The sequence below is a fragment of the Lithobates pipiens genome, unplaced genomic scaffold (assembly GCF_037356315.1).
Source record: "Lithobates pipiens isolate NorthernLeopardFrog02 unplaced genomic scaffold, aLitPip1_a1.2 Scaffold_18, whole genome shotgun sequence".
In the NCBI taxonomy this organism is placed as follows: domain Eukaryota; kingdom Metazoa; phylum Chordata; class Amphibia; order Anura; family Ranidae; genus Lithobates; species Lithobates pipiens.
In genome coordinates this window covers 253,877,038-253,949,126 of record NW_027507758.1, presented here as the reverse complement: position 1 = coordinate 253,949,126, position 72,089 = coordinate 253,877,038, and the positions used below count along the sequence as shown (strand labels likewise).

The 72,089-nt window shown below is 40.9% G+C and overlaps 1 protein-coding gene across 3 annotated transcripts; it reads left to right on the top strand.

The window, feature by feature from the left end:
* The first annotated feature begins 33,686 nt into the window (after nucleotides 1-33,686).
* On the top strand, nucleotides 33,687-62,041 carry MYB (MYB proto-oncogene, transcription factor). Of its 3 annotated transcripts, none has more exons than XM_077486811.1 (16): nucleotides 33,687-33,846; nucleotides 40,031-40,145; nucleotides 40,756-40,827; nucleotides 40,964-41,056; nucleotides 42,462-42,682; nucleotides 43,950-44,172; nucleotides 45,235-45,303; nucleotides 46,752-46,856; nucleotides 47,538-47,780; nucleotides 51,301-51,624; nucleotides 52,037-52,182; nucleotides 52,525-52,639; nucleotides 52,733-52,858; nucleotides 53,917-54,015; nucleotides 56,092-56,184; nucleotides 61,360-62,041. In XM_077486811.1, exons 1-16 carry the CDS (start codon nucleotides 33,824-33,826, stop codon nucleotides 61,468-61,470), a joined length of 2,178 nt encoding a protein of 725 aa, XP_077342937.1. In that variant the 5' UTR covers nucleotides 33,687-33,823; the 3' UTR covers nucleotides 61,471-62,041. The 3 variants fall into 3 exon arrangements, with proteins under 3 accessions (XP_077342937.1, XP_077342939.1, XP_077342938.1); XM_077486812.1 differs by lacking the exon at nucleotides 33,687-33,846 and adding an exon at nucleotides 39,543-39,920; XM_077486813.1 differs by lacking the exon at nucleotides 51,301-51,624 and having other exon boundaries at nucleotides 33,691-33,846.
* The last annotated feature ends 10,048 nt before the right edge of the window (nucleotides 62,042-72,089 follow it).

Below are 72,089 nucleotides of genomic sequence, written 5' to 3'. Positions count from 1 at the left end.
TCCTCTTGCCCTCTGACATCCACCTGATAGAATCTGGTGAATGTGTGGACTGATGACCAAGTTGCAGCCTTACAGATCTGAGCCAGGGAGGCCTGGTGATGCACTGCCCAAGAAGCACTTACAGCCATAGTAGAGTGCGCCTTCACTTGAAAAGGAGGGATTTTCCCTTTAACACTATAGGCCTGAGAAATAGTCTGTCTAATCCACCTTGAGAGAGTGGATTTTGATGCCGCCTGGACCTTCCTTGGGCCCTCCGGCAAAATAAATAAGCAATCAGTTTTCCTTATCTGAGCAGTTGCTTGAAGATAGATACTGATTGCCCTAACCACATCCAAAGTGTGCAAAGATTCTTCTGCGGAATGTGAGCCCGGAAAAAAGGATGGTAGGATTACATCTTGATTCAAATGGAATCCCGAAACCAGCTTAGGTAGAAAGGACCTGTTGGGGCGCATGACCACCCGGTCCTTATGAACAATTAGATATGGCTCTTTGCTGGAGAGAGCTGCTAGTTCTGACACTCTTCTAGCCATGGATATGGCTACCAAGAAAACCAATTTTTTTGTTCAAAAGAACCAATGAAGCCAGATGCAAAGGTTCAAAAGGTTGCCCCTGCAAAGCCGAGAGAACCAAATTCAGATCCCATGGGCATACCGGAGGTTTGACTTGCGGCCTTATCCGCATAGCCTCCTGGATGAAAGCCTGCACCAGGGAATGCGATGCAAGTGGCTTCTGAAAAAACACTGACAAGGCCGAAATCTGCACCTTGATAGTGCTTACGGCCAAGTTAATTTCTAGGCCTGACTGGAGGAAGGCCAAGATCCTGCTAATGACATACTTTCTAGGATGCCATTCCCTGAGTTCACACCATGTCCTCCAGATTTTGTAGTAAATAAGCCCGGAGGCCGGCTTTCTGGCATTAACCAGAGTAGAAAGGACTGGCCCTGAAAGCCCACGGTCTCTCAGAATGTGAGTCTCAGCAGCCAAACCGTCAAATTCAGACTGTGTAAAGCAGGATGGTAAATCGGACCCTGTGAGAGCAGATCTGGCCGAAGAGGGAGGATCCATGGCCTGCCTACTGCCAACTTCATGATCTCTGCATACCACGGTCGCCTGGGCCAAGCCGAGGCTACCAAAAGGACTGATTTTGTCTCCCTCTTGACTCTTCCCAGGAAGGTCGGAAGGCATAAATCAGATTGTACTGATCCCAGGGAACTGTCAGAGCATCTGACCCCTGAGCAAGTGTATCTCTTGTTCTTGACACAAATTTGTCCAGTTTTCTGTTGAACCTGGATGCAAATAGATCTACGTCTGGAGTAACCCACCTGCGATATATGTCCAAAAACATGTCGGGGTGCAGAGCCCATTCTCCTGGGCACAACCGCTGGCGGCTCAAAAAATCCACTTGCCAATTTTACACTCCTGGAATGAAGACTGCAGAAAGGCATGGAACATGCTTTTCTGCCCAGGCAAGTATGCGATTCACCTCTTTTTGCGCAACCAGACTCCTGGTACCGCCCTGGTGATTGATATAGGCCACTGCTGTGGCATCATCGGACTGAACCTGAACAGGGAGACCCCGTAGCCTGGAAGACCACTTTATGAGAGCCATGTAAACTGCCCGGATCTCCAAGACATTTATGGTCAATAGCTTCTCGATCGCAGACCATCTCCCCTGCGAGCACGTCTCCTCTAACACTGCTCCTCAGCCTGTCAGGCTGGCATCTGTCGTAATAACTTTCCATGGAAGAGGAAGAAAAGTTTTGCCTTTCAGCAAATTCTCGGTTTGTAACCACCAGACGAGACTCTTGCGTGTCCCTGGGGATAAACGCATAGGAAAATCCAAGGATTGGGGCTTCCTGTTCCAAGCCGCAAGGATGCATCTTTGCAGAGGCCTTGAGTGGAACTGGGCAAATGGAACGGCCTCGAAGGAGGCGACCATTTTCCCTAACAGTCTCATGCACAAGAGAATGGGGGAAGATCTCCTGCCCAGAATTAGGCACACCAGATCCCCAATGGCCAAGGCTTTTGGCCTTGGAAGAAACACCTTGCCCAGAGCGGTGTCGATAAACATACCCAGGTATTCCAACCTGGTAGCAGGCTGTAGGGACGACTTTTCTAGGTTTATAATCCAACCTAGGCGCTGCAGGTGTTCTAGCGTTCTGGAAACACTGAGGTTCAGGAACGCTACTGTTTTCTCCATGAGAAGCAAGTCGTCTCGGTTTGCCAAGAGAGGGTCCAGAATCTTTGTGAAGACTCGAGGGGCCGTAGCGAGCCCGACCGGCAAGGCCACAAATTGAGAATGGCGCCGCTCTACCGCGAACCTTAGATACTTTTGGTGTGCGGGAAAAATTGGCACATGGAGATATGCATCCTTGATGTCTATTGATGCCATAAATTCTCCCCCTTGCAGGGAGGAGAACACAGTGCGAATTGACTGCATTCGGAAGGACCGGATGCGTAAAAACCGGTTCAGATCTTTCAGATCCAGGATAGGTCTGACACTTCCATTTGGCTTTGGAACGGTGAAGAGATTCGAGTAAAACCCTGAACCCTGTTCTTTTGGGTCCACTTCTACTATCACCCCCTGGGATAGTAAATTATCTAAGGCCAGAAATAGCGTTTTTTGCTTTACTGGGTCCCTGGGGATCCTTGACCTTAGAAAGCGAGAAGGTGGAATCTCAAGAAACTATAGCTTGTAGCCCAGAGATATCGAAGAGATCACCCACTTGTCCCGGATCTCTTCCCGCCAGGCTTCCGCAAACTGCCGAAGCCTTCCCCCCACTCAGCCAAGCGGGGGCGCCCCTTCACAAGGAAGCTTTTGGGCTCTGCTTGGCAGGCTTTCGCCCCCAAGTCTTTTTCTGCCCCTGGGCTCGGCCCTGAACCTTTCCTGTAGAGGAGGGTTGAGAAGGCCGTCGCCACTGCTTAGAGCTTGATGCTCCGGGAGAGAGAGAATGCCTAAAAGATGGACGTTTGTTCCTTTTGACTGGAAGGAGAGTAGATTTACCCCCTGAAATTTTTTGGACGAATTTGTCTAATTCTTCTCCAAACAAACGCTCCCCTTTAAACGGGAACCCAATCAAATGCTTCTTGCATGATAGCTCGGCTGCCCAGTTCTTTAGCCACAGGGCCCTTCGCATGTGTACCAACAGGAGAGATAAACGAGATGCCTGTTGGACAGAGTCCAAAATCGCATCAATCATAAAACACAGAATTTGAGGTATTTCTGCATAATTCTCCACTTCCTCACTGGGAAGGAGGCCAAGCATCTGCTTAACCTGGTCCTTGAGGAACTGACACAACCCCACGGCTGCGACTGTAGGTTGCACCACAGCGCCAGTCATGGAAAAGGAGGCTTTTAATAATTTTTCCAACCTCTTATCAGTTGGATCTTTAAATACCTGAGCATTATCCAACGGAGAGGTCAGGTTTTTATTCACGCAAGAAACAGCCGCATCGACAGATGGGACCCCCCATTTCTTGGTGAAACTTTCCTCCAGAGGATAATGCATAGAAAACCTTTTAGGAGGAGCAAACAGTTTATCGGGATGTCCCCAATCCTCATTCATCAATTTATCCATTAACCTCCCTGGCGGTACGATTATTTCGGATTTTAGGTGCTAAAAGCGGTACAATTATTTTGCATGAAAATTTGGCGTTTTATATTGTAGTCCTGCAATTCTTAGGAATAACTCTCTTAAATCTGTCCAAACCAGAGTCTAGCAGACATCCCGGGTATGATAAAGTTTGAAAAATTAAATCATAAATTATAATATAATAAATAATTATAAATAATTGTACCAAATAATAATATAACAATAATAAAAATTATTCAATAATGTAATCAAATCAAAAACACTGAAATTTGCTCAGTTGCAGAATTGTCACTGTCATTACTTTTCAGTATTTGATGACGGATCTCCCCACAAATCGCTATCGCTCAATTCTGCGAGTGATTCTAATTTATTATCGCTGTTTTCTAGCTGGTCTAAAATCATTTTTGATGTACAGTGACAGTTTTGGTTGCTATGGGCAATCTCCAGTTTCCAGGCATAAAGAACAGTTTTTATTATATAAAACTGCATGCAGGACACTGGGCAGACCACTAGGGACAACGGGGATGTGAAATATTTACATACAGCAATGTAATCTGTAAGATTACATTATACTGTATGTTTACTGTTTGTTTCACTTTTTGAATTTGGCGCCGATCTCCGTCCCCGTGCGTCGCAACGCTCGCAGGGCACGGAGATCGGCGATGTGATGCATCGAGCGAGACACGGCTCGCTCGTACAGCGGGGAGACAACGCTGGATCCGAGGGAGAAGGTAAGTAAACCTCCTCCTGGTTCCAGCGATGCAGTCCCGAGTCTGGCTCGGGGATACCGCTTTTGGTATGAAAAATCCACCCCGAGTCAGACTCGGGAACACCGCCAGGGGGGTTAAGGGATGAATTGGAAAGGAAAAAGCAGTCTGTGGGATTTTCCTTACTCCCAGGGAAGAAACAGAGGACGTAGCGACTTCAGCAGCAGGCATTCTGAATGTGGTACGCACCAATTCAGTATAATACTGCACCTGCTTTCTGAGCGCCTGGGAGGAGGGGACTCTCTCCTCTTCCTCTGATTCCTCCGACTGCTCAAGATCCCTGGCCCAAGATAGGGATCTCTCCTCATTGTCAGAAGAATCATCTGAAAGAGGAATCTCAGCAGAGGGAGGGGATCAACCCCTTTTCCTGCTATCTTTCAGGGAAGCAGAAATAAAATTCATGACTCTCCCTTCAAAACCCTCCAATGTAGCCCTAAGGGAGTCCTCAGTGACGTATACCGGGGCTGAGACATTAGGAGAGGCTGCAAAACCTGACAGGGGCACTGACTCATCCTGAGAGGCTGGCTCCAGTCTTACAGGGGGGGGTGGTAACTTACAGGCACTTTTAGAACTCCTGGACCTAGGCGGTGATTTACCAGTGCCCTTGTTACCTCCCCCTGAGATCCTCTTACAAGGAGACATAGTTCTAAGCTACAAAGCAGAGGTACTAATACAAAGTGCAATCACTGTTGTGCTAAAAGACTCACAATAAAATATATATGCTTAATACTGCACAACCTGATGCTGAGTAGGTGTCTAAGGTTTGCCTGGATCCAATCCCCTGGGATGCTTACTGCCCACAGCTCCTGTGTCTCTCACAGCCCCGACGCTCTGGGCTTTTAAAACTGCCGCCTGGCGCCTGCGCAGTACAGCGCCGTGCACACAAACGTGCATGGCTCACAACCACACTCCCCCCTCCTCCATTAGCCCGGGAGCGCCGGAATCCAGGGGGGGAAAAGGAATCTCATCAGAGCTGCGTGGGACCCCCAGACTACGTGGGACCCCTGTATTACCTTATTGTGGCAGGGACTGCAGTGGAGACGTGAGACCTCTGGAGAACCAGGCTTCACTGAGCGTGTGTACTGAAAGGCATGTAAGTATGCATCAGGCTGCTCTTACTCCCTCTAGTGGTGGAAACCAGGTAAGACATACAACTACTCAAATGAAGAAATCCATCATATAATTATATATAGGTTTAACTTCCCTTACCTGTCCTCGCCGCAGGAATTGCTGAAAACAGACAGATTCCAGCCTTCACCCATCACGGCGGGCAGAGTTTGCCAACCTTCAGGTTTTTCTGGGGTTCTTTCTCAGAAGAACCTCCTACCTGGACCTTGTAAAAGACTCTGCCAGAAACTTTCGTGCCACATGTGTAAACAGTACACCAAGTCTGGTTTTCCCAGAGCCCAGTCTTCCAATAGGAGAGGACTTACAGGCCAAACCTTGTTTCTTCGGATGACGAGGCCCGGGTACCATAGCATCTTGGGAGTCAAATATCAGCCCGAGATATGGATCCGGTTTGTTGTAGCCCTTAGGCCCCCGCAGGGACCTGCACAGAGCTTTCTTCATAGCACATGTTTTACGTGACCAACCACCATAGACACTGGCAAAAAAACTGAGGTGCCTCCCATATGGGAGGGGTTATATAGGGGAAGAACTCTCCTTAATTGGGGTTAACCAGTGTCCAATCACCAGAGGTGCCTATATAACCTACTATGTAATGAGCTCCTGTGTCCCGTGATGTATGATCAAGAAATATAATTTTACTGTATTACCTGCCTAAGAATTTGAGATTTACACACCTCTACATTCTCCTAGTTTGCTTTACTGCTTCTAGGATTACCTACCTTCTCAATGGCACAAAAGTGTCAAATGAAAAAGCCAAATTATGATCTGGTATTTATGGTGACTACTGTCTGACAGCAATGTTAGCTGGAATATTTTATCCTGAACATGGTTTTATTATAACCTCTCCCTGCACCCTCCTTGTTGTCCATTTAAAAAAGTTCTGAACACCCCTGGGGTTTTGGGAAGGATCAGCGACCATGTGACCACTTTGATTGGCTGTCACAGTGCTCACATGATCAAAACTCTGATAGCAGCGTCTGTGTTTGAAAACTGTATTGAATTAAAGTATAAATAAAGGCTAAAGTTTTGGACAGAGGGATTATAACATCTGGCAGTTTTTCACTGGTGTCTGTATCACCGTTTGAGAGATTCACCCTCTCTATTCGTCAAGTTTACTGTTATCAAATATGAAATAAAATCCCAATCTACCTACTTGAGGAAGCCCATTGGGCATAACGCATATAGGGGCTATTTTGGGGCTTTTTTTTGTGTGTTTCTACATGCGTTTTAAGGTGTTTTTAGGCCTGAGTGCTTTTGTTTTGCCAATTGAAAGCTAGTTACTAAGAGGAGGAAAGACAGAAAAGCATGCAACAAAAAAAAACTGTTTTTAGGAGCTTCTAATAAAGTCTATATGGGGGGAAAATGCACAGCTCTGCCCCAAAGAAACTCATGTAATTTTAAGAAGTTTGAATGAGGAGCTTGAAGTGACACAACACACACAAAATGTTTTGGGAAACATGTTCCGAATTGTTCGGGTGTGTATAATGCAGAAATATACCAATTTAACAGGTTCTCATGTCAGTCAGCTCAGTACTGCCTTACTGCCCTATACAATTCTCAGCAGAATGCCCAACCAGGACAATCAAACTGATCTTACTGTAACTTTGAGTTTCTTTTTTTTTAATTAGTGTAATTTTTCATAATTAGTCCCTGTATGCGCTGCAATGCTCAGTGGTGCCTGCTAGGAAATAGAGAAACCCCCTAGGAATGGGACTTTAAAGGTACTGACATCAAAATAGTAAAAAATTATGAAAAAATATAATTTATTATACACAAAAAATATATATGTTAAAAAAAGTGGTGCCTGCTAGAGACCATTTAGACCAATTCAAATATTTAACTCCTTCCATTCAGTTGAGTAGTGAATATTCTAAATAGAGCATGCTGCAAAAAATTATTTGTCAAAAACTAGTGAAATTCTGGCCTTGTATCATTACATTACTTACCACATAAGCACACTCTTAAAGGACCTTTGAATATATACACAAAAAAAGAGCTAAAATCGAATAGACTTTGAAATGAGAAGAAAAATTGTTTTATATATACGCTCTTCATAGTAAAATAAACATATAAAATAAATAAAATAAACATTAAAATATTTAAAAGGGGGGAGGCGTGACCGGAAGCCAAACTGCATGGATGATTAGAAGCTCAGCTCTCCCTGAGCCCGCAGCCAAATCACACTTTATGGGACTTTCTTCACCGGCTACATGGGCATGTCAAAGACCACCTGCTCCGCTAAAGCACGGGGATTCTCCCAACCTCCTCCAGCCTCCCTGATTACTTTACACCGGCCGACATGCTACCGGATGGAGCAGACAAGATGGGACTGGATGCCTCTCCCTCACGCTCCCATGTCTCTCCACAGCACTCCTCCTTGGCTTTGGAGGTGGATCAGGCCCCTGCAGACCTCCAGCTGCTGGCCCTGGATGGCAGATGTCCGATAACAAAAATGGGAGTGGTTAGTGCTTGCCAGCAGCCAGGCATTTGGGGAGTCAGGCATCCCATCAAGCTTCTACCTCAGAGCCCGCCTCTCCCAAGTAGAGAGGCTGCCTCGGTCATAGGACCTCAGCTCCTCCAGGGGTGCTACAGGGCCCCCTGTGTCTCATGACTACACTAATGACTCTCCTGCTCCTTTCCAAGGTGGGTGATTAAGCCCACCTGCTTCCTCTCCCCCACATACTCTAGCCTGGTATGAGCCATGGGACCCTCATCTGCTGTTTGTACTCTAAACTTGGCATGCTGATCTGGCAGCACCACAATTGCTATCTTCTTCCCCACACACACCTTTTACAGATGTCAGCAACTGCATCCTGGCATTCTTATCTCCAAGTAATTCCTACCAAGGAGAACTTTAAGCAGTTAATAGAAGATGTCAAATCTACATGCTGTACTAAAATTTAAGTCCTCCAAACAGATCTTAAGCACCTTGCAGACACGATGAAGATGGTGTAAGATTAGAACCAGGAAACTGAACTGGCAGACTCCTACTAAGGGACATGCAATGCCATGTTGAGGACTGCACGCGGGGCCTACTAGAGCCGGATGATACAGTCTACCTTACAGACTCTATTTAACAATTTATTGGGTAAACCCCCTACCAAATACATCAAGATAGACCGAGCCCATTGTGCCTTGCGACCTAAAGGCCCTTCTTCTAAGCCACAAGATGTTATTTGCAGAGTTCACTTCTGTCCTTTGAAAAAGGACATGATTCAAGCCCGCTCCTTTTTGAAACGCAAATACTTATGAAGCGTGGCTCCCTTTTTACCTGTTCTGAATCTTACATTGACCCATGGGGCCATTTTATTATCTTACGCAGATGCAGGCAGTTACTTTCTGTACTCTACATGCTCCGAGTGTCTGACAGATACATTTTTTAACCAGTTTTTGCTCGTCTCTTTCGTTCAGACCACAAATATCTGATTATAGGAGGAGGCTTTTATGTATCCTATTCTGCTGCACTCAATCACCATTTAATGGAACCCCAATGTTATTTCCAAGATTATCTCCAAGACCAGTCGCCATGCAGAGAATTGATCTCACAAATGGTGACTGGTCTGCATGGTGACTGGTCTTGGAGATACTGTTTTAAAGGAGCTGGTCATGGAACGTGGATTCTATGGAGAAACAGCTTCGATATTGCAGTGATCATCTGTCCAGGATATACCCATAGAGGAGGAAAAGAACACATAAGTGTTATAAGTCTGTTGATGCACGACTAGACCCATTTGGGGTCTATCTTTAAGATGAGAGGCTAGCACACACGGGGTGTAGATTGGAGAAGGATATCTACAAGCTATAATTTTACCTACAATTGGACTGTTTCTTTTTCCCTCTCCCCTTTGTTTCACTTTTTTGTACATATTTTTATTTCCAAAAGAGACTATTGCATAGTACCTTTAGATACTTTGGATACACTATATTATTGTATCACTTATTCTTGTATTGATTTGTTGGCCTAAACTCCTTTGATGTCATTACTATTGCACTGTTTGCACGCTGGGAAGTTAGATATTATTACTAATTTATATTTAAGAATTGCTTTAGAGTTATTTAGCGCAGCTTCACTACATTTTACATTCACTCATTGGTACTGACAACACTATAGAGGTTCAGCAGCTTTATATTTACCTCTTGCATTAAGCACTTTATTATTCATATCGTTTACACTTCTAGTAGCGCATTAGTACTTCACTTTTATAGGATGCTTACTTTCCCACCCCCGTGATATCATTCATTCCTTTGAGGAATTTTATACTGATCTATATAATGACCTCAGTATTCCCCATGATCCTCCCTCCCGTGACCTAAAGGACCGTATTCATCAATACCTTGAGCAGAGTGGGGTTTCCCGACTCCAATCTTCAGACCTACTCTCTCTTAATGCACCTATTACTGTGGAGGAAATTGAGCTATCAAGTCTTTACCTACTCAAAAGGCGCCTGGTCCTGACGGCCTCCCATATGAGTACTATAAGGCCTTTCTTTCCCTGTTGCTACTTCATATGTGCTATCTTTTTAACGCTTTTCTTCAGGACACCCCTATCCCATCAGATATACAGAGATCTTTCATTACTTTGATCCCAAAACATGATAAAGACCCGTCCCTGTGCTAGCTATAGGCCTATAGCCCTTTTGAATTTTTACTAAACTTCTTTCTGTTCATTTGAACACAGCTCTCCTGTCTCTGATCCACAAATACCAAGTCTAAGTCGGAGGCCCTCCCTGTTAACATCCCACTTTTAACATCTACCAACTTGTTTTCCCTACGTTTGGATTTTCGAATGCTCTAAAATATTTTGGGGTCCACCTATTCCTGTTCCCTCTGCATGCATTAAAAAACTGCAAGCAGACCTGCTGCAATTTGTTTGGAACTACAAGCGGCACAGAACACCCTGCTCAGTATTTATGGCCTCGCGATCTGCAGGTGGTCTAGCGTTCCCTAACCTTATAAGATATTACCAAGTGGCCCAGTTGCACACGGTTGCCTCTTGGTTTACTCAGAATTCCTATAATAAATGGGCGAAAATCTAAAAAATCTGGCTAGCACCCATACACTCTAATAATCTTCTGTGAAATGCGAATGCGGAAGTAGCTTCTAGTGATTTGCTGGGGGCCATGACCCAGCTTCGGATGATTTGGCGCACGTTATCCCACCAATATGTTCTTAAATCTTAAGTGTCACTGTTGACCTCCTTTCTATATAATCCCAAAGTGCCCAACAGCCTCACATTCCTGATATCCTCTCCCTGGGCGTAAAGGAACCTATTCCATTTTCGCCATTTGTTGGACCCCAGGTCTCGCAAATTATTGCCAATTTCTGAACTTCAGGATAAAATCGATCTGCCTCGTCAGGTGTTTTATGGCTACCTGCAGATTCACCATTATGCCCAAACCATAACCCCACTTTTGCAATTCTATTCTCTGTCTTCTTTTGAACGTATGATTCTGGAAGGCACTACATGGAAGGGACTGATTTACGATATTTACTGGATATTGAATGCCTATTCCATTCAAGATCAAGGTAAACATTCTTACATGCTCCGATGGGAGAGGGTACTAGGTGAGGAAATTCCTCTGGAGGTGTGGCAGGTGGTCCGGTCTCAGGCGGCTAAAAGCTCGCTATATACTCTTTATAAGGAAATGCGTATAAAATTCTCTACTTTTGGTACCTGACACTGACATGCAATCTATCCTACAAGTTCTGATTATTGTTGGCGTTGCCACAGGGATAAGGGTACCCTCTGCCATATATTTTAGAGCTGTCATTGATTACCCCTTTTTGGCACCCAGCACAACAATCGCTGGGTTGTTATTTTGAGGTATCTATCACTATGACACTGACATTTTTCTTGTTGGACTTATCCGCTCTGAAAACTTCGAAACCTTATAAGAAGCTGCTGCACCGTATTCTTATGGCTGCACGTTGTCTTATAGCTTTTAACTGGAAACAATGCTCCCCTCCCTCCTCAGATCCTTATATGCTTGGATTAAAGATGTGAAGTTGATGGAGAAACTGACTGCTAGAATACAGGACAGAATGGAGGTTCACAATTGCTTTGGGAACTATGACATCTCCAGAAGGACCCACCCTGAGTCCCGCCCCCCCCCCTTTTTTTATTTTTTGGGTTTGTAAGCGAGCTGTTGTGATGGCCCTTGACTCGTTCTCTTTCTTTTCCTCTAATTTTTTCATTTATGCTCTTCATTAGGTAATATAATTTCTTCTTTCAAGATATTTTGCACTATAATGTTCTTGCAGTTTTATAGTATACCGAGAACCCGCTGTTCAAACTGTTTTTTTTTTAGATCTTTTATATTTGAGTACTGTGGTTGCCACTGCTATAGCGGTCTCAAAATGTCTTTACTGCATTATGAGTGATCCTTTTTTGTAATGAACGCAGCGTTTATATCCTTGAATGCCTTCTTCCTTTGTTTGTTGAAAAAATTACCAATAAAAATTGATATTTAAAAAAAAAAATATTTAAGAGAAAGCCTGCAAACAGGTATTTGCATTAAAGTGAGAACGAGTCTAATTAAACTGAAATTACTTTGTTTTTACAACAAAACCCTTTATACTACACAGCTGTGCAGCTGCCTGTATCAGCCTGCAGAAAAACATTTTTCCTAATTGCTTTATATTTAAATATACATCTGGTTATGCAAATAGAGAAGCTTTTTTTTTTTTTTTTTATCCAAGTCATGCCTTTCAGACAGGTTTGGTAGGTGCACACAACGTGGAGATCTCTTCATTTGCATAGTCTGTGTTCAGACCAGTGATCTTTTAGTGATGTTTGTGCTCTCATTGAACACCCTACCCATAACAATCAGCAAAGCTGCTCAATATAAAGGGTTTACAATACACATTTTCCCTGTTATGCAAATGTTTTTCTGTCCTTAAAATGGACTTGTACAGTACAGAAAGACTGCAATGATACACTATAGGAGACATGCTTGCATATTTACCAACAACTCCTATTTGCCATGGTAATGATTCCTTAGGAAGATTAAATGTTTACATGTACTCAGATAGGTCAACCAGGTTCACAGATGAGACTAATTAACAATGTACCTGTGTATACAGTGCTGGTAGAGAAGCAAGCAATAACAATTCAAATGATGACATAAAAAGCAAGACATAAACATATATACTGGTGAGTGTATACATTTAATATATATATATATATATATATATATATATATATATATACTGTATTACAAGTTTTAAAATTTAAAGTCCTGAGCTACTACCTAGACCTCAAGGGTTACGCGCCACCAGTTCCCCTGCCCAACCCCTACCTTGCCTCGCCCCTAATCACGCCCTCATAAATTATCTCATGAAATGACACTTAAATGTTTTATGCAGAATTAAGTTACTAAAATAACAACAACTTTATCAGTTCTCCTCAGCACAGCCTCACCTTTGCCCATCAATTCAGCGTGACCTGTGCCCATGATTGCAGTGTGACCTGTGCCCATCATTGCAGTGTGACCTGTGCCCACCATTGCAGCCTCACCGTGCCCACCATTGCAGCCTCGCTGTGCCCCCATTGCAGCCTTACCGTGCCCACCATTGCAGCCTCGCCATGCCCCCATTGCAGCCTCACCGTGCTCCCACTGCAGCCTCACTGTGCCCAACATTGCAGCCTCACTGTGCCCCTATTGCAGCCTCACCATGCCCCCATTGCAGCCTCACCATGCCAACATTGCAGCCTCACTGTGCCTCCATTGCAGACTCATTGTGTTAACATTACAGCCTTACCATGCCCTCATTGCAGCCCCACTGTGCCCCCATTGCAGACTCACTGTGCCCAACCCTGCAGCCTCTCCAGGGCGGAGGAACAGAGAAGGTGGCCAGATCATGACTGGAGGATGAGGAGAGCTATGGGATCACAGAGCGCGAATAGCATGCTGTTACAGCTTCCACGAAATTCCTAAGCTCTGCTCGCCGTCACACACAGCCCCGCCTCCTCCTGACCCCACGCCTATGATAGACAGAACACATTCCAGCATTGGACCCGCATTCTGTCTATCACAGACGTGGGGTTAGGAGGAGGTGGGGCTGTGTGTGATGGTGAGCAGAGCGGAGACAATTTCAATGTAAGCTGTAACAGCGTGCTATACCGCTTGGTGACCCCATGGCTCTCCTCTTCCTCCATGCTCTCTTCCACCAGAGCAATCACTGGGAGAACGGCTCTCGATCAACTCCTCCCTCCGGCGGTGCCCCCCCCCCCCCCACTCCCTGGCAGTCCAGCTTGCAAGCCCTCATTTTCCACTCGTAAAATGCGAGTAGGCGTGTGGAAAATTTGAGGGCTGCTGTATAATATATATAAATATATCTGTAAAAGCCAAATTTTAAAGATGCACACAAATTGGGATTCAAAATGGGGATTTCCCTCCTGATCCCATGTCTAATGTCAACATGTGCTAGCTCCTATCATGGGGGATCAATGGATGTGTTTTGGGGTTGCAACCCCTTCCTCTTAGCTACTTCAGTTGTGAGGAAGGGGTTGCACCCCCAAAACATGTACATTGATAAAAAAACATTAACGCAAAAATACACAATACATTTTTTGGTGTATTTTAGATTCTCCCTAAAACATAAATGATGTTCTTAATTTTTTTGTTGAACATCATTGATGTTTTCCTTTATATTTTCTAAACCTGGATTGCACCCCATTATCTCCCCGATGAGGATCTGGGCACTTTCAATTGTGAAATTAGATTCTTCTTCCACAACATCCACATCACCTAAAAATAAAAAAAAACACACCATGTATTATAAATATGCAGGCATACATCTATTACCTGAAGCTGTGGTCTCAGACACTCAACTGTTGTGACAATTTTGCCCACTTCATAAATGTCTCCTTCCTCCACATCCTCAGGTTGTGTTTTGGTGACTTCCCCTTCTTTAGAAGGTTGTGGGTTCCTGGTCTCCTCAGATGTCCCAAGTCTTTTCTCCCCTATGTGAATAAAAAATAGGTATACTTAGCACACAGATAATTGAGTCCAGAAATAGGAATATGAAACATTGCTTGGAAGTGTTGTACAATTGTGGGTTTTGGCAGAGTTCCAAGCTGAAGACATTTTTATTTCCTTTCTAAAGCTGGAATACTTACTTTTTTATACAAGTTTCACACATGGAGACACCCCTAGTATCCACTGGAGCACCTGTGTGGGACACCCTAAAAAGTTTGTTCTGGTGTCCCACACTAGTGCTCCTGCGTCCAGATGTGTAAACAGCTGCTGAGTGTCCTCTTCTTACACTGAATCAATTTTCCATTTCATTCTAGTTACAAACCCATATAGACAACAAACTCCTTTTAATACAAATAGGCCTGAACAAATGTAGTTAACCTGCATCTGCACAAAACATCTTATAAGTGGGCGAACAAACAATGTTTCCTACGACTGATTACTGTGCCCATGAACATGAAAGTTGCCATTTTAAACTGTACAACAGTGAAGAAAAGCACATGGAGCAGCATGCAAGTAATAATAATAATAGGAACACACGACAACTACTTACTTTTTTGAAGAACTCTCTTGATCCTTCTGTACTGATCCTGCTCCCTCAATTTGAGGTTTGACCATCATTTCCTCAGTTGCTCCTTGAATTGTAGCACCCCAAAATTGCAGCGCAGACTCTTCACAACTTTAGTCATGATCTTGGTCCTTCTCACATTTGGCTTTAGGTAAGGTCCATGCTTCCCATCATAGTCGGCTCTCTTCAAGATGCCCACCACCTCCACCATCTCTACAAAGGACATATTTGAGGCCTTAAATCTCCTCCAGGATCGGGACGTTCATGGCTCTGGGCTTTCCTCATTGCTGCTCTCCTCTGCATGCACCTGCTGTGTCTCCGCCATGTTCTCTACCCACTGCGCCAAAAGAGAAGGGGCAGGGAATACACTAGAATGAACATCAGGGGCAGGCGGAGTTTCATGCATGTGCAGTGTATATAAAGCATAACACACGTGCGTTGTATGTACGATCTGTGAGCGGAGTATCGGAAGCTACGATCGATATAACGAAGGTACAATTTTTACATCAGTGGCATCAGTGGCCTATACTGCTTCTAGATTGAGGCCTATATTGGGTCAAGATTAGGAGAGTTTCGCCTGACATTAGGGTTTGTCTTGTGTTGTGTCTTGCAGAGAAAATTGATCCATTCAATGATTGTGAATTTCTCACAATACTCATTGATGTACAGGGGGCTGCCCTGTCTGTGGCAGGTGAACCCCCACCCCCCCCCCCCCCCACACACTAATCAAAACAAGAGGAAGGCAGCGCTGGAGAAACTGCTGGAATTTGTGAAGCCAATTATCCCCAATGCAGACATCACCTATTTAAATGCCAAAATTGGTGGCTTGAGGAGCACTTATATTAGAGAGCAAAAGAAGGTCCAGGATTCCCTGAGATCAGGAGCTGCAATTGACGCTTATGTACCCAGGCTGTGGTACTATGACAGGCTGCATTTTCTGTCAGACCAGAGGGAACCCAGGCCAGCACGCTCCACTCTTCCTTCAAGGCTTCCTTTCCCCCCCAGCTGAGGCTTCCAACGCCCAATCTGGGCCTTCCAGCGAGGAAGAAGTGGGGGGGCCCAGCTTGAGTCAGGTATAGCATTGTTCAACATATTTATTTTCCAAAAATGAATGATGTTAACTAGATGTTATTATTGATCACTAATTTCTGATTCAGCAAAATGTTTTACATATCAATAGACAGTAGTGGCCAAAAATGAGTGGGGCAAGAATGAAAAATGCTGGGCTCAGAATGATAGTCTTTTCTATTTGTTAACATTCAATTTGCAACAGTCATGAGCTGAAAATTGTGTGTGATTTATGAACAAAAAACGAAAACGATGTCCCCTTTTCATACACAGGAAAGTCTCAGCCAGGAGGTGGTGGGGGTAAGTGGCAGCCAGGAGGTGGCGGGGGTAAGTGGAAGTCAGGAGTTCAGCCATCGTCCTCATCCTCCTCCTCCACCACCTGCCACACCACCAACACCAGAGCCACAGCCTGGAAGGAAGTTTAAAAGAAGAAGGGTCAGAACTTTAAATGAGGCATTGGCTACAACTATGTAAAATAAATAGTGATGATGTTTATTGACATGTACATATAGATCATAATGAAAAAAATCATGAATATATAGCAAACCATAAATATAAGCAGCTATACATATGTTTTTCAATATGACGTTCCAATTTACAGCAGTTACTCCTCCCTGATTCCACATAGACAATGTATAAAATTTTATAAAATAAATCATGTTTCTGAACCCCAATGGGTATGCAAATAGTATGAGTGTTGATGACGTCGCATCTAGGAAAGCCCTATGCTTTTCGTGGAAAACTTCACTCATCAGGAGACAAATTCAGAAAAAGTGATGAGGGTGGTGTGCATAGAAGTAAACATCATCGCTATTTATTTTACATAGTTGTAGCCAATGCCTCATTTATAGTCCCGATCCTTCTTCTTTTAAACACTATATATAGGGATGGAGGTATCTGATGACATCAAGTCATGGCCTCATTTAAAGTCCCACCCCCCCTTACTTCAGCCTTGAAGGAAGTGTCTAAGGAAGACAAGAGAGTGATGGCCTGGGATAAGTCTGGCCTGACAAAAGACGCAGGCTGTGGTATGACCACAGCCTGGGGACATAGATGTCATCTGCTGCTGTTCCTGATCTCTTGTAGTCCTGGATCAGATTGTGCTTCCTTATATATGGACTCCTCAGGCCACCAATTTGACTTTAAATAGTTGATGTCTGCCCTGGGGTAGAAAGGCTTCACAAATTTCACCAGTTTCTCAAGCGTTGCCTTCCTTTTTATTATCTTATAACCCCCTAATAAAGGTATATTTTTTTTCACAAATACTTGCCTATGTGTTTTACTTCAAAAAGGACAGTTTGTTTGTGAGTAGGCAGGTACATTTCTAAATACAATGTCAAATTAACAAGGGACACCAAGCAACCTCCTTGAGGTTAAAAAAACATAATGATGGTGTTGTGGTAACTTGACACACAAAACCAAAAAAAAAGATTAAGGAGATCACTAAAAAAGGAGATCTTGATTTAAAAAAACACAAAAAAGTAACTATAAAAACTAAAACAAAAAATTATTATGGAGATCTGACAAAAAAAATAAAAATTCAGGAGATCACAGGAAATAATAAAGAAATCAGTTTGTGTGAATATGAGCAGCAAAACAACTTCATTCTTCTAGCATTATAAAGAAGAAGAGAATACGCTGCATTAAAAGATTTTAAAAATTGCTGCATGGCAAATGTGCTATCTCCACTATGAACGGTAGTTTTTCCAGACCGAGCGCTTCCGTCTCATAATTTATTCTGAGCATGCGTGGCACTTTGTGCGTCTGAATTGTGTACACATGATCAGAGTTTACGCAAACGGATTTTGTTGACGGAAAAATTTGAGATCCGGATCTCAAATTTTGTATGTCGGAAATTCCAATGGAAAAAGTCCAATGGAGCCTACACACGGTCGGAATTTCTGACAACAATCTCCAATAGCAATTTTCCATCGGAAAATCTGACTGTGTATGGGGCATTACAGTCAGGTTGGGATGGTGGCCATAAACAAGCCGGTAAGTTGATGTCATTAGATCTCCATTCGACTCTGTCTCATGGTCTTATTTGTTCACCCTAATGGAGCACTGGGGCTTCGACCCTCGATTTACTATATTCTACCCCGAAGCTAGGATTCGCTTACAGAGCCTTTACTCAGACCCCATTAGAATAGCTAAAGGCACTCGCCAAGGTTGCCCTTTGTCTCCACTAATCTTTGCCATAGCATAGAATCACTGGCGATTGCCATCTACGCAAATCCAAACATAGCAGGGGTCAAATGTGGCCCCAACACTCATAAATGTGGTAGGTCTGCGGATGACCTTATCCTTTTTATCACCTCACCCGGTCACCTCCCTCCCTTCATATGCAAACTACTAGATTTTTCCAAGATCTCAGTTCTATGGATTAATTACACCAAACCACAAGCACTCAATGTCTCTCTCCAACCATCTTTGATGGCCCAATTGAAGGAATCCTTTCATTTTTAATGGAGCAAATCATTAGGTACCTAGGAATAAATCTCACTCCTAAATTTGAGCAACTATATTCCGCTTACTATCACCCCATATACCAGAAGCTAGAAACAGATCTTAAAGCCTGGTACCAATACGAACTCTCTTGGTCGGGCAAGATTAGCTCTGTCAAAATGACCCTCCTCCCGAGACTCTTACATCTCTTCCGTTCTCTCCCAGTGTTAATCAGGAAGGACAACCTATGCTCCTTTCAAAGCAAAATCAATAAATTTGTATGGGATAAGTCGGGCTATCGTCTCTCACGACACATGCTGTTCAGACTAAGGAGTAAAAGGGGACTAGGCTTCCCTAATGTATTATGGTATTACCAGGCTATGAGACTTGCCAAACTTTCCACAGTCTATTCTAACTTGGTTAAACCAGATTGGGTTGACATGGAGAGACAGGCAGTCCCGTCTCATACCCAAGAATTCCTTCTCTGGTGTCCACCCACAAATCGTCCTCCCGTTCTTTCACCTTCCCTGTCCCACGCTATGGCAATGTGGGATAAGCTAAAGCAACCCCCCTCTCTGGTGTCTGATTGTAAGCCCTTGGCTCATATATTCCACAACCCGGACTTTTATTTGGGAATGGACATCAGGGCCTTCAAGTGGTGGCTGGATAAGGGCATGTACCGGATTGGACACTTCTTCACCTCTGCGGGTTCCATCTCTCTCTCCCACTACATTAAGAATCTGGATCTTCCTTATTCAGAAAGGTTCAGATTTCAGCAAATATATCATTACCTTGACTCTATCTGGTGGATGAATCCTAACCCTGCTCAATTTACTCTCTATGAACAATGGTGTGGTCAAGTCATGGATAAGAGGGAAGGGATTTCCATAATTTATTTGTCACTTGCCTAAACCACCTTGAAACCCCCTTACATGATAGCTTGGGAAGCTGACCCCCAGGAAAATTGAGACTTGGATACATGACATAGAGCATTCTTTAGATCAGTGTTTCTCAACTACAGTCCTCAAGGTGCCCCAACAGGTCATGTTTTCAGGATTTTCCTCAGATGAAATGGCTATGGTAATTGCTAAGGCAGTGAAACTGATCAAATTACCTGTGCAAAATAATGGGAAACCTGAAAACGTGACCTGTTGGTGCGCCTTGAGGACTGGAGTTGAGAAACACTGCTTTAGATCCTACAAGGGTATTCTCAACACCTCCTTTTCAGAAGCTAGTCTGAAGGTCATCACTAGATGGTACATGACCCTATCAAAATTCTCCACTATTTTCCCTGCAGTGTCCCCTCTCTGTTTTCGAGGATGTCAGATGAAGGGAACCATGATACACATATGGTGGGACTGCCCCAAAATTAGAATTTTTTGGCACAAAATCTTCCAAATAACATCCAAAGTAAGGCCGCGTACACACGGGCGGACTGTTCGCCCAACTTTGTCCGCTGAACAGTGTTTGGGCGGACAGTCCGCTCGTGTGTGGGCTTTCAGCGGACAGTTTCAGCGGACAGTTGGACGGACAAGGTTTTTCGGAAATTCCGAAAAACTGTCCGCTGAAACCTTGTTTCAGCGAACAGCCCGCTCGTGTGTAGGCTTGTTCGTCAAACAAAGTTGCGCGCATGCTCAGAAAGGATTTTCACGCCGAAAGCTATAATGCAGTGTATAGGACGTCGTATTTTTCGTCCCGTCGTACGTGCTGTTCACGTCATCGCGCACGGTTTCAGCAAACTGTTCGTTCGTCGTGTGTGGGCATGTCCGTCCATGCTAATTTTGAGCGGACTGTTTGCTGAAACTGTTGGACGGACAAAGTTGGGCGAACAGTCCGCGCGTGTGTACGCGGCCTTAGAGGGCTCACGTTTCCCAAGTCTCCACCAACAGCCTTCCTGAACGTCCCAATTCCCAAGATTCCGAAATACTCTCAAAAACATATCTTCTTTATCTTCCTAGGCATAAAACTCACCATAACTAAAGCCTGGAAACTTCCCAAGGTTTCCATTCAGGCGGCCAAATGTAAAATCTCATGGATCATGTCCCAAGAGAAAATGGTGAGCTCCCTATTAGACACCAACTATGTAGGCATTGGCAAATATACTGGCGTCTCTCAACCATAATGGTCATCAATGGTATTCTGGTGGCTGGACCTTCTCTCTCCTGTCCTTCTTTACCTCCTTTTCTTTTTCAGATCTGCTTTCCCTTTTTTCTCCCCTTTTCCTCACTATATGGGTTCCTTGTTCCCATATCGATTTTAAGTTATGGACACATGGTATTAATACCTATATCCATGAGACGCTTTCTCCGCTTAGTTTCTCAAATCCATAAGCAGACCAGGAACACAGCACTACACCCTTTTTCTCACTGGGTTCGCTTTGTCTTCCACATTTTCCAGAAAGCCCTAAAAGATGAGAGCCAAGCGGGAGAAGACCGACCACTCCCCTCCCGCAGCGCCTTTTGGGGTGCAGGTGGTAGACGGGTTTGAATCATCCCCCAGGATCCCCTTTGCCTTAAGTCTATGGTATGCAACATATGCCGGCAGGTGATGGTGACGAGCGGGGTCCTCTATGCGTCTCCTGCCATCCTCATCTCCCATCCTCACCTCCTGATAGGCGTCCAATAGCGGCGCCTGTCGTTTCAGCCAATCAGGTGACAGGAAACAGACCCAAGCACCTGATTGGCGGAGTGGCTTTTTGGTGTTAGGAAAGCGAATAGTCGTTCGCTTTTCTAACACAGATGAGTGACCTGCGATCAGAACTTTTTCCGACCGGAAAATAGAGAACCTGCTCTCAATCTTTTGCTGACTGGAATTCTGCCAGCAAAAGTCCGATGGAGCATACACACGGTCGGAATTTCTGACCCAAAGATCACATCCGACCTTTGCTGGCAGAATTTCTGATTGTGTGTATGGGACATATGGCTCTAATCAGGTGCTTCAAAAACACCCCCCGCCACTGTAATTCAGGCACCCTGCGCCCGAAAAGGGGCCGGGCGACTGAATAGGGGGTGTCAGCATCAGCCCTAGACCGATTCATGCAATGCATCTACTGGTAATAGAGGGGTGGCAGGATAGAGGGGGCGGTGCCCGTACGCCCTTAATGCACGGGCCACCACTGCTGGCTCCTCAACTCCCCAGTTATTAAATAAATGTAACGGATAGCGTCTCCCACTCAGTCTCAGCGGATATTGTATTGATGTTTTTCATGTCCTTGCATTTGTGTACTTTGTTATCTCTATAAAAATCAGTAAAAACCTTTGAAAAAAAAAAAAGTCCCATTACAGCTGGAATGGAACATTTATAATATAATCAATTTGAAGCGCAATGATCCTGGACTTTGATTTTTCTGCATATACTCTCTGGATGGATAAATACTTATTTTTAATGCCAATAAAATCAAGGGGACAAAAGGATTTGAACGATTTTCAAGTAAAGCCCAACTCTAAAGGCAGCCAGAGATAATGCTATTTTCTTTCCTGCAACCACAGGAAAGAAATTTGCTTGATTCCCCCATCAACATCAACCACCGGTTGCATTAAAGAAAATCACTCAATTCCCCCATCAACATCAACCATCTGTTGCATTAAAGAAAATCACTTGATTTCCCCATCAAGATCAACCATCGGTTGCATTAATGAAAATCACTTGATTCCCCCATGAACATCAACCATCGGTTGCATTAACCACCTCAATACAGGGCACTTAACCCCCTTCCTGCCCAGGCCATTCTTCTGCTTTCAGCGCTATCACACTTTGAATGACAATTGCACAGTCATGCTATTGTAACTATTTGAAATTTTTATAATTTTCTTCAAACAAATAGAGCTTTCTTTTGGTGTTATTTAATCGCTGCTGGGTTTTTTATTTTTTACTAAAAAAATAAATAAAAAAGATGTCCCCCTGCAAGGAGATGCCGCTGATCGGCTCTCCTCGTCACACATTCTGTCAGTGTGAGGCGAGGAGTGCCGATTACTGGCATCTCTGTGTTTGCATGTGATTGGATCATTTAATTCCCTTTTTAATGCATGCCAATATTCTGTTTGCTTTGCTTACAGCAACTTGGCATTGCATGCCATTGCTGAGCCTGTCATCTACTAGGTCCCCCGAGTCCTTTTTTATCCTAGATTCCCCCAGATATTCTCCCCCTAGTGAGTAGATTACATTCATATTTTTGCCACCCAAATGGATTATTTTACATTTTTCCACATTAAACCGAATTTGCCATGTAGTTGCCCACCCCATTAATTTGTTCAGACCTTCTTGCAAGGTTTCCACAGTGAAGTTATTGCACTGCTTAGTTTAGTATCATTTGCAAATACAGAGATTGAACTGTTTATTCAATAGTGTATGGATAAATTAAATAGGATTGGTCCCAGGACAGAGCCCTGGGGGACCCCACTTTCCACCCCTGTTCATTTTGAGTACTTCTCATTTATCACAACCCTCTGAACTCGCCCCTGTAGCCAGTTTTCAATCCATGTACCCCCCTTTGGTCTATGCCAACTGACCTTACTTTGTACAGTAAATGTTTATGGGGAACTTGTCAGAAACCATGAAATAAGGCTGAGACAGAAGTACAGTTAAATCACACTTGTTTAATAATAAAAGTAAAAAGAACAAACGTAGTCAAAACATAGCCAAAATTCAGTAACCAGAATGGATAGTCAGCTAAGCCAGAAGTCAGGGATCAAAGTAGTGGAACAACAAGCATGATCTGGAGCCAGAAGGAATCTCAGCAAAGCCAGTCTGTAAACAGGAATGCATGAGATAATTTCTTGTGATGTGACCAAGGCAAAGGCAGAACTCCTCTGGACTGGGCGGCTTAAGTAGGCAGGACTGATGAGCAGGATCATCAACAACTGAGTAACTGTGCAGAGAGATGAGAGCTGGCAATTAGCCAACAACTGAGCGGCCAGCTCAGGGAAGGAAGGGCTGAGCCAAGTCTTGACAGAACTGTATCAAATGCTTTTGCAAAATTCAGATACACCACGTTTACGAGCCTTCCTTTATCTAGATGGCAGCTCACCTCCTCAAGGATAATAGATTGGTTTGGCAAGAACAAATCTTCTTGCTGATTACTGCTAATGATACCGCTGTCATTACTAAAATCTTGTATATAGTCCCTTATCATCCCCTCCAAGAGCTAGCATACAATTGATGTTAGGCTAACTGGTCTGTAATTTCCAGGGATGTATCTTGGCCCTTTTTAAATTATTGGTGCTACATTGGCTTTTCTCCAATCTGCTGGTACCATTCCAGTCTGTAGACTGTGCATAAAAATGAAGAATAAAGGTCTGGCAATTGCTTGACCGAGTTCCTTAAGGACCCTCGGGTGCAAGCCATCTGGTCCCGGTGACTTATTAATGTTAACTTTTTCAAACCTACGGTATTTCTATTTCTGTCCTATGTATTCTATAAAACTTCAATAAAAACTTATTCAAAGTGCAAAATGCATTAATTCTTTAAAAAATACTCACTTCCAGGATGTTAAATGTGTGTGGCAATGAGGGGGAGGCATGATTGAACAATTCTCTTTACTTTAAATGAGCAGGGAACCCATACATGGTGCTACAGAGTTTGGTAGATGCTGGAGAATTTCTTAGGTCTCTCTGGGTCTCCAGCGGTGATCTTTAGACTTGCATTGCCAGGTATTCCCAGCTTCCACCGCCAATATAAGAGGGTCTAACTCTTTTGGATTTTGAACTTATAGTATAAAATGGATTGCGACAGGGAATGTAAGAATACCCATATTTAGGTGGAGATATTCAGAACTTCAAGGAGAATGGAAAGAGAACTAGGAACTGTCGCAGGGTGATCTTGCCAATGCAACCCTCAAGAGATAGAAGACAGTAAGGGATGCCACCTAAGAGAGAAATAAGTCTTTAAAGAATAAATATACTTCAGGATATATCTCCAAGGCTGTAATGGCAAGTATCCGTACTGTGTTTCAAAGGCCAACCCAGCTGCTTTAGGTAGGTAGGCAAGGAGTAATAATCAGAGGTCACACTTGAAAAGACAAGAAGTAAGAGGCTACTTCCCCACTGCGGACACAACATTGACATTTTTTTTTTAGTGTAGGATTTGCTTTGTTGTCTATTTCACTGCTGGGGTTATCTATGCTTATTTTCTGTGAAATCACTGGGACAAGAAATGAGAGAGAAACCCCCTACACAGGGAAAAACTTTCACAGGGCTTCTAAATAATATATGTTTTGAATTATTTAAAATCAGGATAATAAAGGCTCTCTACTAAATTACTGTAAACTAGAGTATAGCATTTCTAAATGTCATCACTTTCATTGGAAATGTGAAAAAAGGATAGTTCCATTAAAAAATAAAGAAAATTAAAATAATTCCTTTCTGCTTCCTTGAAGCAAATTGTGTATCTTGAACCAATGAATTATAACCCAGTTACCACCTAAAATATAGAGCTGAATGTTCCAGCTTGTACAGCCATTTCAGACTTGCAAGCCTTAATCACTGCAAGATAAAGCCACCATTGTCTCTAAGGAATATTATGTTCAACCACCCTTTCTTTCCCTTGTCTATTATCTAAGTATTTTAGATCTTAACAAACTGGACATGATGCTATTCTGCAGCTATTAATATTCATCAGCGTGTACCAGATAGGTCATACTTGTAATATGTATGTGTGTATTTTACATACAGGCAAGGACACTGGACACTTAATCCACCTGTTCCAACCAGCATAGGCATGACAACTCCCTAAAAGAACACAAGGGACTTTTGAAGGGGATGTACCCTTGAGAGAAGATACATGGCAAAAAAATCATCCTTAGTAGCATATGGCTGTTTGCATAAACAACATTTTCAACAATGAATAAGACAGTAAGCAAAGCACATACAAAGTATAACTTATGTTTTAGCTTGTTTTAAATAATAGCCTGCTTGTCTGATACATTGGTCACAGGGATTGTTTTATGGAAAACACTTAATTATGGAGTCCAAAAAAAAATAAAAAATCTTTATGCAACCAATATCACAAAGGTCTCCCAAACAGTGTAAAGCGCTATTAATAGTTTCCCCTTTAGTCCTAAAGTCACTGAGGACCCTTCACATCTTTGCTCATGTACTATTGCACTTTTAAAACCAAATAAAATGTCTAGACATACAGTACTAAAAATATATATTTCAACGATTAATAAATACATGCAAAAAAGTGCATTTTTTACAAAAATTCTTGCAAACTATGCACAGCATTAAAATATATAAATGTACAATTTATTAAAAAGTGTTAAAAACAAACTTTGCAGTGCAATCAATCATCTTTTAATTTGTATTTTCTAAGCTGTATGGAAAAAGTAAAAAAATGGAAGCTGACTGGGTATTATGGGCAATGGCACCAATTGAGAAAGAACTTGTCTTAGACATTTTTTATTAATTCCCTCCAAAGTGCCTATCCACCATAATAGTGTCCATCTTGTGTCCCATGTGAAAAAAATAGTACATATCTACAAACACCAGGGTGTGTTCCCCAAAATTAGGCCAACTCACCAGAATCCAAAGACCCCTTTTATTAACAGCACTTGTGATATTATACTTCACTTTTACAGAGTCAATGGTGTTCCTTTCTTTTAAAAACACTCCTGATCATTAACAAACTGAAACAAATTAGTAAATGAAATTCCCATGGCGTAAAAATGTATACTTAGACTCATTCAGGATGCCGCACCACTAGTACTTTCTGCTTCTGTGTGTGTGGCTGCCCCTCTTGGCTTCGCAATGCCTTCCCAACACTTCTTAGAAGATGACCCCATACATTGTAGAAAATCTTAGAGCAAGACTATATGGACATTTTCAGCCTATTCTTGCTATGTCAGCAATCCCAGTTGTAAGAGAAAGGGTTCTTTGAAGAGGTATAAAGCAACCTTGAACCACACGTAGATTTGCTGCACCAGCTTTGACTTTAATCTTTACAGACAGCCCAAAACATTCTGGCAAGCTAAAACTTTCAGACACATCACAATAACATCACTGAGCTGAAACTCTTGGCAACAATGTTTCATTTTACTGGTAACATTTTAGAGATGATATATATTGACATGTAACCATTGTGTTAGACACAAGCAATGTTTGGGCTAACTGACTTAACAGTGTAGATACCGCGTGATATATTGTATAGAGGCTCACACACTCTCCAAAGGTCAACACCAAATACATTTCCATTGCTCTTTAGAATTCAAGGTAATAGAAACAGGAGTAAATACAGGGAGAAAAAATATATACTTTTTGGACAATTCTAAATGACAAGTGAACCCTAAACCCCTGGTTCGCAACCTGCGGCCCAGGGGCCACATGCAGCCCTTTACCTTATTTAGTTTGGCCCTCAGGGCCCCTGCAGACATTCACTTAAGTTACACTATTGCCCTGTTATAGCAGTGCTGTCTAACAGTCTTATGTAATGTGTCTGCAGTCTATTACTGTTTGTTCAAGCATGTACCCAGTCTCCAACAACTCCAATATAGTAATTTATCAGTCTCTAATAGTCTCCTACAGCATTTCTGAACTCTCTGACCATCTTCTTGTATCATGCCCATAGTCTCTAACCATTTCTTGTATCATATCTTCAGTCTTTGACCATCTCTTGTTTTATGCTTGCAGTCCCTAACCATCTCTTCTGGTACACCTGCAGTCTCTCACCATCTTTTGTATCATATCCGTAGTCTCTCACCATCTTCTGTAGTATGCCTGCAGTCTCTGACCATCTCCTGCAGTATGTCTGCAGTCTCTGACCATCTCTTGTATCATCCCTGCAGTTTTTGACCACCTCTTCTATCATATCCGCAGTCTCTGACCATCTTTTGTATCATGCCTGCAGTCGCTGACCATCTCTTGTGGCATGTCTGCAGTCTCTGACCATATCTTGTATCATGTATGCATTCTCTTACCATTGCTTGTATCATGTCTGCAGTCTCTGACCATGTCTTGTATCATGTCTGCAGTCTCTGACAATCTCCTGTATCATGGTTGCAGTCTCTAACCATCTCTTGTATCATGCTTGTAGTCTCTGAGCATCTCTTGTATCATGACTGCAGTCTCTGACCATCTGTTGTATCATGTCTGCAGTCTTTGACCATCTCTTATATTATGTCCTCAGTCTCTGATCATCTCTTGCATCATGTCCACAGTCTCTGACCAAACTGTAGTATTTGACTTTCCTGTTGTGTGTCTGCTGTCTGACTAAATATTTACTGAGTTTTATGTGAGGTGATGTTGGAGGCCACACTTAAGGCCTCATTTTAAGAAAGTTGTCCACCACTGGTCTAAGCTATCCTGTAACCTCCTTTACCTACCCAGCTGTAACGGTGCTGCCTATAGTAGCTATGTATCCTCAAAGGGTCACCATACACATTACAATCTGGTCATACAATCTTTGTACAATCAACTTCACATTTACCAAAACTATGTAATATGAGGATCTACCTAACCTATCCAATCAATTTGTATCCAGCCAGACAAACCCTAAACTACATCGTTTTTGGAAGAGCTAAAGGAGATTGTACAATAAGATTGCAACGTGTGTGGTGAACTTTATTCATCTTATAAAAATTCAATGTTACAGTAATCCTAATATATTTCCTCAATGCACAATATTCCTTTTAAGGTAAGCCTACTGTGAAAAAACATAAAGGCTGCCATCTTAAAAACCTACCTACCTGGCTGTCGCATTATCTTTGCTTTAATACTTTGAGTCACTGAGCTGTAATAAGTATACAGATAAGGAATTTTGGCTTCTTTTATCAGCATACTTTTTCCAGATCAGTGATTTAAAATGTGTTGAAGCCATGGGCAGACCATGATTTTTTTCATTTCAACTACAAAGTGAAGAAAACTCTTTTAAATCAGTTTTATTTTAATTTGTTCTTTTAAAGCTCACCTCAGATCAGAAGCAGATCAGGCTCCCATACTTACCTTCATTCCAGAGCTGCTCCCTGCAGTACCTCATATTTACCATAAGATGTTCTACAATCTTTCAGGTTTAACAACACCCAGCATTATTCAAACCAGAAGACTGAACACATACTGTAAGTGCAGGGTATCATGTCTCCGTCCCCTAAGGGGGCACCACTACAGTTCCCTCTATTCAGTGTACTGGTTCAGAAAGCAGCACTAACATCATTACCTCAGCATCACTCTTGGCACCAGTGAGGAACGCCCAGCCAGATGAAGAGGACCCTGTGACATCACAAGACTTGCTGGAGTAAGGTATCTATAAAAGCACAGAAAGGCATACAATACTGACTGTACACAAGACTGAAACGAGGGAACAGGTGGAAGATTGGCAGGGGAAGCACAAGCTTGAAGTTAGGTTTTAAGCTGATACGTTTAAAACCATTGTGTTATATCTATGTTTTACTACATAAATATAAACATATACATCCTTTATTTTGCAAATAAACATCTAATACATTACAAAGGATCCCCACAGCATTATAAGTTATGTAAAAACACAGCAGAGCTTTTTTTGAGCCACCATTTATCTGAATCTTCTAACTGAGACTTCTAGTAAAAGATTACTTCTTGCATCAAAAAAGCAAACTGTAGTCTTTAAAATGTGAAAAGGAATCTAAAGCGCCACCTGCTGGTATAAAAGCAAACAGCAAAATATCAACTTGATTAATTTCATGTTGACCCAAGTAAAAAATTGTTAAAGCATATTTTTACATAAAAAATTTTGGAGTTAAAAAAAAGTTAAAAATACCTTTTTATTTTGTAGTAATTATGTAACTGTTTTCAATACCGTTCTGTGGTTGATATCCCTCAAGTTCAACTCCCTCCTCTTCCTAACACTTAAATAGGCTTGAGGTTTTTCCTTTTGGGATAAAAGTTTTACATAAACAAATAAAAGCTGTTCATTGTAAGCACTCCTGTTAGTATTACATTGTTTGTTCCAACCCTCTAACTGACACATCTACAGGATAGTTTAGTCTGTTGAAAAAGAACAGACTTAATGCCTGGATCACAGGGTGAAAACAAAGGAAAGAAAACCTAAAAAAGAAAATGAATTAAGCCATCACATCTAAGAACTGGTGAACTGATAATTGATTGAATAAATCATCCCCTTTAACTCATAGGTAGCCTAATGAATGTTTTGAAAAGAACAAATTTCTCCAAGTGTAAGGCCAGATTTACATTTGTTTAGCTTGGACGGATGTAAGTATACATGTTCCATACCCAGCTAATTTCTATGGAAGTGGAGAGTTACAGTCGTAGTCACTGTTACTGCAACGATCCTTGTCGTCTTTCAGATCTTGTGCTGCATAGTTCCCACAGGAAGCCACTTGCTTGGAATGGGTGCCATTCAGTGAATGCTTTGCATATTCTCAATGAATGCAAAGTGTTGTCTGATTGGAAGTGACGGAGAGTTGAAGCAGTGATATTGTGATCTCCTTCTCCAGTCACAGAATGCCTTGCATTTATTGAGAAAAATGCAAGACATTGTCAACAGTGCCCATGCTGAACCATGGAGATCACTGTAGTGACCTTTAGCTTTAATAAGTATGGAATATGCATGCTTTCAGGCCTCATGTACACTGGGTGTTTTCCCAGCTCCTCTGAATGCATTTCCCCTGGGAGGAGAAAAGCAACATATAAAAAACACACCTAAAGCCACATTTTGCAAATGTGTTTAGAAGCACCAAGTGTTTGGACGTTCATTCATTCCATTGGCCAGAATATTCATTTATTCTAGCCACTGAAATTAATAAGCATCCAATCGCTAAACGTGCCCAGCGATTAGGTGTTTTTTTCTGCTGAAACACTCTTCTTCTGAACGTGCAAGTGGCAGGGGGGGGTTCTGTGTCAAGACGCTTGTAATTGCCTATGTGTGCATGGACACATAGGATAATACAGAGAGCCATTTAGAAGCAGCATTTTTGACTTCCCATGTCCATGAGACCATATCGGTCCAAGCCGAAAACTGTGGGATTTACTAACACTTGAGAATGAAAAATCTGGTGCAGCTGTCCATGGTAGCAAATCAGCTTCTAACTTCAGATTGTTCAATTAAAGCGGTTCTGCACCTTTAAAAAAAAAATATTAAAAGCCAGCAGCTACAAATATTGCAGCTGCTGACTTTTAATAAATGGACACTTACCTGTCCCAGGGTCCAGTGATGTCGGCGGCAGATGACGAGCAATCGCTCGTCTCTCAGCTGCCCCCGCTGCCATCCTCTGTTAGGGAATCGGGAAGTGAAGCATTGCGGCTTCACTGCCCGGTTTCCTACTGCGCATGCGCGAGTCGCGCTGCGCCTCTCCACTGGTCCCCGCTGTGTGCTGGGAACTGTGCATTTCCCAGAACACAACGGGGGGGGCGGGGCATCTGCGGCTAGCTTGTCCCGGAAGTGGGTGCAGATACCTGGATTATCCAGGTATCTGCACCCCCCCCCCCCCCCCGAAAGGTGCCTCCACAAAACGCTGGAGGGGAAAAAAATCTATTATTCTCCATGGAGATGGTACACATCTCCACTCCAAAACGCCTGAAGCCAGAAGCCCCAAAACGCCTGAAGCTCAAACAGGTTCTAGAACTTTTTTATTTAGGCAGATTTGGGCGTTTTTTTGCTTTTTACATTGGTGACCTTTTGACCTGTACAAAATTGAGGTAAAAACACGTGACTTTCTGCCTGAAAACGCTAAGCTCAGGTGTGAATGGGGCCTTAGATTTAGGACTTGAGAACACTGGGGGGCCTTGACGGGGCTCTGTCGCTTACGCATGTATTTAGAAATGTATGCAGACTAAACCCCTGTTTTTAATGCATACTGTTAGACAGGACAATTCAGTTGGTTGCAGAGTCAAGCTGGTAACTTCTTTGGTTTTGTTTTGCATGCGTTGCCCTTCTATGTGCTCCTTACTGCAAAAAGGTGAAGGCAGTGGCCATTTGCTTGTACCCATGATCGCGCTTCCTACGCACCCCCTGTGGCGTGCATCGGCGAGGGATCTGTGATCGGAGTCCTTCGGCCACAGCTGATCGAAGATCAGGGTAAAGAGTCAATCACAGTGGCTCTTTACCTTGTAATCAGCTGTGTCCAATCACAGTGTAAACAGGATTTTCCTGTTATCGGCCATCTTCTGCTTACTCTCACAACGCATGAGGAGAGGAGAGCTGGTAAGCAGCAATCCACACAGGAGACATCTACACTGATAATCAGGGCACTAATAATCAGTATCCACATTATCAGTGCTGCGAATCAGTGCCCACCAGTGCAGCCCCACCGGTGCCCATCAGTTCAGCCTCACCAGCACTGCCTATCAGTGCCATCCCACCGGTGTCCATCAGTGCAGCCTATCAGAGTAGCCTCACCAGTGCCCATCAGTGCAGCCTTGCCAATGTCCACCAGTGCTACCTATCATTGTGTCCTCACCAGTGCCCATCAGTGCAGCCTATCATTGTGGCTTCACCAGTGCAGCCTATAAGTGGCGCCTCACCAGTGCAGACTATAAGTGCCGCCTCACCAGTGCCCATCAGTGCAGACTATAAGTGCCCATCAGTGCAGGCTATAAGTGGCGCTTCACCAGTGCCCATCAGTGCAGACAATAAGTGCTGCCTCACCAGTGCAGACTATAAGTGCCACTTCACCAGTGCAGACTATAAGTGCTGCTTCACCAGTGCCTATCAGTGCAGACTATAAGTGGCACTTCACCAGTGCAGACTATAAGTGCCGCTTCACCAGTGCCCATCAGTGCAAACTATAAGTGCCACTTCACCAGTGCAGACTATAAGCGCTGCTTCACCAGTGCCCATCAGTGCAGACTATAAGTGCTGTGCTGCTTCATCAGTGCCCATCAGTGCAGACTATAAGTGCTGCTTCACCAGTGCGCATCAGTGCAGACTATAAGTGCCACTTCACCAGTGCAGACTATAAGCGCTGCTTCACCAGTGCCCATCAGTGCAGACTATAAATGCTGCTTCATCAGTGCAGACTATAAGTGCTGTTTCACCAGTGCCCATCAGTGCTGACTATAAGTGCTGCTTCACCAGTGCAGACTATAAGGTGCTACTTCACCAGTGCCCATCAGTGCAGACTATAAGTGCTGCTTCATCAGTGCCCATTAGTGCAGACTATAAGTACCAGCTCACCAGTGCCCATTAGTGCAGACTATAAGTGCCGCTTCACTAGTGCCCATTAGTGCAGACTATAAGTGCCTCCTCACCAGTGCCCATTAGTGCAGACTATAAGTGCCGCCTCACTAGTGCCCATTAGTTCAGACTATAAGTGCCGCCTCACTAGTGCCCATTAGTGCAGACTATAAGTGCCGCCTCACTAGTGCCCATTAGTGCAGACTATAAGTGCCACCTCACCAGTGCAGCCTCATTAGTGAAGGAGAAAAATGACTAATTTACCAAAAATTGAATAACAGAAACAAATAAAAACTTTTTTTCTTCAAGTCTTTTTTCGCTTGTTTAGCAAAAAATAAAAACCCTGTCTAAAAAAATAAAATAATAATGTCATATGAGTACAGCGTTGCATGACCGTCCAATTGTCATTTAACGTGTGACAGCACTGAAAGCTGAACAATGGTCTGGGCAGGAAGGGGGTGAAAATACCCGGCGGGCAAGTAGCTAAACTTCAACAATAAATCCTGGAAGCCGATGGCTACCATGCAGAGCCGCACCAGATTTCACACTCTCCAGTTTTGGTAAATCAACCCCAATGTATTTGTACAATAAGATTCCTAGCTGGGTTCAGCATTGATGGATGCATGTGCACTAATATAGTAGAAGCTTCTTATGAGGTAAAATGAAAGGTTAGTTTTGAGGTGAATTAGCTGTGACTGAAAAGTGTCAGCCCCCATTACTCTGCCTGCTAAAGCCCCCCTCCCCCTCCTCCTGTATTGTGGTGTCACACCTGTGTGCACACATCTTCCACACACCCCCAGTGACAATACGTTCCGTGCTGCCGGCCACTGACAGCCTTATTTACTCTCCGCACCTCCCAGAGCGGGGATTGTGCCTGAAAGGGCGCCTGTCCTTTGCCGCTGCCTGCACCCTCCCGGCACTGCCGAGCCGGCGGAAAAGCGCGTGCGCAGGGCGCCAGATTTGGCGGGAGGGGGGCGTGCCTAATGTGCTTTTGTTTTAGGGGGAAATCTGTGTTTACTCTGCTTGAAGTAAACCTGTCCCCTCCTCAGACTCCTCCTCCCCTCCCCCGGAATGGGCTCTCCTCCTTTTTTTTTCCTCCTAGCCCCGCACTCTCAGTGCACTGTAATCCTCTGAGCAGGGAGCACACTCACCTCACTCTCCCCTGACCTTCACCTCAGGATGGCCAGGAGACTCAGGAACAGGTAATGACAAGTCATACACATAGCTCACCTTCTACAGCCTGACACCTGGCTGGAGCCTTCTTATTACACTGTGCCAGGCATGTGCGGGATACAGAAGAGGAGGACAGGCACCTGCTGGCTTGCCCCCACCATTGCCATGTAGTAACAGGTGGATGAGGAGCTCCTTCCTTCTCAGCACACCACACGTGCTTCCAGCACTCAGCGCTGTCCTATACGGGACTTTCCTCACTACTGACCGGCATCCCACTTATCACCACCAGCACAGTACGGACACTTCTATGGGGGGACACAGCTGCTGCTGCTGCTCCTTTCATCCAGTCCTATGTCATTGGGAGCTTCTTTACCTGTGTTCTTATGTATTGTTCTTAGAGATCGCTTTGAACTGTGTATGGCAGAGAAATAGAAATATATATGGATGGCAGTATTTATAAACCTTCCATCTATAAGGTTCATCACACTGAATGTACAGCTTCCAATGTCACATCTGGAACATTAAAGTGAAAGTGAATTGCTGTAGATGGTGCATTGTACATGGGGATGAGTATATAGTGCAGGGGTGGGGTATAGGAAGGATTACTGTATTGATTAGTCTGATCATGGAGATATATCAATGTTATACAATGACTATAGAACATCCAAAGTCAGATCTGGGTCATAGAACTGAAAATGAATTGCTATAGATGGTGCATTGTTGCAAAACGTGTGTGTGTGTATTTGTGTATATAATGCAGAGGTGGGGTATAGGAAGGATTACTGTATTGATTAATCTTTTGATCACAAAGGTATATCAATATTATACAATGACTGTAGAACACCCAAAGTCTGATCTTGGCCATAGAACTGAAAATGAATTGCTGTAGATGGTGCATTGTTGCAAAACATGTGTGTGTATATAATGCGGAGGTGGGGAATAGGAAGGATTACTGTATTGATTATTCTTTGATCAAGGAGGTATATTGATGATATACAACAAATGTAGAGCATCTAAAGTCAGGTCTGAGCCATAGAAGTGAAAATGAATTGCTGTAGAGGGTGCATTGTTGCAAAACGTGTGTGTGTGTGTGTGTGTGTGTGTGTGTATGAATTGCTTTAGATGGTGCATCATTGCTAGACATCTGTCCATAGTGCAGAGGTGGGGTATATGAACGATTGCAGTATTGATTAGTCTTTGATCATAAAGGTATATCGACAATATACAATAAATGTAGAGCATCCAAAGTCTGATCTGGGCCATAGAACTGAAATGCTTTGTTGCAAAACGTGTGTGTGTGTGTGTGTGTTTGTGTGTGTGTGTGTGTGTGTGTGTGTGTGTGTGTATATAATGCAGAGGTGGGGTATAGGAAGGATTACTGTATTGATTAGTCTTTCATCATGAAGGTATATCGATAATATGCAATGAATGTAGAGCATCCAAAGTCTGATCTTGGCCATTGAACTGAAAATGAATTGCTGTAGATTGTGCATTGTTGCTAGTGTGTGTGTGTGTATAGCACATAGATAGATAGATTGCAGTACGGATACCATTACTATCCAAAGGGTTCATCTGTACAAGGCACTGAATGTCAGATCTGGGCCATTGAATTGCTGTAGATTGTACATTGTTGCTTGACATGTATAGAAAGTATTACAGTATTGGTAAACCTTAGCTCTAGAAGGCTCGTCAATAATACTTACTGAATGTAGAGTATCCAATATCATATATGAGCTATTGTACTGAAATGACTTGCTTTAGTTGTGTGCACTGTTCTTAGAGATGTGGCTATAGTAAAGTTACTGTATTGGTGCTTTTTCCATATAGAGTGTATATCCATACTATATACTGAATGTAGAGCATCTCATGTCACATCTGGGCTATAGAACAGAGAATTCATTACTTTAGATTCTGCAGTGGTATAGTGAGTATTGAATTATAATTAGTCTTTGATCTAGAAGCTTATCAATACTAAACACAGTGAATACAGAACATCTGATGTCATATCTGGCCCATTGAACTGGAAATGAATTGCTGTAGATGGTGCTTTGCATTCTATGAGCATGTGCCAGTGTAGCGGCTGCACTGTTGTAACGTGTCATTGTTGGCTTGGCCCGTTCTCTGTAGGAAAGGAGGATGATTGGTTTTCTGACAGCTCACTTTTCTATGACTGTTTTACCTGTAGAGAACCCTGATTCAAAAGCCATAGTCAACGTATATGGTGGTGTAATTTTTTGCCCAGTAGTATCTCATATAAGCGTGCTTTCATTTTGGCTCCTAGTGTGGTTGCTCTATTGCTGGAAAGTGGAATATCAGTTATCTGTCCACTGCATGCATGTATTTGTATGCTGATAGGAGAGTTAATGGCTTGCTTTAGGGACAATTCAAATTTAGTTTAATTGGTCTTGAAAAAGAGCGGTGTGCCCTGTGCCCCTGGTGGTGTGCCCTGTGCCGCTGGTGGTGTGTCCTGTGCCCCTGGTGGGAATGGAGCCCTTGTGGACTTGAGCTTGCACCTGCTGTCTTTTGTATGTGCACTAAAACATGTTCTGCTGCTTGATTATTGATGGTATCTATAGGACTCCGATATTAGATCCTAGCTTACAAGTATGTGATCACTGAGTCAATGCATTTGTGGTTTATCTGTGAATGTGAACAGGACAAGTCAACCCATATCAATTAGTAAATACATTGGACATCATCTAAGCTAGCATGGGTTAGTTACCTATAAATTGACACAATTAAGTCAGATATATGCTCCTAGCTTACATTGGGGGTTATTTACTAAAGGCAAATCCACTTTGCACTACAAGTGCAAAATGCACTTGAAATTGCACTGAAAATACACTTGGAAGTGCAGTCACTGTAGATCCAAGGGGGACATGCAAGGAAAAAAAAAACAGCATTTTAGCTTGCACATGATTGGATGATAAAATCAGCAGAGCTTCCCCTCATTTCAGATCTACCTCTCAGATTTACAGAGACTGCACTTCCAAGTGCACTTTCAGTGCAAAGTGGATTTGCCTTTCGTAAATAATCCCCATTGTGTGGTTATTATGTTTAAGCATTTACTTTTTTCTGTGAGTAGGAACAGTGCAAGTCATGACATTTTTTATTATTATTGGTACTTATAGTGCCGGTAATTTATCCAGCGCATCATTCCATCGTTCAACATCCGTCCTTGCCCCAAGGAGCTTACAATCTAATGTCACTAACTCACATTCATTCATACATACACATACTAGGGCCAATTAAGACAGGAGCCAATGAGCCTACCAGCATGTCTTTAGATTAGTGAATGCTTTGGACATCATTTAACATAGCAGTGGTTAATTACCAACACATTGGCATGGTGGACTCAGATATTAGATCCTAGTTTACAATGTGTGGTTATTAAGTTTATGGTTAATTACTTAGTGTGGTGTCATCTTGGCCTATTTGTAAAAGCGGCAGAACATCCCCCACCCATGTGGCCACCTATCTTCCCTTTCACCTCTTAGACCATTGCATAACTGAGTTCCTTCCAAACGTATAACTTACTGCTTACCTTACTCTAACCACAGTCTGATGAAACCAAATATTTAACCCGCTCTTTTGTTGGCAGTACTGTATGAACTGTGCTAAAACAAAGAACATGCATGTATCTGCCTTCAACTGTCTTTGGGTTGTATGTTTTTGGCTTGTAAATTCTGTAGATACTTGCACTATCACACAGATGATCTCTTTTTCACAGAGTAGTTTCATTTGACATCATCTTTTTCCATAGAGAGACATCTGTTCCAACACTCTGCACTTTTAACTAAGAAGGGTATCTTTGAAACACTTGAATTAGTTTCCTGTCAGAAGACATGCCCTCCTTTATTAATGGAACGTGTATCAGGACCCAAGTGCAGAGCGTGTGCAGACAGAAGATTTTAGTCCTTCTTAGGCGCTACATTTAAGTTTTAGTTTTTTTGACAGGAGGCTTGCAATTGTATGAGAACATCAAGATATTTTTCCTTTCACTTAGATATTGCTAATGGGGAAACCCCTCAGTCATAAATTAGGCCGACCTAGTAATTCTAAAACAGCCTGTACTATTTTGGAAGGGGTCTCAAGAAGAACAAGTAAGATTAAAAAGAAAAGGAAAAAAAAAGGACATCACTGCAAAAAGGAAAACTGACTTTTTGACTTTCAGCTTTGCAGCACTTCAGTAAACACTGCTTTTGTCTTCTGGCCCATGAAGTGCGGGTGTGTTGGCAATTGTGTTTGTTTACAAAACAACGTGATAGCAGTGGCTTTTGGCCAAATACATATTTCGAAAAGGGAGCTTGTAGATCTGTCTGACTTCTCTCATTAGTGTCATGAGTCGATAAAATGCCTCTCTTAAACGTTTGATCTGGCCATTGAAGGGTCATGCTGATATAACACTTTAAGCCCTTTTTTTTTATTTACCAAAGCAGTGCAAAAATTTGGTGTTTGAAAGCTTTTCTCATAAAAGGTGATGTCTTTGGGTAGCTACATCAAGCCTTATTGTAGGTAATGATGTGAGAGGTTTGTGCATTTGTGGGAGTGTTTATTAGTCATACCCAAGTTTAAAGTGCTTGTAAACTGCAAACATGAAATATGAACAAAGCATATCCCCCTCCAGTGTGTACTTGTCTCAATTAAAAGCACTAAGGCTGGATTCACATTAGCTGTGGTAGTGGCTAGCAGCAGGGGGCCCAGTGCATCCCTGTTCTTCATTTCAGGGGCGAATCAGGTCCTAATTTTTGCCTGAATTCGCACCTATACCTGAACCAATGACACATATGACCCTTTTCCAGTGCAGACCACGGCCGCCCCAGAGGGAAATCCGCATCCAATTCACATAAGTGTGAACCCAGCCTAAAGCCTAGTACTCATTATTAGTTTCTTTTCATTCAACCCAGCAGGCTAAACAAAAAAAACTGAAGAGTTTGGGAGGAGCCGCTGTACAAACTATGCAATGTTAGTACAGCGATCTCCACCACTGAGCTATTGTGCTGGCTTCTGTCAGACTGACTGCTGTACACGCAGGCCGAATGTTGGCCGGTTTCTGCTGAACCGGTCCATGCCACCCGAAATTCGGCCTGCGTGTACGGCCCTTAAGTGTCATTTCTGTCTGCTGCTTTGTTCCTCTGCTAGCAGCATGAATCACTTCTGACAATTTTTCCTGACACCAAGAGAAAAAAGGTGACGGGGGACCACCAACTGATTGACAGCCTCAGCTCTGTTCATGTGTGCTCTGTAAAGGGGTGCGTTTCTCTTTGCTCCAATCATCTGTGAGAGCTCTCCTCACTGAGTTCTGCAGAGTGTAACTTCAGCTCTCCGCCCCCTTTTTTCGGTATTCTCAGACAAGCTTTATGAATTCTACACCTTGAACGAATGTAGAGAAGGAGAGACTGCAGATAAACAGGTACAACTTATGTAGGAGGATTTGTTTCATCTGTGCATCACCTGAGGATAGTCCCTTCACTGGGTGGGTATATGTAGGGGCTTGATAAATTGCAACGTTATGACATATATTTGGAAATGTAATGGTGGGTCCAGTTGTTGCTGTGGTTTGAATAGGACTGAAAGAACATTTTCTGCTGCCTTTAGTGAAAGATCCATCTGTCAATTTGCAGTCTTTCTCCAAGTTTTTGCATTTTTCCTGAAATAGTTTGCAAAGTATGAACTATTGTAAAGTTGTCCTAAGTATAGATAAATCCGGCATAAAGGTCAAATTGTAAGCTCCTTACTTCACTCACAAGAAAGTGAAGACAAAAGTTTGGGTTGGCTCCAAAGAGTCACAAATGCTGGAGTATTTCATAAAGCAGATAAAGAATCTCAGGCCTGCCTGTGTAAATGACACACAATATCAGGCTCTTTTTACTATCCTTAGACATTCAGGCTTATTTTGACTTTATTAGTGGAAAGGTTGCCAAATGTGCAATTTGCCACTCATCTGACAGCAGAAGCAGGTCTGAACATGTAGAGTACTGAGCAGTCTGCCAGGACCTTTCTCTTGTATCTGTGGATACCAAAAACAGTAGAACCTGTTCACAGTATCAGACCAGCAAAGTAGCGTGCAAAATCTTGTCGTGCAAGATTTCCAGATTTTCAGGTGAAACTCTTCCTTTTCTTTCTTTTTTTTTTAAAGTGATTTTGTAACAGGGGGATGGGGAATAAAGATAAAATATGACTTTCTGATGTGATACCTGTGTCTGCCTGCAGCTTATACAGCTCAGAGGAAGATGATGACGACATAGAAATGTACGAACATGATTATGATGGCATGCTTTCCAAAGGAAAACGACACTTGGGAAAAACACGATGGACACGCGAGGAGGTAACTTATTGCTGTTTGATCACTGGTATAGATTTATTGTTTGCTCTGGGTTTGTTTTATGTACCATGATTCCTTCAGGGGCTCTATCCTCATTGACTTACTTAGACATCTAAGTTCTAGGTTTGTTATAGAGTGGTTGCTTAGCGAGTGACAGGGAGTGACCTGGTATTATTTTTTAAGTTAACTGGCAGCCAGACTTGTGAGCTGTTTGCTTACTGATGTAATGTCATACAAAACCGAAGAGCAGCCTTTGTTTTTACCAGCTATCATACATTCAGATATTATGCACTACCTTTAATTGCTTGCACAATATGCATTAAGGCAGGGGTCTCCAAATTTTCTAAGCAAAGGGCCAGTTTTTTGTCCTTCAGACCTTAGGGGGGCTGGACTGTGGCCAGCGGGAGTGGAAATTTTCCTGGCATCGGTGGGAGTAAACATTACATTTGATATTAGGTGGAGGAATAGTGCCCCATCATCTGTATCACCATACACCATAGACCAGATATGGGGAGGAGGCCAGATACAGCTACATTTCTGATTACCTGGCCAAAAATATTGGACTATAATAGTGGGATAATATTTAAAGCTAACTTCTTTTGCATTGTTACAGGATGAGAAGCTGAAGAAATTAGTAGAACAGAATGGCACAGAAGATTGGAAGGTTATTGCTAGCTTCCTTCCGGTAAGTTTGCCAATAAGTACAGAGAAGTCTGATCGATATACAGTAATACATAATACATAATTCATTACTACACTTAAAACAGGTAAAAATCCCTGGTATAATAATGGAATATCTCTGTTTATTTCTATCATCAAAGAATCGGACAGATGTTCAGTGCCAGCATCGATGGCAGAAAGTTTTAAATCCTGAACTTATTAAGGGACCATGGACCAAAGAAGAAGACCAGCGGGTAAGCCATCTACAATTTTCTGTTCAATGACTATACATTACATGACTATTACATTTTGTTCTGTGTGTTAAAAGAAAGCCCAAGTATAGCCCAAACATTACCCTTTGTCTGGAATAAAGTTGGGAAGTTCTAGGACCTCTCTCATGTATTCATTTGCTGTCAGTGGGGCTGATTTGCTAAAACTGGAGAGTGCAAAAACTGGTGCTGTGCATGGTAGCCAATCAGCTTCTAACTTCAGTTTGTTCAATTAAGCTTTGACAATAAAAAAAAAAAAAAACTGGAAGCTGATTGGTTTCTGCACCAGATTTTGCACTCTCCAGTTTTAGTAAATCAATCCCATAGTTGCCATTTGGGAGATTTCCCAACCTTTCTGACCAGCAGACCACAGATGAAGACCATTAGAACAAAAATCCCCATTGGGGGTCACATGTAAACAAAGCAAACATTTTAAGTCCCCCATATTTTTCAAAACAATATACATTTTTTTACTTGGCCTCTACAGTTATACATCAACCAAAATGTAATAAAATTGAACCTTGATATGCGTACGAGGAGCACAGCCTGCCTCCTTAGTACAGTAGTGTTTTATCCAGCCAGTGCTGAAGTATACCAGTCCATCCTAGTCCTTTCTGTTAGTAATGTGGTGGTCTGAGGAGCGCTGTTTGTCAAGCAGGAGAACTATACCCAAACACGGGCACTGAAGGTTTCTTGCAGATGTAAAACAAAATTACAGTCTTAGGGTCCTTTCACACGGGACGGATCTGTGATGATCCGCCCCGTGAACACCGCTTGCTCAGCGGGGATCACTCCACTGATCCCCGCTGAGCCGCCGGATGACAAGGCAGTCCTTGCACACTGTGTAGGGAACACCCTGTCAGAACATGGACAGACGGTCTGCAGATGGATAGAAAAATAGGATTTTCCTCCGTCTGCAGAATCGGACCATAGCGGGACGGAGGATATAGGGTGTTATCTGCTGACACCCGCTATCCCATATGGATGCATGTATGTCCGTATTTCATCCATCCATTCATTTTCGAATGAAATACGGACATACTGTCTGCACGTGTGAAAGGGGCCTTACTCTAACAGAGAGGTTGTGTCCTTGGAGTTCCCCTCTTGAATCTAGATGTAGTGGCTTAAAAGACCAGTTTAAAGTAAATTTGGTGGACTTGCAGACTTTAGCATAGTTCCAGGACTTGCTGGATAGCATTATTTAGCACAGTGCTTGGTTTCGTTTCTTGCCTGAAAATGCTCTTTATATTTAATTTAAAAAAAATATTTTAGGAAAAGTGTTTGTATGAATCAAAAAGTAAAGCATCTACATTCACCACTCCTATTTTGATCACTGCTGTCATGTTTTTAGCTTTGTTACTTAAATGTTCTGAATTATTATATTTCTAAGGTGATCGAACTAGTACAGAAATATGGCCCCAAACGCTGGTCTATCATTGCCAAGCACTTAAAAGGTAGAATTGGTAAGCAATGCAGAGAGAGATGGCACAATCATCTGAATCCAGAAGTGAAGAAGACCTCCTGGACAGAGCAAGAGGACAGAATAATATACGACGCACACAAACGTCTTGGAAATAGATGGGCAGAAATTGCCAAGCTTCTTCCTGGGAGGTAATAGAACAGGCATCCCATAAACATTGTTCTGATTAACTGTGGATTCAAATAGTATTGCTGGCTGTTTTTCCTTATTTTTTACTCAAGCTGGTTTTATAGGCATACAAAATCTGTTTCCAGGTCTTTCATTTACTGTTTAATACATTTTTATTGTTGTAAGCCTAATCCACTGAAACCCAGTAAAATGTCTTATTACTTAAAAATATTCACTTAGGCAGTACAGCATGCTTTAATTAAAAAGAAAAATGTCTTGTATGGCTTGGAACTGTATGGTAGTTTGCTAAAGAGCAACTCCAAGTTTACAGCTCCCTAGATTGCATTTATTTTAATTATAATGCATATAAACCCAAAAACAAACAAATAATATATTTTAGCTTTAAATGTGAATTAGGCTGCTCACAGGATGTGACAAGGAAACTACATTTATGGGGAGAGCAACTGGTATTTTCTGCACAAAAATAATGCAGCAATCAGATCTAATAATTGATAAGCAGCAGTATGTTAAAATGTTTTTGTCTGTGTTTTCCATTTAGGGCCAATTTACACTGCAACGCAGAGTAGCAGGAGCGATTCACTGATCCATCCTCTTTGTGTTGCTGGCAGTGTGGTGTGCAATTCAGCACATCACATGGCTCCCTTTTTTCGCTTGTTTTGTATGAGCTTTATTTGATGTGTATAAAACGTACTCTTCAATCACTGCAATTTGGCCTGGTGCTCTGCGATAAAATGCAGCATGTCTGGCTTTGACTGCAGCATGTTTCAGCGCAGTGCTAGGCTGCGTTGCAGTGTGAATAGGAAACAATTGTTTTCTGTGCGTCCCTGCAGTGACAGCCATTTTATCATGCGGTAAAATGTCTGTAACCGCATATAGTGTAAATTTGCCTTAAGTGTTTACAGTTACTTTTGTGTTTATGTGCTTTTGCTGTCAGCACTCTGTAGTTGTGGGCAATAGCACATATGGATGTTGCCAGCAATGGGGTTGAAAACTATTTCCAAAGGCCTGTAGGGTAATTCACTGGGAGCATGTGTCTGCCAGCTTCTGAATTCTAGGCCTGAAAATATCTGGCGTGCAGGATCAGAGGTAAGCATAATGCACGTGCTTACACATACCTCACCCTGTTTAGAGATCTTTAACATTTGGAGTTCTGTTTAATAAGTCCTCATTTTGACCATACTCCATAAAGTAATTTTTTGTATAAAAGCACTTTTTTTCTAAATCCCCAGTTCTTTTCTCCAGTAACATTTAAAATTTTATATTGGGCAGGACGGATAATGCAATCAAGAACCACTGGAATTCTACTATGCGACGCAAGGTCGAACAGGAAGGTTATCTGCAGGAATCATCCAAAGCCAACCAGTCTTCTATAGCCACAAGCTTTACAAAAAACCCCTTAATGAGCTTCACATCTCACACTGCACCTTCTGCACAGCTTTCTCAAAACAGCCATGTCCCAAGTTTCTACTACCATCTGCATGAGCCACCAAATGTAAGCAACGTGTGCAGTAACCTACATCCTTGGATAACGTTTACATAAAATTTTTTGCTGATTAGCATTGTACCACAGGCTGTTTTACAAAGGTATATTGTTGAAGAGATTTGTATATTATATATATATTATAGACAACATTTTTGCGCATTAATTTCCCATCTTATAAAATTAAGTTTATTTAAAAAATATTACCAAAAAAGCATATTCTTCTATCATGATTGGAAAAGAGATGTGAACACAAGATTCTACACCCCCCCCTTTCCATTTTCAAAATAAGACTTCCATGATTTCAATAGGGCCTTTTAAACTGCTTGATCATTTTCCATTGGCTTTCAATACATGTTCACAAACCAAAATACTCACCTGACTTTTTTTTTTTCCCAGCACAATACAAGACAATGCATGTGTCTATTATTGTGTGCTTGGGGGTAAGGAACAATGGTTTTGTTTGTGTATTTGTGTTGGATGCCATTTAACACGAATCGTAATGACCACATGGTGCAATTCAATGCAATTCTATATTACATGCCTAATTAAAATGTGGCACAATTGCTATTTACTAATAAGCTATTGCTTTGGTTGTATGTTCGGAAATTCTAACTTTCATGTTGCATGAACATAGCCTATTTGAAAACAAGCCAAAAAATTAAGAATGTACGACTGGAGATGCAAATATAGATCAAATTAATGGTTTTGGTGGCAGTAGTGCTTCATCATAATCATAAAAGCTTTTTCAAGAGACAGAGGGCAAATCCCCCCTAGTTTGAATATGTGGAGGACTAATGCAAACATTTATGCAAACCTTTTATTTATGATATAGGGGGAGTGTTTTTACTTACCTGATAGTTGAACCACACCTATTGTGTAGTAACAATGGTTACTGTGTACAATCCATTCCAAGGCTTCCACTTGAAAAAATAGTATGATTTAACTTATACATGCAAATAATGGAGACCATACAAGCAATACACATTAAAACTGCTACTAGAGTACATTTGAGAGCTGTTGTATGAAATGGTGTCCTTTATTGGCTCATATCTTCTTGTTCTCTATTCACAGGCACCTTATCCTGTAGCACTTCATGTAAATATAGTCAACGTTCCTCAACCAGCAACTGCTGTTGTCCAGGTACTTTTTTCCTATTAGTCATTTATTAAAAATTAGTATTTATGGCTGACATTTATTAGCTGTGTTGTCTTTTCTCCTTCGGTATATTGTAGGATATGGATCTGTTAGTTATCTATGTGTAAAACTGGGTATACACTAGTAGAATTTGATTTGACATTTTTAGTTGTGTGAACATTTGTTTGTTATTATAATCCATAGTGGGGTCAAATTGGCATTCATTTTTGACTGCAATAAGGAGAGAATTCAAAGAAACAAAAATATTCTCAAATGTATGAATTTCTAATAATGAATTTAGTTTTCATTCAGTAAAGTCCATTCCTTCTAATAACAAATTTTAATAGAAAATGAAATCTTCAACAATTTTTTTTTTAATTATATTCAAATGTTTTGAGAATTTTTGTGTATATTTTCCTAGTGTATACCCAGCTTACCAACTCATGTGAATATCATATTTGCCCATTATGCTTAAGTTGATGCACACAAGCTTGTTCTTTATACTAGTCTTAGAGCTTCCACCCAGGAGCTAATTTGTGGTCTCTGTGAAAACACTCATAGCAAAAGGAAAAGCCAGGGAAAGGGGAAGTTATGACTAAGCAAGAATAGTGGAGTCCTTTCTATTGTGTGCTATTGTTATTACAGTCTTTAGGTTTGGGCATAGATTAGTTTATGATGGAACTTGCTGAGAACAAAGCATACACAATCCATCTTTTCAGTGATCAAATTAAAGTGTTTTTGCCTGTAGTAATTAAAGCCTAGTACGCACTGCTATTTTATTTATTTTTTTAATTTTTCCGTTCAACCCACAGGGCTGAACGTAAAAAACTGACAGCTCAGGAGGAGCCACTGTACTAACCATGCAGTGTTAGTACAGCGATCTCCTCTGCTGTGCCATTATGTTCTGACAGGGGGGCGGCCCCCCACCAGAACGCATCAGCCAGCAGGAGCTGATCGGCAGATCTTTTTTGGTCATGCCCCTTCAACAGAAGCTGGGCTAACGGCTGGCTTCTGTCGGACCGGCTGCAATACACACAGGCTGAATGTCAGCCGGTTTCTATTGAACCGGCCAATGTTGCCCGACATGCACTAGGCTTTAGTCTAACAACCAGGTAACACACAGGGAGACAACGTCTATCTCTGAATAAGTTGTTGCAGAGCTGCTACTACAGTTCTTGCCTAACAGTGACAGAAGGGCACATGTGCCAAGGAAGGGAAGGCTTGGGGACTCATTCGCTGGGAGACTTTCCAACAATATGGAGAATATTGTTAAGTAAAAAGTGCAACCGATTGCGTGAAGTGCTCAATAACACCCATTAGTTGGCTAGAAACAGCCAGTTGCAGACAGTTTAGTTTTTCCTTTTTATAGCTTTCTAATATCTGACAAAAGCCTAACAATTAATAGTTTTTTTTGGTTTGTCTTCTTTTTTTTATTATTATTTTTGTATTTTTAGAGACCCTATAATGATGAAGATCCAGAAAAAGAAAAGAGGATAAAAGAGTTAGAATTACTACTTATGTCAACAGAAAATGAACTGAAGGGACATCATGCAATACCAGTAAGATTGGTCTCACTCATCCTAGGTTCTGCAAACTATCCAAAATCCAAATAAATTAAGTGCTTGACATAGAAATTACCGTACATGCCTTTTGTCAATTTGTCCTTTCAACAAAGATTAGATCTTACACATATTCTTATGTGGTTATATGCACCAATATACACATTACAACAGTACCTTTGAGAACTAAAGAAATATACATTATAGTGTTGTTTAGTCTTATCTTTTTGACAGCATTTAGTTACATGTTTACACTTTAATAGGTTATTCATGCTATTCCCATCATAGTATAAATGGTAAATATCCTGTATTAAAGCAGATATAGCCTTTGAAAACAGTATTAGTTACACGTTTTTGGTTAAAGTAGAACACTTCAGCTGAGAAAGAGGTCTTATCTTTTAAACGTTTTATTAAACATGTACTGTGACCTCGCTGCATGTGTAGCTCTGTAGTATGAAATAGTCATTGCATGATGACACAACACATAGCAGTGTATTTCAGGCTGGCTACTACATTGATGAAAGGAAACATCTTGACAACTGTTTCAGAAGTGCAAGTACTTTAGATGATGCAACAGCTTTTATCTGGCCCATAGCTGTGTGTGAGACACCTTGAGCAATTTCATTCTAAGTTCCTCCTTTTTTTTTTTTTTTTTTTTCCATCTCTTTTTGTAAAACACAGAACCATGCAGAAGAATATCCCGTGTGGCAGAGCACAACAATCGCTGACAACTCTAGGCCCCATGGTGACAGTGCTCCTGCCTCTTGTCTTGCGGAACCCCATAACTGTACACCTTCTCCTCCGTTGGACCATGGATGCCTTCCTGAAGAAAGTGCTTCCCCAGCTCGGTGTTTTGGTGTAAATCTGTTAATACAGATGAAGAATGTACCTGAATATACTGATACTTTGCAGTATATTGATCCTGTAAGTAATCCAAACCTTTGATAGTTCAAGTTCAAATGAAAAAAGTGAAAGTGGCAATGTGAATATTCATGGGTAGAACACATCTTCTACTCATTTATTTTTTGTGTGCCGCTAAATTTCAATTCCTAATGGTTCCCACTACAGTCTACAAACACAAAATTGTGGTGCTAAATCTTGTATGAATTAAAGTAATGGCATATATTTGCTGAAACTCTCAAGTGTATAAGAAACAATAACAAAACCAAAAATAAATAAATATGAGGGGTAATTGCACCAATGTGCAACTACTCCCAAGATAGAATAGAGTGTCCCATAAAGTGCCAAATGGATGTCTATAGGAGTCTCGATGTAGTCAGGCGCCGACACTCGAACAGACTTGCCAGAAGTAGATTTCACAGATGATATTTCAGTAAGCAAATAATGAGGTACTCTTACCAAATCCATTGGACACAGCCACCCTGCAGTGGTGTGTCATACAGGCTTATAGCGCTCAACCTCCTGCACTAAGATAAGGCGGACTCCAGGACCAGAACCAAACGTGAAGGATGACAGCCCCCGTGCGGATCAGCAGACATCAGGACTGGAGACTCGCAGTTCCATTCAATGTATAAAGAAACGAGATGCAAAAAAAACGGAAGGACTCCGATAGTGCAGGTCAACTTATAAATTTGAATTTATTCACATCAAAATGTGACAATAAAAAGATCTCTGTACATAAAAAGGCAATGTAAAAAGCATAAGACAAGCTGGCCCATCTCTTTTCCTTATACATTGAATGGAACTGCGAGTCTCCAGTCCTGATGTCCGCTGATCCGCACGGGGGCTGTCATCCTTCACGTTTGGTTCTGGTCCTGGAGTCCACCTTATCTTACTGCAGGAGGTTGAGCGCTATAAGCCTGTATGACACACCACTGCAGGGTGGCTGTGTCCAACGGATTTGGTATGAATACCTCATTATTTGCTTACTGTGATATCATCTGTGAAGTCTACTTCTGGCAAGTCTGTTCGAGTGTCGGATCCTGACTACATCGAGACTCCTATAGACATCCATTGAACAATTGGCACTTTATGGGACACTCTATTCTATCTTGGGAGTAGTTGCACATTGGTGCAATTACCCCTCATATTTATTTATTTTTGCGTTTGTTTCTTATACACTTGAGAGTTTTGGCATGTATATGCCTTTACTTTAATTTGTACAAGATTTAGCGCCACAATTTTGTGTTTGTATATGATTTAGGACTTTGTTTGATTGTAGGCAGCTTTCAGGTATTGTTTTGAGGTATAGCACAGTCTTTTTTCTTTTTTTTCCCACTACAGTCTGTTTAGTAAAGTCTGGAGTTCTGTTGAGCTTTAGTTCAGAAAGCAATGCCACTGATTTGCATTCAGAATAGTTTGCTGTGCCTTAAAGTGATTGTAAACCACAGACATAAAATATGAACAAAGCATATCCTTCTATAGTGTGTACTTGTCTCAATTAAGATCACTATAGACCCTTACACACAAACAGAAAATTGTCCAAGAAATATCCATCGTATGATAATCTGATCGTTAGTACACAGCTTTCGACCTGAAATTATCCGAAAGGACAAACATGAAAAGTTTTCTCATACGATACAAGATCGTATGCTTTTCGTTTAATCAGTACAGTTTTTGTCTGAAAAAATATATTACAAATACAATACATCACTTCCAAATTTTTATTATGTCGTACGAGAATTTTCGTACTTTAGTACCCTCTTCAATTTTGATAGGGACACTAGCATGGAACAAAAAATGGACGATCATTTGTCCAATAATCTTATTGTGTGTACTAGGCTTAAGTGTGATTTCTGTCTGCTGCCCCATTTCTCTGCTAACAGCATGAGTCACTTCTGACATATTTTCCTGACACCAAGAGAAAAAGGTGACAGGTAGGGACCTCCAGCTGATTGACAGCCTCAGCTCTGTGTGCTGTGTGAGGGGTGGAGGTTTCTATCCTTCAATTAGCTCTCGGAGCTCTCCTCACTAAGCTTTGCAGAGTGTAATTTCAGCTCTTGCCGCCTGTTTTCTGACAGCTCAGGCAAGCTTTATACATTCTGGACTTATATGTAGAGGAGAGGTGGCTGCAGATAAACAAACAGGTACAATGTATGTAGGAGGATTTGCTTAATTTCTGTATCACCTGAGACCAGTCGATTAACTGGGTATTTTTAAGGGTTGACAACTACTTTAAAGTGTACCTGTACTAAATAAAACAAAAATGAATAAACTGTCTGGCAGATAGATGATTAACGTAGACACTACTTCCTTTTGTGCAACAATAACCTTTTTTCACAGTGCCACTGTAGCCTGCACAATTTCCTATGCAAATGTTCACAAACACGTGGCAATAGGTCACTCAGGCACTATGCTCTAACTGCTGGGTGTCATGCCCATACTCTCCCCATACTCCAGAAGTCAGGATTATTTTCCTGTGGAGCTACAAAGAGAATTATTGTAATGCAGAGGCTAAGATCTGGCACCTTATGTTGCCAACTATGAGATCCCTTTCCAATCCTTTTTTGCTAGTACAGGTTTATATAGTGTACGCCTGCGTCTTACTGTATACTTACCAAGCGGAATGCAGTTTCTTATTTTGTTTTTATTTCCTTTTCTTTTTCAAGCTTAAAGCTGCATGTTATTTGTTTATTAATACTTTGCTTCGATGGTCATTCCAACCAGTACTAAGTGTACATTTTTCAGTTAAAAGAAACATTAGTTATTATCTAAATAAGTAAATAGTTAACCCATAAAAAAATGATTGTGATGGAGAAGTGTTGCTTAGACTAATAGCCAAAATCTGAAAGCTTTGAAGTATAGGATAAGACATTGCTGGCTTGTACTTAAAAGTGGTAGTTTGGAAAAAATCATCTTGATTCTGTCTTAACAACATACTGGGTTGTTGACCTGGGTCAAGCATGCACCCAGTGAAGTCTGAACTCCCTTTTCTGCATGCTTGTTCCAGGTCAGTGACTCACTTAAGGAAGGAAGCTAGGATCAGGGAAACGGCTTCATAGCCTGCACCTTTCTAAGCAATTCAGTAATGGTAGTGTGCACATTTTAATCCTCATGTTCACTTTAAGCAATAATGCACAATGAGAGCCAAATAATTACTGATATGGATCAATTGATTTAATCTACCCGTTGGTGCATGTCATTTTATTTATTCTACCCTGAATTTGTGCTAATCTTTTCCAGTCAGTACCATATTTTTTTATGTATTTGCTAAAAATTTTTACTTTGCTATGCAGTTGCATGGCCTGGAAAAAGATACACAGTTGTCCCCTAAAATACACATACAACTGGTTGAGAAAATGTGTGATAGATTATATAGTCCTTTTGCGGCAATGTATGCACATACCTGATAATAAAAGAGTGAGCACAATTGTTGCATCATTTCTTGATTTCTCTATAAATGTTTAAGTAATCTTTTTTGTGGAAGTATTTAAGGCGGCACCTTTCAAAATGTTAAAGTTGCGTGCCTCCTACATTGTTTCAGGATTCTTCATCATGGAGTGAAGTCAACAGTTTTGAAACCAGTGAGAACACAGATTCCTCAAACAGCAGTTCTCCCTCAGGCCGAGACTCCGAGCCTCCGGAGGAGATGGGCGGCCTGTGTGGCCCCGGGGATGTAACTGATACAGACACAGGCAAAACCATGCTCTGTATTGGTTCTCCCACCTCGCCCAGTTCCCTAGATTGCTCAAAGTGCAGCCTGTCGCCGTTGATCGTCCTGTGCAAAAAGAGAGGGCGTCTCAGTTGCCTAACCGGTGGAGAGAGTGGTCTCTCCCCTATCAAAAGCCTGCCTTTCTCTCCCTCTCAGGTAGATGATGACTTCTGCAAAATTCTCACTACTTCTCATCAAAGAATTAACAGTATAGAAAGTAAATGTTTGGAAACAATGACTAATTCCTCTCACACCCATTAATTTCACTTTGTGATTAATTCACTCTTACACATGGAGCTCTGAAATGAGTTTACCAGCAACACTAACTGGTGTTTTTATTTGGCACTTTGGAGGAGGCTTGCTGGTTCTTTCTGTCTGTTTGCTCTTTCACTTTGGTAATGGCAGTCTATAAAACTTTTCTGAATATCCTGTTTCTTTCCACAATCCTTTACTTAGTGTGCTTATTAGTATTAGGGCAACGTGTTCATAGACTTGCAACATATTTTATGTACTATTTCTTTTAACAATATAGTAATTTATTCACTGTGATTTCTCTTTCCCTTTGCAGTTCTTGAATCCAGTGTCAGCACATGAGGGGATGCACATTGAGCAACCAACTCTAAGTTCCACCCCCTTGTGTTCTTCCCACAAGACCTCAATTACCACACCACTTCACCGGGACCACACAACACGACTACAGAAAGAAAATCACATGTAGGTTCTTTTTTTTTTCCTAAAAGCAAAAAAGCACTATATGGGCAAAAGTATAAGGACAGCCCTCAAAATTATTGCGTTCAGCTGTTTCTAGTGAAAAGCTTTGCCACTCACATGACCAAAAGCTAAGTTAACATTTATATAGATAGTAGTGCTCAGAAAGGTCACTTTGCTACAGAATTGGAGGTAGCATATGTGGTTAGCATTTTACAAAGCTATTTAAACAGGTTTGTTGTATTTTTTTTTCTTTTAATCTGCACTGATATAGTTATATTTGTTTCAAAACTAAAAAAAAAAAAAAAAAAAAATAGCAAATTTACATTTGCCCCTTGACATTTACAGCCTTAGGACACCAGCCATGAAACGATCAATGTTGGACAGCTCTCCAAGAACACCTACTCCCTTCAAAAATGCGTTAGCTGCTCAGGAGTTCAAATATGGGCCACTGAAACTTTCGGTAAGCTGAACGAAAAGGGGTGGTTTGCTCAGGTAAAGCAAGTAAGCAGGGAGTGCATTAATGCTTACAATAGTTTATCTTACATTCTTTCAGCATCACACCCCCTCACACCTTGCAGAAGATCTTCAGGAAGTAATCAAACAGGAGTCTGATGATTCTGGCATTGTAGCAGAGTTCCATGAGACAGAGGAACCTGTTCTAAAGAAAATTAAACAAGAGGTAATCAAGTAAGATCTTCATGCAGGCTTCCATGTATTATATATTGTATACTTCCGAATAAATATGAATCCTATAACACTGTAAAACCATAAAGTGTATTTCACCATCTCTGATGCTTTCTAATGTGCTTGGTCCATGCAATTAAGCTGAAATAATGTATTACAGTTATTTATCGTTGTGATATAAGTTGAAACGGAATCACATTTTTTGCAGTACAGTAGTGAAAAGGATAATCTGCTCCTTCGTGTGCAGCAGAAATTCAGATATTTTAATAAATCAGGCCTGGTATTTTGGTTTTATTTCAAGACATATTCCGTTTTGATAGCAAAATTTCATTTTCACCAAAGTTAATAAGTGTATGTAGAATGTTATATGTTGTCTTGAAAAGAGATTGCACAAATATTATTTATTATTTTAAACTGAACCTGTCACAAAGCAATACCTGTGTTAGAAGCCTTGCGTAGAAACACAGGTCACAAGCAAGCTCTGAGTGTTAAAGATGACCTTTTTTAGTTCCATTGCATGTGACATCAGTGCCACTGAAGAGCTAAAGTTTGTCAGCTTCAGTAGGGTTGATTTACTAAAACTGGAGAGTTGAAAATCTGGTCCAGCTCTGCATAGTAACCAATCAGCTTCCAGCTATTTTGTCATAGCTTAATTGAACAAGCTGAAGTTAGAAGCTGATTGGCTACCATGCACAGCTGCACCTGATTTTGCACTCTCCAGTTTTAGTAAATCTCCCCCAGTTTGAGGCTACTTTTGTTCATGACTGATCTCATTTAGCATTTTTCTGAAAAGCCATTTTAATAAAAATGAATGCTTGCTATGAAAACTTAAAAACTGTTATGTCAAAGGGAACCTGTCTTGAGTAGTCTACCATAACTGGTTACTTCAGAAAATGCTACTTGCCTTACAGTTTTGCTAATCTGTATCAGCCCACGTATTTGTCTAATGACAGGTATTCGTGCAAGTGAGATGAACTATGCCAATATCTTCTTTCTGGAATTTATTTCAACAATGTTATTCTGACATAAGTGGCATCATTTTGTTGTTTTCAGGTAGAGTCTCCAACTCATAAGATGGAAAACAACTACTGGGAATCAGATAACCTCGTGGCTCAGCTATTTACACAGCATAATATTCTGGAAGATACTCCGGTAAGTCAGCAATTTAATGGAATTGTCTCACTTCATAGTTACTAAAGACAAACCACAGATTCATACTGTGCAAAGATAATCAGAAAAGACCCTGAAAATGTACTGAAAATGTATTTTCATTGTTTAAAAACATGTCCACTGTCAAAAGATAATACAAAATGCTATATGCACCGTCCCTAAGGCTGGCCATACACTGTACAAAATTTCTGTCGGTTCAGCAGGAACTGTCTGAGATTCAAACTGTTAATAGGCAAGCTGAATGTACCAAGTTGATTGATCAACTTGGGTACAACCAGCCTGCCGGATTCTCTTGCGGCTGTCATTATCGGCTACCTCCCCGCCGGGAGTAGACAATTGCTCTACTGCTATGCAGCAAAACGGATCTGTGTGTTTCCCCAGGCAGCCCATCCCCCATACAGTTATAAAACATCTGCAGGGAACACATTTAACCCCTTGATCGCCCCTGATGTTAACACCTTCCCTGCCAGTGTTATTAGTACAATAACAATGCATATTTTTAGCACTGATTACTGTAATGTCACTGGTTCCCAAAAGTGTCAAAAATGTCAGTTTGGTGTGCGATCTCTCTGCTGGAATGTCGCAGTCCCGCTAAAAATCGCAGATCACCACCATTACTAGTAAAAAAAATATATATATAATAAAAATTCCATAAATCTATTCCCTATTTTGTAGACGGTATAACTTTTGCGCAAACCAATCAATATACGCTTATTGCGTTTTTAAATTTTTTTTTTTTACCCTAAAATTATGTAGAAGAATATATATCGGCCTAAACTGAGGAAGAAATTCGTTTTTTTATATTTTTTTGGGACATTGTAATTATAGCAAAAAGTAAAAATATATTGCTTTTTTTGTTTATAGCCCAAGAAACAAAAACCGCAGAGGTGATCAAATACCACCAAAAGAAAGCTCTATTTGTGGGGGGGGGGGGGGGGGGGGACATCAATTTTGTTTAGGTACAGCATCACATGACCGCACAGTTGTCAGTTAAAGCGATGCCATATCACAAAAAATGGCCTGGTCATTAATGGGGTAAATCTTTCTGGTCCTTAAGTGGTTAAAGTGTATCTAAAGCAGTTTTTTTTTTTTTTTTTTTTGCTAGAGTATATAGGAGGCTTGGAACACCTAGTAGGATTTTATTGCTGCCTGTGTCCTCACTGGGGAGAACCATCGGCCCTATATGTCCTAAAAAAGACTGACATTTTTTGGGGAAAAAAAACTTTTTCTTAGTTTCTGTCATAAAATGTTGTTTTCTCCTTCACTGACAGGCAGTGATGAAGTGGCACTGATATGTAGAATTGATGGGCACTGATAGGTGATACTAATATGCGGCACTGATGGGCACTGATAGGTGGCACAGGTGACAGGTACAGGTACTGACAGGTGTTACTGCTGGGCACTGTGGCGGGCTCTAAATGGCACTGTGGTGGGCACTGATTGGCACTGAGACTTTATTGAGAGGGCACTGAATGGCAGCTGTTGGCCACTGATTGGCAGCTGATGGGCACATATGATGGGGGCTGTGCTGATTATCACTGTCAGCGCGAACTGAGGAAAGATGTTTCCCGGCACTTACTGGTTCACGCGATGGTCAGCTGTAATTAGAAACAGTTGATCACATGGCCAGGAGCCTCTGTTAGAGGCTCCTTACCATGATCGGAGATGCTGTGTGTCAGGATGTCATATGATGCCCAGTCAGGATAACAGAACCAATGCCCGGCCGTCAATCTGCTATAGGCTGGGGCGGGAAGTGGTTAAGGAGGTCTACCCAAATATATATCAGTTTTGGTAGCCACTGGTGGGTTAAATACTCACTTGGCTTGTTATTATTATTATTGTGGTCTCCTATAGTAAGATGATGTGGCCATTGCAGAGCGTTCAGCCTTTGTTATTCCTTATAATTGGAAAACCTATCAATGAAAGTAAGACACATTTGTAAAAGCTGTAGCAAATGGAGACACCAATAACCTGTATTTTTTTGCTTCAAAGAAAATCATTGTAACTCATGCAGTGTAATGTTAACCAAACAATCCCTTTTGCACTTTTTTTTTACAGAATCTTCTTACCAGCTCTTTTCTGATGAAAGAGGATCACAGGCTGAGGTCATTTACTGGTCAAAGAAATAGATTATTTTCAAGCCCATTACAGGTACTTTTTTATTATAACTGAATGCTCACATGGTGAACTAATAATCATTTTGTTTTATCCGTTGTGATATAATATTACAATATGATATATAGGGATGCACCAATATCTTTTTTTTTTTTTATTTTTATTTTTTTTACGAGTACCAATACTTTTTTTTTTTTTTTAGTACTCGCTGATACCAATTACCGATATCTACTTCAACTGTTTTTTGTTTTCACTTCAGCTGTCAGCAATGGCACAAAGCATTGAAAAGTTATTTACAAATGAATTAAATAGATATTTTTTTTTAATTATGCACTTTTTCAATGTGAAATGTGTAAATATATGTTAATATATTTAGTAACAAAGCAAAAAAAAAAAAAGTTTTAATTGTTTATCATTTATAAAATAGACTTGAATGAAAAAAAAAGCAGGAAAATAATTAAATGGAGAAGAATAGGGAGGTAATTAAGGCTGATTAGAGTAAATTAAGGGTTTATAAGGGGTTAAACAGAGGAACAATTGTTCATCGCTTTGATCTGCAGATGAAGAAACAGAAAGATACAAAAAAAAAAACAATGTTTCTTTTTATTTTAGTGTTTCAGAGGCCAAGCAATGTTGTTCATAAACATTGCCAGCTGATTATTATTTTTTTTTGACAGTTCCAATTACCGGACTTCTTTAACACTTCAGCTGTCAACAGGGGAGACCCCCTGACAGCTCAAAGAACTGAGCCTGGAAGTGTCAGTTTCAGGTATCGGTGCATTTGCACGAGTATCAATACTAATGATATACAATATAATACAGTCACATAGCTTACATACTGTATGATAACTGGTGATGCAATAATCTTTGAAAAATGCAAAACTGCATTTATGAAAGAATATCAGTGTTACCTACTTATTCAGCACATAAAACAATCTGTTAGACTGAGGAATCTATAAACCACTTAACTGACAGCCTGAAAAATATTAACAGATGCTTATCACTGGAAATCCTGCGTGGACAAAGGATTTGCCAAGTGTCTTTTATCTGTTTACATCTGGAGTTTTTTCAGAGAAACTACTATGTGCTGTTACTTTAAAGGCACCGGTAGAGATCATATTTACAAGGGAATGATCATTTCTTTGTCATGTTTTCAGCTGCCCAGTTGTAGCATTTGTCAAATAGTATTTGTTACTAAGGCACAGAGTTATTGAGGGGTTGATTTACTAAAACTGGAGAGTGCCTAATCTGGTGCAGCTCTGCATACAAACCAATCGGCTTCCATGTTTTATTGTCAAAGCTTAATTGAACAAGCTGATTGGCTACCATGACCAGCCGCATCAGATTTTGCCATCTCCAGTTTTAGTAAGTCAACCCCTTAATGTCTATCTCATGCTTTGCACAAGTTGTAAAAGATCTTCGATCTGGTCACAGTCAATAAAAGCACCCTGTCGGGATATTAATGCAGAAGTAGGTATTGCTGACTTGTTTTTTAAGGGGAAAGCTCTGGATTGTCACCCTTATCCATTCTTCTCTAGTTTGTGTGACTTAAGAAACTTGCATTTCAAGTGTCCCAAAACTTCATTGTGGGTTGTTTTTGGTCACTACATGCTGTTAAGGCCCATACACACATTCAGAAAATCATACGAAAAATATCCCTTTTGAAGTGATCGTACTATAATCTGATCGTTAGCTTTCAAGAGCTGATCACTAAAGTTCATTTGATATTATCCGAAGGGACAGACACGAAAATTTTTCCTGTTTGATAATAGATCGTACGATTTTCGTTTAATCAGTACATGTCCTTTATCACTTCCGAAATTTTTATTCTATTTTGCGAGAATTTTCGTAACTTTAGAAACCTCTTTTATTTTCAATGTGAGACTAGCATGCAAAAAGAAAAACAGACAATCATTTGTCCAATAATCTCATCCTGTGTACCAGTCATTAATAATTCATTGATTAAAAGAAAGTTTAGAAATACAAAACCTGCAAAATATATCATTTTTTTAAATAATAGCACAGAAATCCAGTAGCGTACTGATATTCAGCCACGTGCAATTAACTGTGCCTTTTTACTTTCTCTTTAAGTCATGAGGTTTGATTTTATTTGTGCAGCTGTTTCTTTCAAATTACTATGACACATCCATGAAATAAGTGTTTGCTTTTGGAAGAACCTCACAATAGCTATCCCAGATATGTTTTATTCACCTTGGGAAATAGAAAGTGAAAAGTGCTTAGAACAGTTTACATGACTTGTAACACAGATTTGATTAGAAGCAAAATGTCCAGGTTTCACACTATTTTTTATTTATTTTTCCTTTTTTAAGTCACTATGTTTACTTAACACATTATAAGAGGATATTGACATATATTTTTTGGACAATTGAGCACTAGGGAAACAAGATGCAGGCAAGTTCTCAGAAGTTTTATCTAGGTGTTTAGGTAACATATGCAAACACTGATATGATTGTGAGGTATACGCAGGCTAGGCATTACCATTTAGATTAGTATGCATGTCACGCAGAGATATCCTGTATGTCAAATTCTCTTATTTATATTATTTGAACAAAGACCTTTCCCAGAATTCTGTGTACGTTATTATTCACGGCAGGAGCTGCTCCATTAACCATCCATTAAGGTCTACTATAATGTGTTATAATGTAAAACAATCACATAATTATCAATTTCAGCTTTGAGACACCTTCATTATTGCTTTGGAGGAGGGGCTAAACCATATAGTACTGAAAGTAAATCTTATCACTTGAATTTCCAATACATGTTATTTATCCCACCGATACCCACCGAAATCCTAAATATCTGTTTAGACTTTTAATGATCTTTACACAGGCCCTTAGGCCTGATTCACACCCATGCATCTGTTGTGCTTTTTGCATTTTGCAGATTTGCACTACAGAACGTGTTCCATAGGAAACCGTGTTAAATGGGCTGTAGTTCAAATCTGCAAAAAGCACTAAAAATGCATAGGTGTGAATCAGGCCTAAGGCTGGATTCACACCTTTGCATTTTTAGTATTTTTTGCATTTTGCATATTTGCACTACAGAACATGTTCCATAGGAAACAATGTTAAATGGACTATAGTGCAACTCTGCAAAATACAAAAAGCACTAAATCGCAATAGGTGTGAATCCAGCCTAAGGACCAGTTCACACCACATGCAGTCCAATGCATTTTTTTTAATGCTTTTCAGTGGCATAGTTCACAGCAGTGCTTGCAGTTTCAGGGCTTTCCAGTTCCAGAAAAAAAAAAGCAGAACATGCTGCATTTTTTCTGGACTGTACTGGAACGCTGTAAAATGCATCAAACGCACCAAAAACGCATTAAACACACATGTCCTTATTTAGGGCCAGTTCACACCATAGAAACAGTCCGAATGCATTCCAGATGCTTTTCTGCATGTGCTTTTTTCATGCGTTCCAGTTCACCCCCCTCTTTTTCCTTAACCTTAAATAAGGAATTGTGTTCCAGTACTTTTTTCTTTTTACAGCGTTCCAGTACATTCCAGTGTAGGAAAAATGCAACATGTTCTATGTTTTGCACTGGAACTGCAAGCACTGGTGTGAACTATGCCATTAAAAACCATATAACCTACTTTCAATGTGTTTTTGATTCATAAAAAAACACACTGGACTGCATGTGGTGTGAACTGGCCCTTAAGGTTAAGAAAAAAGAGGGGAAAAAAATGCACTGGACTGCTTCAAAAACGCACTGGAAAGCATAAAAAATGCGCATGCAGAAAAGCATCTGGAACACATCCGGACTGCATTTCTATGGTGTGAACTGGCTTAGAAAAAAAAAAAAAAGAGTAAATAAAAAGAAAAAACACCTCAGACCTATTTTAGGGCCTGTGTCAACTGTTTTTTTTGTGTTTCAGAACATCTTCTCTATATACAAGTCAATAGTAATATAGAAGGCAGTTAACTGCAAGTCAGGTGCATATTAATGAACAGCGTGTGATCTCAGAGCCATCTTAAACTGATCTCAAATGCAAACATAATGCACCTAGATGCACTCTGCATATGCAAGCTCTAAGCCCGTAAACCCAGGCCTTTTTACCAGAGTGTAAAATTAAACATTCATATTTGGCCTGGAATAAGTATGAGAATAAGAACTTCCAACTCTCCTGATCTGCACCATTGTTCTGGATAGATGACTTAAAGTGGTTCTAAAGGCAGAAGTTTTTTTGTTTATCCTTATACATTCTATGCATTAAGATAAAACAACTTCAGTGTGTAGTGGCCCCCCTAAGGCTCGGTTCACACAGGGGGCGATGCGAGGCGACACGACTTGCCTCGCCGCGACCTCAGCGGCGACTTGCAAATGACTTCTGTATAGAAGTCAATGCAAGTCGCCCCGAGGTCGCCCAAAAGTAGTACAAGAACCTTTTTTCTAAGTCGGAGCGACTCGAGTCGCTCCTCTTAGAACGGTTCCGTAGTACAGAACGGGGGCGACTTGTCAGGTCGCGGCACGGCAAGTCGTGTCGCCTCACGTCGCCCCCTGTGTGAACGGAGCCTAATACTTACCTGATCCCCATCTCGAACCTGCAGTGTTGCACAATAGCCTCAGCTGTCCGGGACTCTCCCTCCTGATTGGCTGAGCCATTGACTCCCGCTACTGTTAATCAAAGTCAGTGAGCCAAAGGAGGGGCGAGCCTGAATGGACACATAGAGCAGCGGCTCTGGCACCCCCATAGCAAGATGCTTGCTGTGGGGGCAGCAGGGAGGGGACCCGAGAGGAGGCTCAGGGCTGATCTGTGCAGCAAGTATAACATGTTTATTTTTAAACAAAATACTTTAATATCACTTTAAAGTATGGAAGCCAAAAGCGTAGTATTATGATCGGGGAACTAACATTTTCAGGTCAGAAATGGCAGGCTACATATGCCTGCCATGAAAAGTTTACTTTAAATGTGGGTGCTAAGATGTATATGAAAATTAGGTAGTAGTATTCAGTTGGATATGCAAATACCAGTATTGACTGTACATACCTGGGTATGTTAATAAAAAAAGTAAACATTTTATAAGCTTATTTGTTTTTCTGAAGAATATGATTAAGACACGTTTATTACATTTTGTGGCTAAGAACTGTCTTGGACACATTGATTAAAAAAAAAGATCCATATTGAGCATGATAAAAAAAAAAGTATATTTCTATAGTTTTAAAATGAATCTTATTTCTTCTCCCCACAGCAACTTGGAAACACATTGGAAGCAATGTCCTGTGGGAAGATAGACGACCAGAAGCTGTATACAGAAATGTATCATCAATGCATGAAGACGGTATCCACCCTTGTCATGTGATGGGCTGGTTGATCTGAACAAGCATTATCATTTTGGAAACACTTAAAAGATAATTTGGGATTCTGTTGAACAATTCCTCTACATTAAACTTTGGGAGTTTTGTTAATTGGGACACTTTGTTGTGGTACAACAGTTGGGAGAAGCACAAAGTGCATTTTGTTCTAATTTCTGAGCTTTTTGTTGGATTTTCATCCTACCAATACAGTTATTTGGAGGGTGTACATTTCCATACACAAAAAATGAAAATTCTGCCTAAATTATTTGGGCATTGCATTGTATTTTATTACACTTGCAAAATCTGAACAGTTTTTAAAGAACAAGTAAACTTAATACCAGTATTGATGTTTTATATATATTTGTTTTCACATTAAAGAGCAGGAGCTCTACCATTTACTGTCTAATTGCAGTTGACAAAATGCCTTGATACACAAAACAGTGGCAAGCATTACTACAAGATTCACAAATGTTCACAAGCACAAAATATACGTGACTTCAATTCTGTGAATGCTGAGGACTGTATTTTATTCAGATATATGTAAAAAAATATATATTTGTATGAGTGCTGATTTTTTTTTTTACAAAATTAGCTTGCTTTAAAAGGCTACTGACTGGTAATAATTTTTTTATTAAAAAGCAAATTCTATTTTTATTCACTAATTTAATTTTTTTTAATAAAAATAATGCAAAGAATGCATTTTTTTAACCCCTTATCCCTGCTGCTAAGTTTGTAGCATTTAGACATGCTGGCATTGTGATAGCATCATTGGAATAAGGACAAAAAGATCACTATGTTGATACACGCTTAATTATGCACTAGCATTTGATAAAGTTTTGTATTTTCGCAAGAACTTTTTTGTACATTTTCTGGGAGAACCTTTTTTTAAAATTGCACCTTCAGTTTGGGAGAAGACTGCATTCATGTGTTCATATTTTATATATATTTTGTTTGTTTGTTCAACCTGAGATTTTCATTCTCAGTTTTATTCAATTCTCTTCTGTACAGTTACTGCCTTCTGTCTGAACTTACAAAATTGAACACTGTATTGTTGGGAGTTTTTGTTTGTGTACTTCGAACTTGCTGCCTTAAAGCATTTGGTGCAGCGTTTCTGCACTTATTTTTTACTGCCTTTGTTAAAAAAATAAATAAAGAGTGTTTTCTAATGTGGTGTTTTATTTGCCTACATTTTGCAAAATGTATATGCAGTTTATCAACCCTAATGGGTATATACAGCAATATATGTGATTTTTACCAAAAGAAATTGCAAGAATACAATGGAATCATGCAAAATTGAACAACCAGGACTGATAAGCATATTGATCTAACTGTGTAAATATGAACAAAATCTAAGGCCAATAGTGAAGATCAAGACAGCTGACACTTGCTGCTTATTTGCTTGTGATCGCTACTTGAAGTTTCAGATATTCAGTCTTAATTAGTAAAGTCTAACACACCTGATTCTGAATACTTCAGTTTCTTAACCACTTAAGCCCCGGACCATTTGGCTGGCCAAAGACCAGAGCACTTTTTGCGATTCACCACTGCATTTCTTTAACTGACAATTGCGTGGTTGTGCGACGTGGCTCCCAAACAAAATTGATGTCCCTTTTTTTCCCCCCACAAATAGAGCTTTCTTTTGATGGTATTTGATTACCTCTGTGGTTTTTATTTTCTGCACTATAAACAAGAAAATAGCAACAATTTTGAAAAAAGCGCATTATTTTTTACTTTTTGCTATAATAAAAATCCCCAAAAAATATATAAAAAATTAGGCTGATACGTATTCTTCTACATATTTTTGGTAAAAAAAAATGCAATAAGCGTTTATTGATTGGTTTGCACAAAAGTTATAGCATCTACAAAATAGGGGATAGTTTTATGCCATTTTTATTAATATATTTTTTTTTTACTAGTAATGGTGGCAATTTTAATCATGATTGCAACATTATGGCGGATAGATCGGACACTTTTGGCGTGATTTTGGGACCATTCACATTTATACAGCAATCGGTGCAATAAAAAATGTGACTGGCATTGATCACCGCTCCCAATCACCAGGAGCTATGGAGCTGCGATTAGTTTCAATAGGCAAAATGGGGAAATGCTTGTTTACATTAGCATTTCCCCATTCTTCCTTACTGTGAGACGAACGTGGGTATCCCCGTGGACATCGCGGAGCACCCGGCTGGCGTGCGCACGCAAGCTGCCTGTTAAAGAGCCATGCAGGTACATTAATCTGCCTGTATGTGCCCTTCTGCCGCAGTATATCTGCGTGAGGCAGTCGGGAAGCGGTTAATACATGTAAGCCCCATACACACTATTAGATTTTCTGCAGATTTTTGTCTTCAGATTTACCAAAAGCATGTAATGCAAGGTCCTGCCTGATTGCATACAAATTGAAACTCTAAGCCTCGTACACACGATCGGATTTTCTGGCGGGAAATGTGTGGTGACGGAAAATCTGACCATTTGTACGCTCCATAGGACAATTGTTGTTGGATTTTCCACGGATAAATGTTGGATAGCAGGCTTTAAAATTTTCCGCAGACAAATGTCTGTTGTTGGATTTTCTGAGCGTGTGTACACAAGTCCGTCAGACAAAAGTTCAAAATACAAACACGCATGTTCGGAAGCAATGACGAGCCAGTAGCGGTTGGTCTTGTAAACTAGCTCTCATAATGGAGAAATTATGAAATCTTGAAATGCAGCACACATTCTCTTCTTCTTTAATGGGATAATAATGAAGCTGCTTTGCTGGTGATACTGATGGAGTTATGGCAAACAAATTTTCAAAGGCTTTTTTTTTCTAGTGATTTCAAGAATAATATTATTACGCTTTTTTATTTTTTTTTATTTGGGCAAGTTATCACAACACCATTATCCTGCAGTTTTTAAGATCAAAGATACAACTATGTTGGTGCCCCTTGTCAATTTTACATTGTATTTTTTAAAATGTAACTGCCTCCTCCCAAAATGTACTTTGAAGTAAAACACATAGCCAAGTATTATTCTCCACATTTTGTTATTGTGCATTAAAAAAAGAAAACAAATAAAATTAGGCATGCTATCTGCCAAAAGAACTTAACCAAAAAGTGCATTCTATGCATCCAAAAATATAGAAAATATACCAAATCAAATTCAACCCAAAAAAAAAATATTACAAAGCAATAACTCCAAGGCCAATAATAAATAACACATTATCTCCTCCGATTCCGCAACATATCTGGTTGACAAACGGCCAATCAGAAACGAAATGAAAAGCACAAAAAGAAAAGCATGAATCAGCACTCACCAAACTTCTACTAACACAAAATTAGCAGAAGGAGCCCAAAGGGTGGCGCTAAAGAGCTGATAAACCATGAGTACGTCACCATGTTCGCGATTGTTGGCCAACAATTGTGTGCCGTATGCATGCAAGACAAGTTTGGGCCAACGCCCTTCAGACAAAATTCCACGGTTTTCTTGGCCAACAATCCAATAATGTGTACATGGCTATAAGGTTTGACCTCATATTATATGATTTTGGTAAATCTAAAGAAAATCTAATAGTGTTTATGGGGTCGTAGTCAAAAGGGGCCTCAATGTTCTACAATTACTTCAAACATACTAGACTGTAATTCATGGATTATAGCTGCCAGCAATAAGTAGACACAACATGGAAAACCACTGGCTCAAAATTTGTGTAGTCTTTTAAAAACACCACAACTGAAAGACTGACAGGTTTATTCATTAAAAATTGAAGAACTGATGCATTTAGGTTAAAGATAATTCCAAGATAAATATTCTGTCCTTATTGCTACTATAAGGCTTTTTAATAAGGAGTGAAGTGCACTAACCCAACCTAACCAGTTAGAAATAAAACCTGTGGTGGTCATGAAAGACCTGCCATGGTCTTTCATGACCGCACATGCTTTCCAGATCAGACCCACATCTGCAGTAACACATAGCATGCACCAGCGATCACATATGAGCCATTTAAATAGTATGCCTACTAGCTTGATTCAGCTTTTGCCCTCAAAATGCTCTTTGACTTTTTGTTCCCAATCAATGCTTGTCTTTTGACTTAATACTCTGGTAGTTGATTCATTTTCTGGGACCTTCATTTGACTTGTTCTTGAGCTTTGCTTTGTCATTGTTTGGTGCCTTGACTACAGCCCTGCTCCATTGTCAAACTTTAGCTGTCCACACTATCTAGCTATTGCAGCAATGATTTCATGTGAGGAAAATCTTGAATTGCAATCTTAAAGGTTATGCTGCCCACACCATCAAATGTTTATTTATTACAGGTACTTATATAGTGCCGCCAATTTACACAGCGCTTTACATAGGTATTGTACATTTGCATCAGTCCCTGTCCTCAAGGAGCTTACAATCTAAAATCCCTAACTCCCATTCATACGTACATAGTACATAATACTAGAGCCCATTTAGACCCATGCAGACACAGGGAGAACTTGCAATCTCTGTGCAATTAGTGCCATGGTTGGGATTTGATTCGACGACCCTAGTGTTGCTAGATGGAAGTGCTAGCCACGTGGCCACTGTGACTTGGTACCAAGTGCTGCTAGATCACTGCACTACAGATATACATGAGAACGTAATGCTATTTTCTGAAAACCCACTTTATCCCTCTCAACACAGTCATCATCTTCAAATGTGCTATTTTTGCTCATGTTGCTATTTACTCTAGTCTCCCAGCTTGGCTTCTGTATGTGTCTTCCAGGTCTGAAATGTCTGTGTGTCTCATTTTATGTGATTCTTCCAGTACTAATGCTGCATACACACGATCGGAATTTCGGCCAGCAAAAGACAGATGAGAGCTTTTCATCGGAAAATGTGACCATGTGTATGCTCCATCGAAATTTAGCTGGCCGAATTCCCGCCAGCAAAAATTTAAGAGCATGTTCTCAATTTTCTCAATTTTTGCGATGGAAAAAGTTTCTATCAGAAATTCCAATTGTGTGTATGCAATTCTGACGCGGAAAAACTCACGCATGCTCAAAGTCAACTACGGGATAGAAGCTATTGGCTACTGGGTATTGAACTTGAACCTTTTTCTAGTCCCGTTTCTACTGTCATACACACTTTGCTACTTTTTCACTGTGATTCCCCTTTCCTAATGGCTTGTTTTAGACTGTGGTGTCATCTACACTGTTCCATGCTTACCCCCTGGCTTTGTACTTCAGCTTATATGTTATTATTCTCATGACCTTAGGACTGCCAAGTTTTTACTGCATAATTGCAAACTAATTCTCATTTTGACATCCAGGCAGTAGGAGCCCCATGGTGAAAATCCCAGCTACTTCATACTGTGCAGGAGAAATATCAGTGTACAACCTGTTTTTTTGGCAATGTGCATTCAAAATATGAGTATTGACTCATGCTCAGTCTCATCCCTCTGTGATCATTCTCCACCTACACCTATACCTACTCTCTTATCTAGACATTCTCCTCTACTTTCATTCATGACAGGCCCTCTTTCTGTTCATTTTCCTACAATACTTTTAATACTTTTACTAATTTACTCTCCCTCTCTAATGCCCCGTACACATGATCGGAAATTCCGCCAGCAAGAGAACGATGAGAGCTTTTGGTCAGAAAATGCGTCTGTGTGTATACTCCATCAGACTTTTGCTGGCCGAATTTCCACCAGCAAAAGATTGAGAGCATGTTCTCAATTTTTCAGTCAGAAAAAGTTCCGATCGGAAATTCCGATTGTCTGTAGCAATTCCGACGCGCAAAATTCCTACGCATGCTCAGAAACAATTTAACGCATGCTTGGAAACATTGAACTTCATTTTCTTGGCTCGTCTTAGTGTTGTACGTCACCTCGTTCTTTACGGTCGAAAGTGCAGCATTCAGTGTGTATGTAAGCCAAGCTTGAGCGGAATTCCGTCAGAAAATCCATCCAAGATTTTTCTGACGGAAAATCTGCTTGTGTGTATGGGTCATAAGTGATTATTCTCCTACATTTTTATCCATGCCTGCTGTCCTCAGTGATTGCTCTTTACTTCAGTCCTCACCTGCTCCCTGTTCTAAGGCTCATACATGTCTAGCTGCGATTTGCAGTCCGGAGTCCAGTGCATTTCTGCTCACTGGTTCAGGAGCGAATTCTTCCCTGAATTCTCACTTTAACTGGACCCAAAAACTCACCGTCCCCTCCCCGAAGATGTGTAAACCGGCTCCATTGAAAGCCGGTCACATTCACATGTAATAGAAATTGCAGGCAGTTAAAAACGCACTTAATACACATATATGTGAACCCAGCCTTATTATTTTCTTTCTCCTGCACTCATGCCTACCTTCTTTCCCTCTCCGGTCATCCTGCAATGAAAAGGGGTCTGCAAGAGGAATCACAGCAGCTAGCAGAGAGACACGCTGTTCGACACACCAGAGGAGTCGAATTAGATTGGTGCTACGAGCAATGCTACATAGCACAACTACTGCAAATGGGCCATCAGACGGGTAAGCATCAAACTGTCTTCTTTACAGGGTAGTGCTGTTGTTTTTTTTTGTTTTTTTTACCCCCAGAGAGGGCCCTTTTAATGTTTCATTATCTGTTGTATCTGGAATCACGCTGTGGCTGGCATGCCACTACTTCAAGTCAGACAAAGCCTTTTGGGTTACACAGTAAAGTCATCTACTTATGTGATTCTTTGGGGTAATTATACCTTTGTTCTTGGTACTTGTGCTTTGTAGCACTTTCTATCACTTTTTTCTTTTTGTCATCGAGCTCTCGTACCTGTACGGACTAGAAGAAATTTCACATTTTAGCTGTGGGTCTTTTATTCCACAATAACTTTTTAATTACTAATGCTAGACAAATAATAGATTGCATATATTTTGGGTAATGGTATCATTGTTTTTTATTTTGTGCAATCTATATACAAAAATGTACAGAATAAATGGTAATTGCGGGCCTAGGCAACTACAACAAGCATCTACAGAATACTGATGTGCTAAACCAACTCATCTTACACATTTTGAGCCTAGGATTGCCTGAGTCTGGATCGCTGATTACAGTGGGGAATACAGAGCTGTCCAAATCTGGTGAGAAGGTGCTCTGAGAATGACATGGATGATTTTCCATAGTCCATGGTAATTTTCAGGAATGACATTGATTCTTTTTAGTTTTTTTTTTTTTTTACCCTCTTCCAGATCAACTGCACATTTTTTGTTTTATTTTGGTTGAACTCAATATACAGTGTATGTGTCTTTTTAGGCAGGTAAGCTCATTTACTACACTATATTGTCAAAAGTATTAGGACACCTGCCTTTACACGCACTTGAAATTTAATAGTATACCAGCCTTAGTCCGTAGGGTTCAATGTTGAGTTGGCCCTCCCTTTGCAGCTATAACAGCTTCAACTCTTCTGGTAAAGCTGTCCACAAGGTTTAGGAGTGTGTCTATGGGAATGTTTGACCATTCTTTCAGAACGAGATAAGAAGGCCTGCCCAAACCAGGGGCTTATAGCCCGAACTTTGGCTATGTTTTGACTACTTTAGTTCTATTTACTTTTATTATTAAACAAGTGTGATTTAATTGTACTTCTTTCTTGGTCTGATTCATGGTTTCTGACAGTAGATGAAGGCCATGAATTCAGAAGGTGAATGTCAATCCACTTGATGTAATATCTTTTCCAGATTGGATGGCCATGGCATTACAAACGCTCCTGAGTTGCATAGCTCACCTGGAATCTCCCACTGTGACTGCTCTGGTACAACCTGTGTTGCAGGCCGTCCCTGCCTCGAGTATTACCTCTATAAGAGGTACAGTGCTTTGCAAAATTATTAACCCACTTGGCATTTTTCATATTTTGTTGCCTCACAACCTGGAATTAACATGGATTGTTTGAGGATTTGCATCATTTAATTTATAGAACATGCCCACACCTTGGAAGATGTTTTTCAGTGGTCCTGTTTTACTACTTCTTAGTCATGGATTTTTTTGACCAAGCAAAAGCTTCACAGCAGTAAAACCTACAAAGAAGAATCTAAAGCTAAGACAAATATCATAATGGACAGCACATGGTCTGAGGTGCTTATATGCGACCCGCAGTTTCATCAGTTTACTTTCTAACACCAATTTAGATCTGCATCTTTCTTAATATTTAGCACTGTGCTGCTTAAATAATTCTATGCCATCTGCTGCCTGGACCTTTTCTTCACTCTCTGATCATTCTCCTTAACATTCATCCATGCCCACCCTCTTGTGTTCTTTTTTTGTTTACAAAAGTTTTTATTAAAATCTTGACTAACAAAATTGGTATAATGAAAAGAAGTTGTACAAAGTTGTACAAAGTCTTTAATTTGCACCCAAATAAGAAAGAAAGCACTCACATTGCCACATCCGTAGTTTAAGGGGAACAAAAAAAGAAAGGATACTTATTAAGTATCCCTAGGTTGGACTTTAGAGGCATACGAAACAAATAGCAAAGTATAGAAAAGTAACAATGTTTATTATGAAAATACAATACATGAATAGAGCATTCAAAGGTTACAAATCATGTATCATTATACAGAGTATACAGTAAACCCTTGTGTATCTACGTGTTTCACTGTTAGGCTTCTTCAGGACACAATCAAGGTATTCAAAGATAGCAGAGGAGAGAAAGAATCTCACTGTTTAAAATAGAACATACTCATTTTAAAAATAAATTCTGGTAACCATAACATACATATTACACATTAAGATTAAAAAGCGCTTGTCTGTTCAAAAGGAAAAGTCGAGGCACAAGTGGACACAGAAAATCAGTAGATGAGAAAAAAAAAATTATCCACACACCAACATAGAACAAAGACAATGCAGACCAAAAAACAATAAAGATAATAAAATATAATAGTAAAAATAAGTATACCTTGCAGGAGAATGAACCTTGCATGTAAATATCCAGATAGTATGGATGTAATATACGCCCAAAAGGGGGATCAATTTCTGTGGTTAGCATACAGGCAGGGCTCAAGTCCTGCGGGAATGCATGGGGACGGAGTTCCTGTACTTTTTCCGCAACAGGAACTCAGTTCCCGTTAGCAGCAGAGTCCTGCAAGACTTTAAAGTATGTGAGCTGTGTGGCAGGTGCTACACCAGCAGCCATCGACACAGCTCGCAATAGTAAGTGCCGCACGCCTTACCATTCAGGCATTGCCAGTAGGGGGCCCCATGACAGATTCCGCTTTGATCTACTTGTCAATCACACCTAGCTGACGGGTAGATCAGGTCCCTGCTGCTAAGAGATTGTATTTACTCAGACCTCTCGTGATACACTCCTCCCCGCCGGCCCCTCCTGATTTTCTGTCTCCTCATTCCCCCCCCCCCCCCCCCCAGTCTCCTGCATACTTGTTCTGTGTGTCCCACTGAATCCCCCCCTCCTCTATCTTCAGTGCTATATGATGAGAGAACCCAGAGGCGGAGCACAGCTATTCTGCTCACAGGACATGCAGGGAGAGAGGTGAGCTGAGGGAGGAGCATCAGTTTGGGGTGGTAAGCTGAGCACAATACCTGGCAAAGTTTAATGCCAGGAGGAAAGTTTATGTGGAAATATGTGAAGGGTTGGAATAGCAGCGAGTGTGTGTTGGAGCCCTGCAGAGTTTGCAGCCCCCCAAACTAACATACTGTACATCTCCTAAGCAGGAACACATCACTATCTCCCCAAGCATTCTGTCCAGATAATGTGCAGTTCATTTATGACCTTTTCGTTTAACCCTGTGTTATCCAAACTCTGTTCAATGAAAAGTGTAAACTCACCACATAAACACTCTATATACAAAAGAATATTCCCCAATAAAGATAAGAACATTTTCATGGAAGCACAATTGAATGAATGCTGATTATTCAGAGAATTACTGGATTTATGTTTATTGAGGATTGTGTTTTTTATGTACTAACAGTTAAGCTTCATACACACAATATGAAAATTTGATGAAAAAAAAACCCTTTTGAAGCATTCGTGCATATGAGCGTATCATTTTTTTTTTTTGGTGGGGGAGTGGATCTTGGGTGGGAGTTCCCACACTTTTTTCCCCAGGACCCCTGAATACAGGTGACTGGAGACAGCCAAATCTGGCAATAAATAGGGAATCATAGAATCAAAAAACAGTGTCCTAGTATTCCCTGGGAAAGCAAAAATACGTAAAAATTTGTAGTGCCCCTAGAAACAAAGGAAAAAGAAGAAAAATAAATACTTGCTGATATAAGTAGATCAGGAGTGGTAACCAAATGGTTCCCAAACACGGGCAAAGCACTGCCAAAAAGAGTTATGCCTTGTACACATGGTTTCCGACAGAAAATGTGCGATCGGATCATGTGTGTGGGCTCAATCGGACATTTTCCGTCGGAATTTCCGACATACAAAGTTTGAGAGCTGGATCTCAAATTTTCCGACAACATGATCCGATCGCGTCAATTACGATCGTGTGTAGCCTAGTCCGACAGACAAAGTGCCCCTCATGCTCAGTATAAATTCTGAGGCGGAAGCACTCGGTCAGGTAAAACTAGCGTTCGTAATCGATATAGCACATTCGTCACGCTGCAATGTTAAAAATTGTTTAATGCACCGCATTCTCTTTTTCTTTATAATGCTAGAAGAATTAAGTTGTTTTGCTGCTCATATTCACACAGACT

Coding starts and splice junctions, on each gene's coding strand:
- MYB (XM_077486811.1), top strand. CDS start 33,824: ATGGCCAGGAGACTCAGGAACAG. Junction 51,625..52,036: donor TGCCTTTCTCTCCCTCTCAG/GTAGATGATGAC, acceptor TTCCCTTTGCAG/TTCTTGAATCCAGTGTCAGC. Junction 52,859..53,916: donor TAAAGAAAATTAAACAAGAG/GTAATCAAGTAA, acceptor TGTTGTTTTCAG/GTAGAGTCTCCAACTCATAA.